This window comes from Bombina bombina, chromosome 1, assembly GCF_027579735.1.
Source record: "Bombina bombina isolate aBomBom1 chromosome 1, aBomBom1.pri, whole genome shotgun sequence".
Lineage (NCBI taxonomy): Eukaryota > Metazoa > Chordata > Amphibia > Anura > Bombinatoridae > Bombina > Bombina bombina.
In genome coordinates, this window is record NC_069499.1 from 1,381,904,768 (window position 1) to 1,381,976,856 (window position 72,089).

Here is a 72,089-nt window from a genome sequence, read left to right on the forward strand (position 1 = left end):
CTTATGTGCGACTCTAATGATTGGAGCTTACCCCTCAACATGGATAGATTATGACTTGCCTGGATCATTTGGAGCTCAGAGGACTCTGACCCCATAGATTAATCTGATATCAGCTAGCACTCATCACAAAGATTATAAACACTCCACAGTAAACAAATACAACAGTTTTAACATAGCTGACAGTACCCCAGGTTAACTCCTGCAACAAAAATATGAAAAGCATAACAACTGTCTATAAGAGCTGTCTGTGATTAACAGGATCATTAACAAATTATTTGTATTTATATTTATATACCGGCTCTCAAGCTGCCCCATGCAAACAGTAACACTTTAGCTACCAACTGAAGCAAGCAAGTCCATATTAGCGCAGAGTATAACTTATATATAAATAGCCATTAAGTTTCTATATATATATATACTAACATGGGGTGGCAAGAAATATATGAACAATGCAAGTGAGTGGTATAACTTATAGTATCTCAACCCATCAGCATGAATTAGTAAGCAAACAAACCACATCAACAATTTTTGTGCGAGATCTCCACTTACCACCCCTTATACATATAAAGCAATTATTGTATATAGATTTAAACTTTTTGCCGATATACTATTAAACAAATAAACAAATTCAGCAAGTAAAGAAAAACAAGTCTAGAACGGTATGTTTGGTACTTTGCTGTAAAATGTTCTGCAGCTACTAAGGCTGTTTTAACCAATACCAGATCTAGAGGTTGAATAGGGAGTCATCAGATGTCCGGTCACTTGGGTGCAATTTAGCTGGCCTCCCGCCACTGACCTCAACCAGCCCTTGCATATCTTTAGGGATGCCGGAGCTTTTTCTGGCGCCTGTCCCCTGTAGAGTTGCGCAAATAACATACCGGCCTGACCAGCCGTCACCGGTCGAGATAATAGATGCAGGTGAGCCATAACAGTCTGAGGAACAGGCGCCATGATCTTAGGTGTTACCTTCTGTATTGCGCCCAAAGATATAGGACCTAGTCCTCCATTTCTTTCAGCAGGGGCTGACTCCTGTACAAGCTGCTCAGACAGGTTGAACCTCGATCTCTATTTGTAGGATGTCTAAAACCTGTATCTTCAGTATGTTCTCTCTGTCCGAGATCTGACTGAGCGGGTAGCTGGACGTCTTCGGAGTCGCTTCCATGGAGCGCCATGTGTAGGGCCTCTTCAAGTGCAGTATGGTGCTTTGTCAGTATGCGGGCTAATTCTGTAATAACGCCCGGGCAGTCATCTGATGAGCCATATCTTTAGTAATCGGTTCCTTTGGATCGATATTTGTTATGGCGCTGAATTTGTTCACCTGCCCACGTGGAAAAGTTAAAAGGCTGGAACTCTGCATGCAGCTTCTGTTTAGGGCTTTCTTCCACCTAATACATGTATTTAGTTAGGTAGCTTCAGTATATATTTCTTATAGAGTAACCGATTCAGTGTCAGATCCTCTTCTGGTTACATTATAGTGAAGACAGCAGTTTAAACCAAGAATCTCAGCAAAGGGAAGGTACGATAGTTCAGGCCTGTAGGTAAAGTGGTGATTCTTACCTCATGGCGCTATTAAGAGGTGTATGCCGGCTAAGCATAGCCAAAGTAAGGCATCTCTGCATCCCTTAGTGTCTTTAAAGGTCTTTTAGCGTAGTTGTGGAGATTTAGATCTTATATTAATGAATTAGCTCAGGGTTTTATGAGGAGCTCCACAAAAACACATCTGGATGCCTCAATAGCTGGCTCCGCCCCGCCCAATAAATTATTTTAAATTCACAGGTAAATCTTGTACATTAGATGTTGAAGGAAAAGCAACAGACAAGTGTACTATTACTGATGGACACATTATCTGCATGTAAAAGTTTATCATGACAACTATTACAAACCACAGCTGGAGATATAATCTCCACAAGTTTACAACAAATGCACTTAGCTTTGGTAGAACTGTTAACAGGCATCAGGGTTCCAACAGAGATTTCTGAGACAGGATCAGATTGAGACATCTTGCAAAATGTAAGAGAAAAAACATATAAAGCAAAATTATCAATTTCCTTATATGGCAGTTTCAGGAATGGGATAAAATTGCAAACAGCATAGCCCTCTGACATAGAAAAAAGGCAAGAGGCATATAGGAATGGGTGTCAGGATGCCAGGAATCAGACTGAGACGAGAAGTGCAAAAATAATCACACCTTTATTAATAGCAAAAAATAATAAAAAGTCCACAAGTCAAATAAAAAGCCAGGAATCAAAACCAGAGCTGGTAGTCAGACGAGCCAAGTCAGGAGCCAAAGCGAGTAGTCAGATGAGCCGGAATCAGGAACAAGGATAACAGCAGAGTTAGGAACAAGCCAGGGATCAGGAACCAGGAGGGATGTCAGACAGCCAGGTAATACCCAGGAGCTCTCACAAACAGGTCTGAGACAACGCAAGGGCAAAGCATACTGAACAGAGGCCCTTTAAATAATAAGTGATGACATAACAATTCTGAGACTGAATCCTGTCTCACACGGATGATGTACACCAGTCTGGCCATAAAAGTGCAGGAAATGAGCAGGATCACACAGTATGCACCAGAGTCAGCAAGAGAGGTGAGTAAAATGGCTGCCAGCAGCACATGGCAAACAAAGAAGGGAAAAAACCCTGACAATGGGGTTTTAAATAATGAAATTATTTGGCGCAAGTATGAAGCACAACATAACTGAAATTTTTTTGGCGCTAACAACATCCGGAAATGACACACCTTGCGTCCATTGACGACGCAACCTTGTGCAAGGAACTCGGCATCAACTAAGATGCCGGAAATGACTAATTTGTGTTATCAGACATACTTGTACTTTCGTGCCAAAAAATTCTTGCGCCAAGAATGACACAAACTTTGGCATTTTGCGCCCTCGCGGGCCTAATTTTGTCAGCGAAATTGAAAGAAAAAAACAAATCAATTTGAAAATATGAAACTGACAGTCTGCAAAAGGAAATACATAAACCTGACTCATAGCAAATAAGTACAATACAAGTGCAAACCATAGCTGAGGGTGTCTTAAGTAATAAAAACATACTTACCAAAAGACACCCATCCACTTATAGCAGAGAGCCAAACCAGCACTGAAAACGGTTATCAGTAGAGGTAATGGAATATGAGAGTATATCGTCGATCTTTAAAGGGAGGTAGGAGATGAATCTCTACGACCGATAACAGAGAACTTATGAATAGATCTCCTGTGAGGAAAACCATTGCATTCAATAGGCGATACTCCCTTCACATCCCTCTGACATTCACTGTAATCTGAGAGGAATCAGGCTTCAAAATGCTGAGAAGCGCATATCAACCTAGAAATATTAGCACAAACTTACTTCACCACCTCCATAGGAGGCAAAGTTTGTAAAAACTGAATTGTGGGTGTGGTGAGGGGTGTATTTATAGGCATTTTGAGGTTTGGGAAACTTTGCCCCTCCTGGTAAGATTGTATATCCCATACATCACTAGCTCATGGACTCTTGCCAATTACATGAAAGAAAAATGACAAAAAAAAATTATTTGATCACATTTGGTGGTGAAATGGTGGCATAAGATATACCAAATGGGCCTAGATCATTAGCTTTGGCCGTCTACTTAAAAAAAAATATATATATATATATATATATATATATATATATATATATATATACACATACATACAGGGAGTGCAGAATTATTAGGCAAGTTGTATTTTTGAGGATTAATTTTATTATTGAACAACAACCATGTTCTCAATGAACCCAAAAAACTCATTAATATCAAAGCTGGATAGTTTTGGAAGTAGTTTTTAGTTATAGCTATTTTAGGGGGATATCTGTGTGTGCAGGTGACTATTACTGTGCATAATTATTAGGCAACTTAACAAAAAACAAATATATACCCATTTCAATATTTATTTTTACCAGTGAAACCAATATAACATCTCAACATTCACAAAATATACATTTCTGACATTCAAAAACAACACAAAAACAAATCAGTGACTAATATAGCCACCTTTCTTTGCAAGGACACTCAAAAGCCTGCCATCCATGGATTCTGTCAGTGTTTTGATCTGTTCACCATCAACATTGCATGCAGCAGCAACCACAGCCTCCCAGGACACATGTTCAGAGAGGTGTACTGTTTTCCCTCCTTGTAAATCTCACATTTGATGATGGACCACAGGTTCTCAATGGGGTTCAGAATCAGGTGAACAAGGAGGCCATGTCATTAGATTTTCTTCTTTTATACCCTTTCTTGCCAAGCCACGCTGTGGAGTACTTGGACGCGTGTGATGGAGCCATTGTCCCTGCATGAAAATCATGTTTTTCTTGAAGGATGCAGACTTCTTCCTGTACCACTGCTTGAAGAAGGTGTCTTCCAGAAACTGGCAGTAGGACTGGGAGTTGAGCATGACTCCCATCCTCAACCCGAAAAGGCCCCACAAGCTCATCTTTGATGGTACCAGCCCAACCCCAGTACTCCACCTCACCTTGCTGGCGTCTGAGTCGGACTGGAGCTCTCTGCCCTTTACCAATCCAGCCCCGGGCCCATCCATCTGGCCCATCAAGACTCACTCTCATTTCATCAGTCCATAAAACCTTAGAAAAATCAGTCTTGAGATATTTCTTGGCCCAGTCTTGACGTTTCAGCTTGTGTGTCTTGTTCAGTGGTGGTCGTCTTTCAGCCTTTTCTTACCTTGGCCAAGTCTCTGAGTATTGCACACCTTGTGCTTTTGGGCACTCCAGTGATGTTGCAGCTCTGAAATATGGCCAAACTGATGGCAAGTGGCATCTTGGCAGCTGCACGCTTGACTTTTCTCAGTTCATGGGCAGTTATTTTGCGCCTTGGTTTTTCCACACAGCTTCTTGCGACCCTGTTGACTATTTTGAATGAAACGCTTGATTGTTCGATGATCACGCTTCAGAAGCTTTGCAAATTTTAAGAGTGCTGCATCCCTCTGCAAGATATCTCACTATTTTTGACTTTTCTAAGCCTGTCAAGTCCTTCTTTTGACCCATTTTGCCAAAGGAAAGGAAGTTGCCTAATAATTATGCACACCTGATATAGGGTGTTGATGTCATTAGACCACACCCCTTCTCATTACAGAGATGCATATCACCTAATATGCTTAATTGGTAGTAGGCTTTCGAGCCTATACAGCTTGGAATAAGACAACATGCATAAAGAGGATGATGTGGTAAAAATACTCATTTGCCTAATAATTCTGCACTCCCTGTATACACACTGCTCAAAAATATAAAGGGAACACTTAAACAACACAATGTAACTCCAAGTCAATCACACTTCTGTGGAAATCAAACTGTCCACTTAGGAAGCAACACTGAGTGACAATCAATTTCACATGCCGTTGTGCCAATGGGATAGACAACAGGTGGAAATTATAGGCAATTAGCAAGACACCCCCAATAAAGGAGTGGTTCTGCAGGTGGTGACCACAGACCACTTCTCAGTTCCTATGCTTTCTGGCTGATGTTTTGGTCACTTTTGAATGCTGGCGGTGCTTTCACTCTAATGGGTAGCATGAGACGGAGTCTACAAACCGACACAAGTGGCTCAGGTAGTGCAGCTCATCCAGGATGGCACATCAATGCGAGCTGTGGCAAGGATTGCTGTGTCTGTCAGCGTAGTGTCCAGAGCATGGAGGCACTACCAGGAGACAGGCTAGTACATCAGGAGACGTGGAGGAGGCCGTAGGAGGGCAACAACCCAGCAGCAGGACCGCTACCTCCGCCTATGTGCAAGGAGGGAACAGGAGGAGCACTGTCAGAGCCCTGCAAAATGACCTCCAGCAGGCCACAAATGTGCATGTGTCTGCTCAAACGGTCAGAAACAGACTCCATGAGGGTAGTATGAGGGCCCGACGTCCACAGGTGGGGGTTGTGCTTACAGCCCAACACCGTGCAGGACGTTTGGCATTTGCCAGAGAACACCAAGATTGGCAAAATTCGCTATTGGGCGCCCTGTGCTCTTCACAGATGAAAGCAGATTCACATTGAGCACATGTGACAGACGTGACAGAGTCTGGAGACGCCGTGGAGAATGTTCTGCTGCCTGAAACATCCTCCAGCATGACCGGTTTGGCAGTGGGTCAGTAATGGTGTGGGATGGCATTTCTTTGGGGGGCCACACAGCCCTCCATGTGCTTGCCAGAGGTAGCCTGACTTGCCCATTAGGTACCAAGATCCTCAGACCCCTTGTGAGACCATATGTTGGTGCGGTTGTCCCTGGGTTCCTCCTTAATGCAAGACAATGCTAGACCTCATGTGGCTGGAGTGTGTCAGCAGTTCCTGCAACACGAAGATATTAATGCTATGGGACTGGCCCGCCCCGTTCCCCAGACCTGAATCCAATTGAGCACATCCTGGGACATCATGTCTCGCTCCATCTACCAACGTCACATTGCACCACAGACTGTCCAGGAGTTGGCAGATGCTTTAGTCCAGGTCTGGGAGGAGATCCCTCAGGAGACCATCCGCCACCTCATCAGGAGCATGCACAGGCGTTGTAGGGAGTTCATACAGGCACGTGGAAGCCACACACACTACTGAGCCTCATTTTGACTTGTTTTAAGGACATTACATCAAAGTTGGATCAGCCTGTAGGTGTTTTTCCACTTTAATTTTGAGTGCGACTCCAAATCCAGAACTCCATGGGTTGAAACATTTGATTTCCATTTTTTAATTTTTGTGTGATTTTGTTGTCAGCACATTCAACTATGTAAAGAACAAAGTATTTCATTAGAATATTTTAATTCATTCAGATCTAGGATGTGTTATTTTAGTGTTCCCTTTATTTTTTGGAGCAGTGGTACATGTGTGTATGTATAGTGTATATATATACACACACACTCACACATACAGTTTTGACAGGTAAATAAAAATTAAAAAAAGGGCTCTATTTCTGTTTAAATGGAGTGATAGGAACAATGCTGAAAATTCTCCAGTACTTTGGGCAAGTTTTTCCTCTGAAAGTCCTGGTAGGTGAAGAGGTTAAGCTTGAGGTCACCGGCTGCTCTGACATTTTCATTTTGAATTCAGTTTTCCCTCAATGATTAAAAGGCATCCAGGCCCTGAGGAAGCAAAGCCAACCAAAACCATGATGCTCCCTTAGCTATGCTTCCTCGATGGATGAGATTTTGGTGCAGTGCCCTTTTCCCCCCCAAACATAGCATTGTGCATTTTGCCCAAAATGTCAGCTTTTTGTCTCACCTGTCTACAGCATATTTTCCAGAAGCGATGTGAAACATCCATGTGGTCTTGGGCAAACAAAACGTACCACTTTTCTTGCAGTGGTTTCTTTTTTTGCTGTGCTTACACAAACACCGTTCTTGTTCAGTCTTTTTTCTGATAGCGGACACATGAACAAAGACTTTTAGAGTCTGTGGAATTTTCTGGAGGGTATTTTGCGGTTACCCTTGTTTTTGTATCACCTCTTGCAGGATTACCCATTGTATTCTTGGAGTGATCTTTGAAGGATACACACTTCTAGGCAGAGTCCTGAATTTACTCCATTTTGCTGGAGATTTACTGTGGATTGATAAACACCCAGGTCTTTAGCAATGCTTTTGTAACCTTTTCTAACTCTGTTCATCTTTATAATGCATCTTCTAAGGTCCTGTGAAAGTTGTTGATGTGATCAAGGCATGGTTCTACTAACCAACCTATCTTGAGAACAGCTCTGTCAGTAACCAGGCTTTCTGTGCCTTTATTTAAAGGGGAGGGCACATGTGCAACCCACATTGCCAATCGCATCTCCTTAATTAAAACTGACTCGAAATAGCATTTGGAGAAGCCATTAACAGAGATTTGCTTAGTTTTTCCAGGACTGCACTGTGAATGAAGACTAAATGCCTTCAATAAGAATTTGAGAAATACAACTACTTGTGTGGTATTAGTTTATCTAACAGCACACAAGTTTCACAGTTCCAGTAATAGCAGGAAAGGAGAGAGATGCGAATAAGTTAAAACATTACTTTATTGAAGATTCGTAAAACAGACCTGGCACTACTGGTATTAGTTTAGCCAGATTGTCTAGAATTTTGACTTATATGAAGATTAGACCACATTTTATGAGTAAACGCAGAAATCCAGGTAATTCCAAAAGTGTTCACAAACTTTTTCTTTCAACTGTATGTAAAAATACATTTAGCAAAAGTACCATAGATATAACTATTTAGGATGTCCACAGTCTACTTGTTGCTCCTCTAATAAGTGGTGGCCTGCAGGACCTGAACACCACATCTGGTAATAGTGTGTGCTGGTAGATTATTCAAAGTACTGCATGAGTTTAAGATGAGAACCTTCAAAAGAGCAGAGAGGCCCCAGATCTTTGCTGTAGCTATCAAGACTGGCTGTGGTAATTTAGAGGATGCTCTACATTTCATCCAGCTAACATTCAGCAAATCTGATGCATCAGCAACTGATCTGAATTAGCTCCCCATCCAGCTTCTCTCCAGCAATTTCAGTATCAACATTGAAAGGGTCATGGCATACAACATCTTGGAATTGTGAACCTATGTTGACTCCTATATGTTCTGGAATGATTTAAAAAGTTACCATGGAAGAGTAAGGTATATGTAAATATAAAAATGTCAATGACTGGGAAGCCAGCGCTCTACAGAACTACATCACAATAAGATCCTTCTTCTACAGTATAGTAAATAAAATCTCATTTTAATAAAGACTCATGAAAGTGCACTTTAATATAAACCATTATCAAACTTTAGATTGTGTTTCGTTTAAAACATTTACCTTTTAAGTAGAAAATCTGGTTTAACATTTGCGCTATAACAGAATTAAGGCAGACATTTATTATACTTATGGAAGCATACATATCCCTTTAATTACAATACCAAGCCGTAGGTGGCACATTGGGGTGGGTGTTCTTTAAAACAAAATCATGGCATAGCACAGGGATGTGCAGTCCCCCTTGGAAAGGCCATACGAAAAACATCTTCCCCTGCAGGCGCTGGGCAGCAGATTGATCAAATTCAGTTAAGTACTTCTACATACAATTCAAATCATTTGTTATTATACAAAGTGCCACAAACCTACATGTGCATAAACACAAAAAATCTGTACGTGACCACTGCAGACATTTTCATAGAAGAGAATCAGTGTGTGTTAAATGATATTTGATAGAAGAGGACATATAAAGTACATAAGGACTATATTGAGGTCTGGGCCTTTGGTTGGGGTCCCCAGGATAGGACAAGCCACTGCTTAATATTCTAGGGCACTGGTTTTCAAACCTGTATTCAGGTCTCCCTAACAAGCCAGGTTTTCAAGATAACATTGGATGAGAGCAGGTAAAATAACTATGTTTATTGACTATTTCACCTGTGCTCTAGTTCAGATATCCTCAAAATCTGGCCTGTTAGGGAGGCCTGTGGACAGGTTTAATAACCAGTGCTCTAGGACCTTTCTATAGGGAATCCTGTATGTGGTCTGCATGAAGGATTCTAGAAAATTGCTAACTTTCAATGGTTTGTTGGAAGGGGGTAAGAATTTTTTGTTATTAATCATGATGTACAAAGCCAACATAATCTGCAGTGTATAACAAATTAGTACACAATACTTATGACCATACAAACTAACATACCAATACAAACAGCTGAGGTCTCAGATCATTTTCTACTCAAAAGGTAAAACGTATCTTTTTTTTTTTAAATAGCATAGCGATTGTTTATAGATCCCATTCAAAACAAACTTCAGTCTTACACTGATTATTTTATGGATTGCTAAATGAAATCTGTTGATGTTATAGTAGTGTAACTTCTGATAAAAAAAATGACATATACATTATATATAACCTTTTGGTACACATAATTTGTGAAAAGTGACATTACATTTTTGAATTATGCAGTTTGATTTTGGTTTATAAAAATAATAAACAATACCTTTTGAAATTGCTGTTCCTTCCAGGTCATGTATAAGTTCTACCATTTCTACTATGCAAGTTAATACTGTTCAAATCCTGTGTTGGCAGCACAGCAGTCATTGGAATTATTTCAATTTTCATTTGGACTTTCAAAGTCATCAAGCTGGTCTGTGGCATTCCAAATATATTACAGTAATGCAACACATACTCGCATGTGCCTGATGGCTTTGAAAGTTAAAGTGACAACAGCTCTGGCATTCCACCCAACATCAGCATTTAATGAAAATACAATTAAAGGGACACTGTGCTCAAAAATGATATACAAATCATGGGAGAATCATTTGAATGATTTTTTTTTTTACTTGACAAAAGTAAAAGATATTTAAACTGAAGCCACTGGCTGTTAAAGGGCCATGATACCCAAATGTTGAAACACTTTAAAGTGATTGCAGCATAGCTGTAAAAGCGGACTGGAAAATATCACTTGAACATCTCTATGTAAAAAAGAAAGATATTTTACCTCAGAAGTTCCTCAGTAGCCACATCCCATGGTAAAAGGACTTCTAAGCAGCAAATCAGGTATGTCTGTCCCCGGGTAAAGCTAAGGGAGTGAGCTTTGTGGCACACTCATCTTATTTCCCTATTCAGTTTAAGGAAGGTTTACTATGAAAACTCTCATGAGAGTTAAGTCAAATCTCATGAGATCACAGTAAAGAGTTCATGACCTCAGCACTGCTGATGCCGATTGGCTGCTGTTCATTTCTTAATTTTTTACCTGCAGCTGAAGTATATATATTTTTTTTTTACACAGAACTTAGGAAATTGAGAGGTAAAATATCTTCCTTTTTTACATAGAGATGCTCAGGTGAAATTTTCCTGTCAGCTTTTTACAGTTATACTGCATCAGTGGAGTATTATGTCTCTTTAAGCAAGACTAGATATACTGGTGGATAAACAAATGCCTCCTTTTAGGAAAAGAATATGGATTTTCTTTAACAAATAAATAAATGTCCTCTTAGATTTAACAAAGAAAATGGATTACAATGTCCCTTTAAGGATACAGTGGTCAGTAAATTAATAACTATTGCCTGTATTTAGAATAAAAAAAGTTGCAGGACAATTAGTTTAGTTTACTTTCCCTAAGCAGCCAAGAGAAAATAAAAACATTTACACACACACAAAAACAATTTTGCTTTCATTCTAACAATTACAAACATTAATTCATTCTATTCAAAATAGAGCAGTTGTGTCTTAAAACACACTGTATAAGTGAACATTTATTTTCTGCACAGATCCTGGACATAACATACAATCAGTTTTTTTTGTTATTTTTTTTTTTACTTTTTCAACCCTACAGGAATATGTTTCCTTTTTATAAATATGCAGCTCAAAGAGCAAAAATTATAAGTGCCCATAATTGCAAAGGTGCCTGGCAAGGAAAACCATATGAGCTGTTCTGTTGATCACAGTTTGAAATGTAAACTACTGCAGATGCTGAAAATGTAAGCAGAGTTAAAAACAAAATATGTTTCTGAAAATATTTTTTTTTAGAATTGGTAATCTTATTCCTGTTCTTAAGAAATGGAATGGCTAAAAGGTGCATAGATCCGCAGTTGAGATTAAATCAGATTGATTAAGGAAGAAATTGTTGACATAAGCGTATGTATTTTCTGGTTTAATACAAGGTGAGATTTTCAGATGTTACCAATAGGAATCAGAGATACATACAACGTTTAAGGAAATAGTGTTTTTTTATATATCTATATATACCGGTATAGGTTTTAAAAACAGCAACAGTGTACATTGCTCCAACAATACAAAACCTCTTTCCACACTGCTTTCTTAAGAACAGGCTAAAATAGTTTGTGAAAAGAAAAAAATGATATATATACTTTTGTACATTTTTAGAAGGACAACTTAATTTCAATACCTGCTTTAAAAAAAAATGATCTCTCAAAAGAAGAAGAAAAGTGAGGCATTTAAATGTGCTCTGGGTTTACAATTTTAGGGATATTCAATGAAAAATTGTTTTATTACAAAGAACAAAATACAGAGGGATATCAGCTATTCTGGGATTTCATCACATTAACTGCTGCAACCTTTTCTATTTCGTGTATTTCAACTGTACTTTACTAGAACGGCCTAAAGAGAATGTTCTATCAATATATCTATAAATATATTTTCTTGTTAGATACAGGCGTGTATTAACAGCTTAGATGACCGGTCTACTAATTTTCTTAGGCTTGGAAGCAACATGGTGCTTACCATATATATATATATATTTATATATATTTATTTATATATTTGTTTATATTTTTTTTATTTACTTTCTTTTTTAATTATATATCAAAACAAAACCAAAAAAGTACTCAAATAAGAGGGAAAGGGGTGAAATAATAATAACGAGCCATATTTACTAAGCAGCGTAAAGGAACACTGCCAGGATGTACCTGTAAAACCCTTGACAAATAGTGTGATTAATACAGCATGCCTTAGCTTTTTATTCTCCTAAATGGGGTTTTTTGTGCTATATAAATTGACTGATTATTTCATACACTGTTAACGTAGAACTGCACTTTCCTTTCAAAACCACTAGCAGCTCACATTCTCATAGGGCAACATAAAACGTTATGCATTATTTGGTTAAAGTCAGTTACCTTGTGTAGGTGCCACAACAAATATTTGTAATACAAAAATAAAAAGTAGAATGCATTAAAAAGTTCTTAACAATTACTTGTAATGATAAAAAAACACCACACACAAATTGTTTTATGCTGTTTTCAAAGTTTTGTATTTGAGAAGTCAGATGAGTCACTGGATTTATGGCACAGATCAGAACATGCATGACCTTTCCTGCGCTTTGCTTTTATAGCAGGGACTTTGCATAAATGGTTCCCCTAACTTGTACATACAAAACTTTGAAAACAAAGTTTAAAACAATTTTACTGCCTGCAGAAGTTGCTACAAGATCTTACACGGCTACTAAATAATTTGCAGTTCTCTAGTTATTACTTTCATCATGGGTCAACATAGCACAGACTGAACAAAAGAAAACGTTTGTTGCCGGCAGTCTGTAATGCAAAAAGGTATTTTTTTCTTTTCTTATTTTGTTTAAAGCATAACACCTTTGAAAGAGAATAAGCACTATGGGATGTTTTATTAATCACACAGTGTACATGGTCTTATATTGGAATCCACTGGTGTTCCTCAGTGGACCACAGGTCTTCACATTGCTTTGTGAAAATGGCCTAAAGTGTTTTCATTGGCATCACAGTGCAGACTGCACCATCAAGTTTCGAAGTAGTTTTTGGCGCCCTATTTCATAGTCTTCCTCGTCAACATTGACTAGCAACTTTATTGCTTCGTGGCCCACGGCCCTGCTTTAGAGAGTCTGTGATGAAGACACCTTTTAGAGCTTCTAGCAAAGAGCCGTTTATATAGTCGCGCCAGGAATGCATCAAGGTAAGTGAGCTCAGAGAATTTAATGTCACAGATTATGGAGCCCAAGTCTCTAGATTTTAATATGGTGTTGGCTTGATTAAAACGTTCAAACTGTCGTTCTAAAGGGTCCTGCTTGTTGGAGAATACATTTCCTTGAAGAGCTGTCTCATGCTGGCAATATTCTGCTCGTACACGTAGGCGGATATCTGTAGAGTGCAGCAGTAAAAAAATCAATATTAATATTCGAGAATTGAATACAAACACAGCAAATCACGACATAAATGCTTACAAGTTATACTTTCATATAAAATATTTTCAATGATATTTACTTGCAGGTGAATTTGCACCTGTATCAAAGTACACTAATTCCAAAAGTGAATATAAACTGTATGAGATATTTCTTCTATAAATATATTGAATTGTAGATTAATATATGCTGAACATATATATTTTTTAATCCTGTATAATCATATAGTCAGTCACTGTCCGCTACACAAATAAAGCATACTTAATTTGCAAGTGGATAGAAACAGATTTTTTTATATCAATGGTTAATCAAAATAGTGCAAAAACACTATTTCTAACACCAACTACTTGTTGGCGGCAATTACTGATATTTTATCTTACTATGTTGCAAAAGGTGAAAATAACCTGTTTACAGACTAAGTAATCCGTTCATGCTTACGTCAGAGACTAAGTCTAACAGATGCCCTAAAGTGATTACTGACATGCCTATTATGGAACCTCACGTAGAAACAATTGGAGATACCATCATGGAGGATACTCCCTCAGTCGATACCTTGAGGGGACTTATGGAAAAGAGGAGAATGAGGGCAGCTGGTGCATTTAGGTGGTGCAATGTCTTGCGTCTAGCGCCTTTGGAAATACTGCCTCACCTGCCATGTCCGGCTCCAATAGAGATCTTAGCCTTGTGGAGATACTAGAGTGGATTCCTGATTCCTAGGTTGCATGGGCCTACTTCCCCTCACTAAAATCAAGATGCTCAACAATTACTCAATGCATTAGATGGAGATGTGCTGGCATGTTTGACCCGGGGTGTATACTGGTTCTCATAGATCAAATTGAACTGCTCTGGATTCAATCTGGAGTGGGTTAAAGAAAAGAACTCTCTGGACTGCTACCAACACTAAGTTTCAACTATTTCTTCTCTGGGCTACGGTATATTGACTAAGCCTAATCTTGTTATCTTTTCCTAATTTTTTTTTATACTTGCTTTTATAATGTTTACTCTCAAACTAGTCTATAATATAGTGAACATGGTGTAACCAGTTTGTAATTGGGGGATTCTTGAATACTACCTATAATTAACCCAACTTAAAGTCTACTTATATTCCCTATAATTGTTATTACATAATTTGTCATCTAAAACTTTCCACATCACCACAGATGTTTTCACTAAATATACAGCCCTCAGAGGCTCTGATAAATCGTTATATCTCCTTAGGATACCAAATAAAGGAGGAGATTTCCAGTTGGCTAATTAGGAGAATCACGAATACGTATATTTTATTAGTCTCTTACAAGGGAGAGGCAGGTAGCTCTTATACCAATAGATTTATGTAACAACCCTACTGAAGTGTTGATCCCACTTAAAGGAACATTAAACCCAATTTTTTTTCTTTTTATGATTTAGAAAGAAACATGCAATTTTAAACAACTTTCCCAATTTAACTTCTATTTAATTTGCTTCATTCTTTTGATATCCTTTGTTGAAAATCATATCTAAATAGGCTCAGTAGCTGCACATAGATGCCTAGTGTGATTGGCTCACCCATGTGCATCATTTCTTCAACAAAGGGATATCTGGAGAATAAAGCAAATTAAATAATAGTAGTAAATTGAAATGTTACTTAAAATTGTATTCTCTATCTGAACCATGAAAGAAAATGTTTGAGGTTTCATGTCCCTTTAACCTAGGTTATTTCTCAGCTTTAATTTGTAGATCTGAGCCTTGTAGTAGAGCTGGCAGATATGGCAAGAACTTGACTCAGTTTATCCTTTGTTGACGAAATAGATTTGCATATTTTTTAGTGTCCTGTTGATGATATCTCTTGTTAGTGGGACTTATGACAAGCTTGCAAAAACTTATACTGGTTTACAACACAAACAAAATATAAGTTTACTGAGCCAGACACTATAGGTAAATTTAATATCTGCTCTCTATACCTTACTTTATTCTTAAGTATTCTTGGGTGTTTCATATAAAGATTAACACAGTTCAAAAGTTTTAGTATAACCACAGCGATAAAACTTTTGAGAGTGAGGGTTTTTCTTCCATTTGAATTAGGATCCGGCCACACTTTGTATTCCTAGGCCAGACCCTCTCAATTGCCACAAGGGAACCGTGGTAGTTAAATAGTAAACCAATTAATAGTTGCACTTTTTACTTTCAGATAAGATTATTGTTTAGTGTGCCTTTATATATTAGTTCCAAGTACGTTTCCTCCGGTTATTCTGTCACATAAACACAGCTAGCAGTAGAAGAGTGGTTGCTCATTTCCTAAAAGAGGTATATGTTATATCACTCTAGCTTCACTAACATTTTAATGTACCGCATGAAAAATGTTTTAACATAAAGAGGTGCAACAGTAAGTTTGTCCACATAAATGTGCAGCGTGATATAGAAATGTGTTAACAAATGTCGCTAATTGTGCTGTAATTAGTATTCTATCTTGGCAAAACTTGTGTTATTTTTCTATTGTTGAAACCTCAATAAAAACATGGTTAAAATACCACCTTGAACATATTTATAAAAATGCAGACAGACAAGGTTCCCAGAAACCATTTTTATTACGTCACTGATTATTGCCTGTGCTTCAGTCTTCGTGTTTTATACAATTTATAAGCTGCTGCTTTGAAGTTTACCTTTAATCTGCATTAAAAAGGGATTTAGCACCTTAAACAGTTTATTCCGACGCATTATAGTAATTTTAAAAAAAGTTTCACATTTACTTTTATTATCAAATTTGCATCATTCCCATGGCATTCTTTGTTGAAGCGATATCTAGGTAGGTGACTCGTGTTGCCGTCAAGGGCTCTTGCTAATGTATAAAATTCATACAAAACTGATGACATATAGTGCTCCAGACGTGCACATTCCTGCGCTTACGTCCCTGCATTTCAACAAAAGATACCAAGAGAAAGAAGAAAATTTGATAGAAGTAATTTACAAAGTTAATTAAAATTGCATGCCCCTTAAAAGGATAGTAAACCCAATTTTTTCTCTCATGATTTAGATAGAGCATGCAATTTTAAGCAACTTTCTAATTTACGCCTCTTATCAATTTTTTCTTCGTTCTCTTGCTATCTTTATTTGAAAAGGCAGGAATTAAGCTTTGGAGCAGTTTTATTTTTTTGTTCAGTACCCCTGGATAGGGCTTGCTGATTGGTGCCTGCATTTAGCCATCCAATCAGCAAACACAACCCAGGTTCTCAACCTAAAATGGACGGCTCCAAAGCTTTTATTCCTGCCTTTTTCAAATAAAGATAGCAAGGAGATCGAAGAAAAATTAATAAGAAGTAAATTAGAAAGCTACTTAAAATTGCATGCGACGTCTGAATCAAGAAAGAAACAAATTGTGTTAGTGTCCCTTTAACTGCCCAAGTAATGAAAAGAACCCCAGTATAAAATAAGCCTTTAGGTCCCTTGAGAACCATGCACAGATACTGAATTTACACAATTAACAACCTCTGCAACATACAGACTGAATTACAAGAAGCTTTTCAGGACACTTTTATATTACAAAGCGATTCTCCCATTCACCAGCAAGAAAAGATAAATGTCCGAGCTAACACTCAGATACCACTTCAACAAAAATGCGAGGGGACTGGCCAAGAGGCAACTTTGTCCTAATGAAACACCAGATAGGGAGAAATTGGAGAATATTGTCTATACATGAGCTTGGCATCTAGGTAAATTTAATAGCCACAATAAAAAAGCTTCAGTATGAGGATACCAGAGCAATGCTTCTTTCAAAAAAGCTTAGAGAAAAAGTATTCTAAGATGCAATGGGAGCAATTATGAAACCCAAAAATGTTCTTTTGTGAATCATACAATTTAAAAAAAATAAATAAAAGGTTTCCAATTTACTTCTATTATCAAATTTGCTTTGTACTCCTGATATTCTTTGTTGAAAAGATACCCAAAGTAAGCACTGGAGCACTAAATGACAGCAATTAGTGCTGCTATCTAGTGCTCTTGCAAACATTCTTGCAAAACTGCTGCTCTATAGTGCTCCAAACTCGTGCCGGCTTTTCAACATAAAATACCAATGGAACAAAGAAAATGTAAAAATAGAAATACATTTAAAGTTGTTTTAAAATAGCATGCTCTAATCTGAAACATGAAATAAAAATGTTGCTCTCATGACCCATTAAAGGACTTATGCACTGCATAAAAAAAAGGAATGTCTTTCACGAGTATAAATTTATGAGTAGAGCGCCAACAGATTCCACATTCACTAACTGAAAATAATGGAGACAAAGATGACACTATAAAAACTTCATCATGTAGGAATTTGAGGAGATGAGATGGCAATAGAATCCAAAAGATTTCCACAAAATGACATCTGTGTAGAAAAAGATACCTAACATTCTGTAATAGACACACTGAGGACCCAATGATCTAAAGCAGTCTGGTGAGAGGACGCCCTACATTACAATATAGCACTAAAAAGATTGTGTGTGAATTCTATACAAGTTGGCGAGTTTTTGATCATTAGGCCCTAAGTAACTACCCACAGGATCAGAAAGTGCAACTGGTGCTCTTAGGTAAAAGCAAAGAGACTATTTTTTTTTTCCATTATGGACAAAATTCTACGTGAACAAGGGAACCATGTTTTACAAGGAATAATTAAACCATGACCCAAAAAAATAAAAAAAATAACTAAGTATATGGCAAAATCCTACACGATCACAGTAAAGCAAAGTGTGAACTCAGTGCCGATTGGCTTTTTTTTTTTTGTTTTTTTTTTTTTTTTTAACTGATTTTTATGCAGAAGATCATAAAAAGCTGGAGGATAACTCTAGTCAGCTTTATACATATATGCTGCATCACTTTCAAGTGCTTCAGTATTTGGGGTAATACGTCTCTTTAACTCTGCCAAACCTCTTATGTCGGGTGACCCTGCAATTTTTAGTATTCGTGGACACAACTGTATAAGGATGGAATTTGTAACAAACCTGTGTTTCTGCTTCGATTAGTTTGAGCAAGAAAAATAGATATCCAGAGAATCCTCCTTCAACTATTCAGCCTCACAATTACACAGACACACCAGAAAAAACTGCAATTCTATTTAAATACATAGATTAGAAATAATGCACATAACATTTGCTCCAGCAAATAAATCACAATCATTCTGTCCCAAAAAAATGCATAATGGTAATATGCTTGCCTGAAAGCCAAAAGTGAAACCGGGTCACACAGAGCCTGGAGAGCAATGGATAAACGTCATCCTGTCTGGAGGACAGAACAAAAAAGAAAAATAATAATGTATCAGGGCAGGAAAAGGAGACATCTATATACCACCCGGAAAAAAAAAATAGGGCTTTTGTGTGTCCATCCCCCTAAATATCAATTTATTTAAAACGTCCAACAGACTGAAAAAGAAGTTTTTTTTCAGAATTGGAGGATATATTCTGAAAACCTGCAAATGTTGTTAGCAAAAAGTGTGAGAGAGACTAAGACCCCAGAATTTAAAAATTAGAAATTGATTTAAAAAAAAAAAAAAAAAAAAAAAAAAAAAAGCTAATAAAAACATGGGTCTAATATGCAAGGTAACAATTATGGGAGGGAAGTTAACACATAAGTTCAAAAGTGAAATCACACGATCGTTCATGCGATCCCATGATTTCAATAAATTGGATAGTGTCTGGGGGAGTGCCAATGATGCTAGGCACGCGCTCCAGCCAGCGATCTCATTCAGGGAGCATCTTTGGCTTAAAGGGACAGTATACACTCATTTTCATATAACTGCATGTAATAGACACTATGATAAAGAATAAGATGCACAGATACTGATATAAAAATCCAGTATAAAACTGTTTAAAAACTTACTTAGAAGATGTCAGTTTGGCTCTGTTGAAAAGGTAGCTGGAAAGCCCACTGCAAGTGGCAAATAAGACACTCCCCACCCTCCCCCTTCTTTTGCATATGAAAAGACCCTTTACACAAACAGGAGCAAGCTGGAGAAGGTAGCTGACAGTATTCAAATAACACTTTGGGGCTTGGTTAGGAGTCTGAAAATTCAGAGCAATGTTATTTAAAAATAAGCAAAACTGTACATTAAAAAAAAAAAAAAAAACCTTTATGGGCTATATAAAATAGATCTACAAAACATTTATGCAAAGAAAAAAATGTGTATAATGTCCCTTTAAGTACAGCCAAAAGGCTAGGACGTTCTATGCCATCCTAGGGGGCATTAGAGCCCAGTGCGGTTAGGACGAATAAAATGTCCCAAGGGAGGGAAGGGGTAAGGAGCGCTTAAAAGTTTGAAAACTAGGGGAGAGTCTTGTGGAGCAAAGTAGAGAGTTCCACAAAATAGGGACCAGTCTGGAGAAGTCTTGTAGATGGGAATGTGAGGAGGTAACAAGAGGAGGAGAAAAGGTCAGACGGCAGAGCAAAGCAGACGGGAGGGAGAGTATCTTGAGATGAGGTCGGAGACAGTGTTATTGAGAGCTTTGAAAGTTAGTCAGGATTTTGTGTTTTATTCTGGAGGTTAGAGGAAGCCAGTGAAGGGACTGGCAGAGAGGTGCAGCAGATGAGGAGCAACATGTAGGGAAGATCAGCCTGGCAGAGGCAGTTATTATGGATTGTAAGAGAGATAGACAGCAGCTAGGGAGGCTGGAGATGGAGTTGCAATAATCAAGGCAGGAAATGATGAAAGAGTGGATTAAAGCAGGATGAAATATTAGAAAGTTAGTGATGAGTTAGTAAGGAAGGGGATAGATCTGGTGCAGAGAGGTAGATTTGGTTATCAGCATACAAATGAGACTGAAACATCACGGGACTTTATTTATAAATTAAGAGAAGAACCACCATTAAGGATAGATATCTATATCTATCTATCTAAATATATATATTTATCTATCAATCTCTATATGCTTACCCCATTTATTTTTATTATTAAATAAAAATGTTTTCAACTACCTAATTAGGCTTACTAGTGCTACAAGTTATAATGGTGCTCTATTAAAGAGTCATTAAAATGAAAATCAAACTTTTAGGATTCAGACAAAGCATGCAGTCTCAAGAAACTTTCCAATTAGCATCAATTATGAAAATGTGCAGTCTTTTTATATTCACACATTCTAAAAGCACCAGCTCCTACTGATCATGTGCAAGAGTCCACAGTGTATACAGATATACATTTTGTAATTGATGTTACATGATACAGGGAAGGAAAAACTAAACAAAATTTGTCAGGGAAAAAATAAATAAAAATGTACTGCTTCATTCAGACAAGTTCTATTTCATAGTCTTTTTATTATTTGTTCATTATGCAATTCTACTGTATTTAGCGGTCCTTTAAAGCGCTTCATGTATATGCACCTACTCTGCCAGTTTACTTCTAATCTCTATACTTCATTAATATTTAACATTATACAACCATGTTCAAGAAGCTGTCCCAACATTTTTCTAATTATGCGTCACTCCGCTCAGTTGCTACAAGTGTGCTGGACTTATTTTTGATTTTGTCGCTCCACACCAAGGAAGACTGCTACTGCATAGACACAACAGTGCAGTCTACTAATTATGTGTTTATACTGCACTTCTACTGCTTAGCTGCAAGACCTGTATAGAAGTACTTAGCTTTCTTTTCTACTTGAAAGATCTCGCTCTCATCTGTTGAGCGCAGTGCTTCAGGGTATCAGAGTAAGGATCCTTACCACAAGTCTGTTTCTCCTTTGGATCTGGTGTGATGGATTTCTTTCTTTTTTTTTGGCTGCTGAGTGGAGGTCGGCCTCGTCCTGGCCTTTTAGTGCAGATCTGAGGTCCAGATGGTGAGGAACATACTACTGGGTGCTGTGGTTGTGCTGAAAGAAAGGTCAGTAAGTCATTGATTCCAGCTAATCATGGACTGTCCATATCACCAATTCTATATTCTTAATTAATAAAGAAGAAACATTGTTTGCTTATTAAGTAGAGAGGGCTGAGCGACGGAAGCCGAAATGAAAATAGTGTCTATAGGTCACATCTTTAAAAGACAGCTACAAAAAAGTATATACGACCAAGAAAACAATGAAAAATGATTAACACAATATTTCAGGTATCACAGATCAGAGACTGGTCAGGAGGAAGAGATTGAAGATGACAGTTAACACGTTAGTGGTAACTATGGAAAAACAATGTGACACACCACTAAGACAACACATAACTCGCTTTATGTTCTAGCTCCCATTCATAATGCAATCTCTTTCAGCTTTCTTCTGCCTCTCACAAGAACATTCCTGAAGATTACACCTGAAATCATCCAAAAAGGACACTTCAGTTCCAACCCCTGACCTGCATTTCATCAAACTTTGTTGTTTTGCAAAATAAAAAAAATAAAAAAATAAAAAGTGTTAGTCCCACACTGACAGAGTCCAAAAAGCAAACTCAGTAACCTGCAACTCATTTGTTTAAGCTATTTGCAGCATTTTGAAAACCTAGGTTACAGATTTTGCCTTTTGGCCTCTCCCGGAAGTGTAAGACAAAGCAAAGTTTTTACACAAATACAATGGGTGTTAAATGGCCTAAAGCACAATTGATAACTCCCATACATTACAGAGAAATGCACATACAGATATACTTTCCAATAAAGTATTTTTGTTTCACTCCAAGAACTAAATAAGAAATTACAAAGAAAATTCTTGTCTCTACTCGACATACCTTTAGCATTAAAAAAATATGGAATCAGAAAGCAGGCTGTCAGGGCAAGCATTAATAGCCTTCGATAAAGGAGTAGACTTATAGACAATAATTCTGGACAGACTGATTTGATAACAAAATTCTCTTTGAACAAAACTAGTTGTCAGGCTATGTAAATTCCACAACCATGTCAAAGAACCATCATCCCCACAATAACCACAAATAAAAAGAAACCTAATCCAGGTTTGTTCTAAAGCAGTAATAGACCACTGGAATAAGCATGACATAAAGCAGAGTTTCTCAACCTTTTGGTAGCAAGTACCCCTGTAGGCATATAGTTGTTTCTAATGTACCCCAATTATAGCACACATCTAATTTATCTTTCACATGGGCAAAAATTGAAATCATGTGCATCACTTTATTTCACAAGCTTGCATCAGATATATTAAGGAAGTAAATATATGGGAATCAGATATTTCCTTTATGTTTTCCGTAAGTTAATATTTGGCAATATAACAGAGAATAATAAACACATAAAACAGATATATAGTCCAGTGCCATTAATAATAAAGAGAGGAAAATAAACTCTATACTTCATGATGAGGAAAGTAATATTTATGATACCATCTTTATATTTTCAAGAATCATTTCATACACAGTTTATCCGTCTCATTTTATTGAGACACACTTTACCTATATCACAGTGGCACATTTATCTGGCACTTGATCACAGTAATACAATTTCATATCATTGAAGCTCATCCCAAGCCTCATGTCACTAACCAGCCAGAATCTAAGGTTTTACTAATTTGAGGTGAATCAGTGGTCCAACCTAGGCAGGGAATTACTCACACACAGTACTCTAGGGTAGAAATGAGAAATACAGCCTTCTTTGATAGGTCAACAATAGATACATCAGGTAAAAAATAATTAATGCCAGTCCTTGGAGTACCCCTTGCTAATGCCCCAAGTACCCCCAGGGGTGCACGTACCACATGTTGAGAAACTAGGGCATAATGCATACTGGAGAACATGGGACACTATCCTGCCTAGTTCTGAAGGATCACACTATGTGAGGGCAACAGGCAAGTGGTTTAAAGTGTATAAATCCACTGGAAAAAAATTCCTCTCTAACACTGGAAACAATATTTCTTTATAAATTGCACATCCTCTAGAGATGTATTTTGACTGCATATTGAAGAAGAAGAAAAAAAGCATTATCATATTTGTTTGATAATTCTTTCCTTACCTGATGCCACGTGGTTGCTCTGTGCCAGACTCAGGTATTACTTGGAGCCCGAGGGTGTAACCATAGTGAATATGAGGTTTCTTCAAGATATTTATCTACAAGGTCTGGACACACTGTAAATAAATGTTACAAAATAGTTAAACATAATTTTGAAAATATTGATAAATCCAAAAGTATTATTCTGCGGAACCATTGAGTGGCTATATATTTGGACTAAAGCCACTTTCTTTAGAGCATAGCTATAGTTTGATGCTTATTGCTTGTGTACGCCCTGCGTTATAGGCAATTGTTATCAGACTTCATAAATAACTCCCACCAAATAAGGAAAACAGAAAGTGCATATTGTTTGTATGATATGTTCACCATATAAGTATAGCCCAATTACCTTAATCCGATATCATCCAAGCATTAAGGTTAAAAAGGGACAGTCTACTCCAGAATTTTTATTGTTTAAAAGGATAGATAATCCCTTTTAGTAACCCATTCCCCAGTTTTGCAGTAACCAAAACGGTGTATATTAATATAGTTTTTACCCTTGTATTTTAGCCTCTGCAGACTGCCCCTTATTTCACGTTATTTTTGAGCAGACTTGCACTTTAGCCAATCAGTGCCCACTCATAAGTAAACCTCCACAGGCATGAGCACAATGTTATCAATATAGCACACAAACTATTGCCCTCTAGCTGTGAAAAACTGTCAAATGCATTCATATAAGAGGCAGACTTCAAAGGCTTAGAAATTACCATGCCCTTAAATCAGTACAGGCTCTATTCAATTCACCCTAAATGCTAGTGAGGAAAATATCATTTTTTTGGATAGTATGGTTTATTTAAAGGATGGTAACCTAAATATAGATCTGTATCTGAAACCAACAGATAGAGAGAACTTCTCTTAAAAAGGGAAGCATTTTGGATCCATAAATTGAATTCTATGCAGTAGGTGGGCTTTCTATATAGATGAATGATACAATTTTTGTAAATATGTTTCTAAGCGATAGTACCAAAATTCATTAAAATTATGGGGGGGGGGGGGGGATATAAAAAACTGAAATTAAAATCCTCCATGTCTCAAAATTAAATCAATGTAAATATTTGCATAGGAAATTAGTACATCTAAGCAAGTATGCCCGCTTGCCCCCAGAAATTCTTAATATGCAATGTTTCCAATGCACAAGAGAATTGTGGGTAAGATATGCAAATTCTCAGTTTTTTTGCTTCAAAATACTGTTTTAACACAGCGATCCTTTTAAACAGGAATATGACAGCAAACCAGAAATCACTCACTATACAAGCCTGTTTCGTTCTTTTTAGAACTCATCAGTAGGAGATAGATTTATGATTGCTGCATTGGAAAAGCTATTTTCATGGGGGCAAGCGGGGATACTTGCTTAGATTTACTAATTTCCTATGCAAATATTTACATTGATTTAATTTTGAGACATGGAGGATTTTAATTTCAGTTTTTTATCTCCCCCCCCCCCCATAATTTTAATGAATTTTGGTTTAACCATGAAAATAGCTTTTCCAATGCAGCAATCAGAAATCTATCTCCTACTGATGAGTTCTAAAAAGAACGAAACAGGCTTGTATAGTGAGTGATTTCTGGTTTGCTGTCATATTCCTGTTTAAAAGGATCGCTGTGTTAAAACAGTATTTAAGCAAAAAAACTGAGATTTGCATATCTTACCCACAATTCTCTTGTGCATGGAAACATTGCCATATTAAGAATTTCTGGGGGCAAGCGGGGATACTTGCTTAGATGTACTAATTCCTATGCAAATATTTACATTGATTTAAGCGATAGTACATATTACATACATACTATACAGACTTATATTTATATATAATATATATGGTTTTTTAATGTGATACAATGAAAGAATACTGCATTAATTTGTTTTTTAGCCAGGGGTATGGCTCTTAGTTGATGCTTCATGTGGTATCAATCATGCATGAATAAGGGCATGAGGCCTAAAAACATTGCATATCTATGGTGACCCTGCTGTGAATAAAGGTCCTTTTATTTTAAAGTGCTCTTGTGTGTGGATTCAGGGACAGTGGTGAGTGTAGGTCCGAGTACCCATGCATGTCCTTTTTTAAAAAAATATATAAATATAATACCTTGTGGGGTAGGTGAATTACCATGCTGATCAGTGTTCACAAAAAAATGTTGCCATCCCAAATGGGCATTATGTAGTACCCAAGTGGGGGCAGTGCAAGATTATAACATTTTCCGTTTATAAAATGTTACTTAAAAGTCCTTGGGATTTGTATATGCTCAATGAAATAATTTTGCAATTAGTATTCCTTTATTTATTTTGTCCACGTTTATGTAATCTAGCTTTTAAAATAAAGATTTTTATTTTTAAAGGACATAAAAAGCAATCTGCTGATTTTAAGGCTAACCATGCTTACATATATTTCAAGAATTGCTTTAACAGATAAAAGCCTGCTAAACACTAAGTACGTGTTTACTAACTGGGTCTCTAGTCTGCAGACAAAAAGGCTAGCTACTATCATAATATTAGTATAAAGTGCATTGTTTGCATTTGTCTAAAGCCTAATAAGAGAATCTATTGTAGGCAGGGATTAACCTTGAGAAAACAGCAACTTTAAGTTTTTGAGAATCAGGAAATCTACAATTATCAGAGCTAAAATATGAAAAGGCAGCAAAACAAATAATGAATATACCACAAAGTTGTTTCATTTTGATGTATATAAAAATCTCAGCGTTTATTGTCCCTTTAAGATATCCAAAGCACAAATGAATGCACAATTTAACAAACTGATGTTGCAATTGTAATTTGTACAACAAACTTTAAAAAAAAAATGGTTTATTAGCCCATTTTAGATTAATACTGGTTTAATTTTTTTGTTGGTAGGTCAGAAAAAGATTCTGATGGCAGATAAGAACCATAGGCTCTACAAATATGCTCTAAATTTCTTAAAGGGACATAATACTCGTATGCTAAATCACTTGATACTGATGCAGTATAACTGTAAAAAGATGACAGGAAAATATCACCTGAGCATCTCTATGTAAAAAAGGAAGATATTTTACCTCACAATCTCCTCAGCTCAGCAGAGTAAGTTCTGTGTAAAAAGTTATACTCAGCTGCTCCCAGCTGCAGGTAAAACATTTTTAAAAAAAATGAAGAAATGAACAGCAGCCAATCAGAATCAGCAGTGCTGAGGTCATGAACTTTTACTGTGATCTCATGAGATTTGACTTGACTCATGAGATTTCATTGTAAACTTCCTTTACCCGATTGGTGAAATAAGATGAGAGTGCACGATGCTCATCCCTTCAGATGTCCCAGGACAGACACACTAAAATGCTGCTTAGAAATCCTTTACAATGGGAGGTGGCTACTGAGGAACTTTTGAGGTAAAATATCTTTCTTTTTTACATAGAGATGTTCAGGTGATATTTTCTAGTTAGCTTTTTACAGCTATGCTGCATCACTTTCAAGTGTTTAAACTTTTGGGTATTATGGCCCTTTAAGTGTATTTAGTTAGACATGTGCATTCAGAGGTTTTGTTCACCTCTGAATGCTGAATGATTTGCACAGTTTTTAGTTTGTTGCTGTTGCACAAGAATAAATGCAACGAAAATAGCCGAGCAGCACGAAGAGCCACCTTCTTCCGCATTGGAAGGTGAACGAAACCTCCAAATGCACTAGGGTCTAATTTAGTTTGTATTATACAAACACCCTCCTGTGTTTCCTTTCCCTTATCATAAAACCAGGTGGTGTATCCATTAAAGAGGTCCTTGAGGAGAACATTCATAAACCAGGTGGTGTGTGCGCCCTATTAAAAAGAGTTCCTTAAGGAGAACACTGCTGATACTTTTAGAAGTATCACAATACGCCCATATCCTTGTTGCATCATTAGGACATTGCAGGGTGGCTGGCTGCATGGCAGCCGTAGTTCCCCATATACGTACTAACTGGAGATGCGGGTGATTTGACTGAAAAAAATCTCCAGTGAGGCCATACCTAGAGAACAACAACAACAACATGCAGGGACAACCAGCGACTCTGCTATGTACGGTTGTTCCCTGGGGAGTAGGACTAACTGGAAGATACAACATCTCCTGCAGGCAGGATTGTGGCTTGTAAATCAACATCCCCAGACCCATTATTTACAGTGCCATTGAGAAATTCAATATAGGTTATGTATATATTTTAAATTAATTAAAATGTAATAAAATGTATTCATAACTGTGTCAGTAATAGGTAAATTGCTTAGTATCTTGGCAGCAGTAAGCATATTTAACCCCTTAACGACCAACAACGTGATCGCTTCCAGCCGCTTTCATGTTATTGCAATGATGCCTCGATATTGAGGCATCATGCAATAACATTTTTAGCCTTCCGATGCAGAGAGAGACACTCTGTGGCCCTCTAGGAATCGGCCTTCGCGATCGTTGGTGGGTGGGAGCAATTGTAGGGAGGCGGGTGGGCAGCCATCTATTTGGAACTTCCGGCAGGCAGTGTGAATTCACCCACCGGTGCGTGCGGGAGCGCCCGCAATCTGCTCATATAAGCATTTTTCGTATAAGATGTGGTGGGAGGATGTGGTGGGAGAGGGGGTAAAATAATTTTGAAAAAGGGATCTGTGTCTGGGAGGGGGTAGAGAATTGAGGGTGGAAGCAGCTACACTACAGAAAAATATTTATAAAAAATTGACAAATTTATTCAAAAGTGAACAACTGGCAGACAGCTGCCGAGTACCTAAAATGGCAGCAAATAGTATCGGGGGGAGGGTTAGGAAAGCTGTTTGGGGGGCTCAGGGAGGTTGGGTGGTAAGGGGGGGTCCTACACTGCACAAATCTATAATTTAAAAAACAAACACCAAACACAAACTTGGCAGACTTTCTGCCCTAGTACTAAAGATGGCTGGGTGACAATAGTGAGGTGGGAGAGGGAAGAGAGCTGGCCGAGAGTAGTTAGGGAGGAATTATAGGGGTGGGATGTGTCACGGGGAGGGCTCATCTCTACACTAAAGCTAAAATTAACCCCTTCAAGCTCCCTTAAGTATACCCCGTCACTGCTGGGCATAATACAAGTGTGGTGCGGCAGTGGCATTTAGGCGGCCCTTTCTAATTACCAAAAAGCAATTCCAAAGCCATATATGTCTGCTATTTCTGAACAAAGGGGATCCCAGAGAAGAATTTACAACCATTTGTGCCATAATTACACAAGCTGTTTGTAAATAATTTCAGTGAGAAACTTAAAGTTTGTGAAAAGGTGAACAATTTTTTTTTTTTTGACGCATTTGGCGGTGAAATGATGGCATGATATATACCAAAATGGGCCCTAGATCAATACTTTGGGTTGTCAACTAAAAAAATATAAATTTTTATATATAATATATAATATATAATATATAGTATATATTATATATTTATATATATATTTAATTATATATATCTATATATATATATATATATATATATATATATTACATACATACATACATACACACACATACACACGGTAAAGGTTATTCAGGGTATTACTGACAGATATCAGGTGTTAAAATGTAACTTATGCAAATTTTGAAGAAAAAAAAATGGTTTTGAAATAGCAAGTTGCTACTTGTACGTTATTGCCCTATAAACTTGCAAAGAACATGTAAACATTGTAGGTTTTCTAAACTCAGTGACGAAATTTAGAAAACTATTTAGCATGGGTGTTTTTTGGTGGTTGTAAATGTAGTAACAGATTTTGGGTGTCAAGTTAGAAAAGGTGTGTTTTTTCCATTTTTTCCTCATTTTATACTTTTTTTTATAGTAAATTATAAGATATTATGAAATAATAGTATCTTTAGAAAGTTAATTAATGGGGAGATAAATGGTATATAATATCGTGTGCGGTACAGTAAATGAGTAAGAGGAAAATTACAGCTAAACACAAATGTGCAGAAATGTAAAAATAGCCCCTGGTCCCAAACGGTCAGAAAATGAAAGTGCAGTGCGTCCTTAAGAGGTTAAATAAATTGTATAGGCCAGTTGCAGATATATTTCATATATAAACACATAGTATACATGCACATATTTAGACATTATTTATTAGCCATGAATCTATGAACCTCCCCAAAATGAGTCTTAAAGGGATAGAAAAGTCAAAATTGAAATGTGCATGTATACAGTTCGATTTTACAAGCATTTTTGTAATATACTTTCATTACCAAAAATGCTTCTAATAAACGTTATTACTGTTTAAGTGGCACACATACATATACTATATGTGACTAGAGGAGCAGGAGTCAAATGCCATGCGTGCTCATAAAAATGGTGGATGTGTTATTACATTAGTGAAGACTCAAATTTGCATGCCGATTCTGAGAAGTGTGGTGTTTGAATGCTGTGGCACGTATAGCATATATGCCGATGAAAATCATCTACTTTTACTGAAGCATTTTTGCTAATGGAAGTTAATTGCAAAAAGTGCTTCTATTTAAAAGTAAAAAGCACCCATGCAAATTTTATTTTGACTTTTCTATCCCTTGAAGTGCTTTTATCAAATTTTTTCTTCTTCTTCCAAATTTGGTTTCTAATTGTTTTTTTATGAAGCTAGAGAAAGAAAAAAAAAACTCACCCGCCCCTTCGCCTCTTCAAAGTGACATAAGGAAGTAGGTCATGCCGAGTGATTATCTCAGCAGTTGAAGAACCTGACGAAAATTAGTCTCATCACAGCGGCCTTGTCTCTCAGTGCAAGCAGAAAGTCCCGACCACTGCGGATCATTCCCCGCTCATAGTCATCAATAACGTCCACAAACAGAAAAGATAGAACAACGAACATCTCTGTGCGTGAGGTGCGTCCCAACAATGTCTAACATTCGGGGTGCAAGCTATATAATCCATGTTCTCTGTCCCCATTCTCTTCTGGCCATGCGTGGATCTCTGTTCCGTTTTTAAATGGGCCATTTCAAAAAGTTTTTTGTTTTTTTTCCCCCCGGGGGGAGCTGCTCCTTTTACTTAACCAACTCAAGTAATTCCCGTTCAACAACTGGTCTCTAGATGAAGAAAAAAAAGTTAATTGAAGTACTGCATTAAAGAGTAACAGAAAAACATTTTGGTAAATATAATTCTAAACTAGTCACAATCTTCTTATATTGTTTCTATATGCAACATTAAAATCTACAATAACAAACACTGCACACAAGAGCTGGATTTACTCAGGCAATTCTAACAGTGTTTTATGAATCTTGACATCTGTTTGCAAGCAGTTCAGTGCTACCCAATCAGTGCTAGTATGGACAATCAGCTAGAGACAGGAAACTGCTGAAAATATCATTTAAAATGTCATTTTGCTTTTTAAAAACTTATGCTAGTCTGTGATACAACAAACAAAAAATAAAACCAACAAATCTTAAAGGGACATAAAAATGCAAACTTTAACAAAAATATTAAAAGCATAGTTAAAGTGATGGTAAATCCCAGCGTTTTTGAAACGCTAGGATTTACCAGTGCAACAAATTAAGGGGACTTTCAGTCATAAAGTATAAAATACTTCATTCTGAAAGTTCCTTTATTTGTCTGCAGCATTCGCGTGCTCAGGCCACCCGTAGCAGAACGCTATTTTGTCAATGAGATGACTTTTCTACCTATCAGCCAATAGCCGTGTGGGCCAGTTGGCGCCATGAGGGATAGCTAGCACGCTATTGGCTAAGATCATCTCACTGCAAAATAGCGTTCTGATGTGGACGGCCTGTCAGACGCTGCAGACAAATAAAGTAATTTTCAGCATGAAGTGTTTTATACTTCATGACTGAAAGTCCCCTTTATTTTGTTGCACTGGTAAATCATAGCATTTCAAAAACACCATGATTTACCCATAACTTTAAAATTCAACTCCATAAGAGCAATGCACTAACTAGGAATTAGCTGAACACATCTGGTGAGCCATTGATGCCGTAGCTTCAGCAACTCCATGGCAAACTAAGCACCGATTAATAAAGAATACCGATCACAAATTCTATCACACTTTGGATAGGAGACATGCAGTGTGTATGAGTAGCAGCAAATAAAAGCACAAGCAGGGTCTTTCCAGTTGTCACACAATTAACAAGCAATGCTCTTGAGCAATTCGTTGCACGAGAGCAGGTGGCTGCATTGCATTGTTCACTTGTGCAATGCTAAATATGGGGGAACCAAATTACCCCTACAATTTGCGATGAACACAGATTCACAACTTGTGAACCTAGTTTGTTTGACTTTGCAAATTGTTACATCTATCCCATTGTGCTCAAGATACATGTACACTTCTAAACTCACATCAGTATGGCCTAAGGGAAAGTGGTTTGTCTATATGAATTGTGAAAAATTAGTTTGACTTCCATAAATATAATTTAAAAAGACCAGTAAGTACAGTCGATTAGCATAATGCATAATAAAAAGACAATGCAATAGCACTTAGTTTGAACTTCAAATGAGTAGATTTTATTGTGACACATTTCAGTTATGTCTATTTCCCACTCCCCCCTGTATCATGTGACCAGCCATCAGCCAATCACAAATGCATATACGTATATTCTGTGAATTCTTCCACATGCTCATTAGCACCAGCTTGGTGCCTCAAACTTGGAAATATAAAAAGACTGTGCACATTTTGTTAATGTAAGTAAATTGGAAAGTTGTTTAAAATTGCTGCTTTATCTGAATCATGAAAGTTTAATATTGACTTCAGTGTCCCATTAAAGTGACACTGAACCCAAATGTTTTCTTTTGTAATTCAGATAGAGCATGCAATTTTAAGCAACTTTCTAATTTACTCCTATTATCAATTTTTCTTCGTTCTTCTTGCTATCATTATTTGAAAAAGAAGGCATCTAAGCTTTTTTTTTTTGGTTTCAGTACTCTGGACAGCACTTTTTTTTATTGGTGGATGAATTTATCCACCAATCAGCAAGGACAACCAGGTTGTTCACCAAAAATGGGCCGACATCCAAACTTACATTCTTGCATTTCAAATAAAGATACCAAGAGAATGAAGAAAATTTGATAATAGGAGTAAATTTGAAAATTGCTTAAAATGTCATGCCTCTATCTGAATCACGAAAGAAAATTTTTGGGTACAGTGTTCTCAAACCTAATTCCATTTTTCAAAGGCAAAACATCAAACTAAAATCGGAGCATTTTATTATTCTCCAAAAGAGCTTACTAGGTTTAGGTAATGGGCAACAACATACTGTACTATGTAATTTTATTGATATGGCTTCTTTTCTTTCTTTGGTCTATATAGGGAATTTTAAAATATTTCTTGTGCTTTTACAATTGGATGCTCTATTTATTTATCCCTCTAGAGTTTTTGTGGGGGGCTGTCCACCAAAAGACCTGTAAAAATTGTCTATCAGCCAGTGAGCAATCAATTACACATTTTCAGTCATCCTTCAACCGAAGGTAATGAGGTGATTGAATGCACCTTTTGCAATATAAAAACATAATATCCCTGGGCATTGCCATCCAAGGTGCAAAGCTCTATATGCCTTGACTCTACAGGTCACTCAGAACAATATCTGGCACGGAATCCTTTGTGAATGCCATCAATAATGGTGGCCACCCTCTCTATTTACATCAATACAGCAACAGACACAAAAATAAAGTAATGTGACAGATGCAGCAATCTTGAAGACCTGCCCCCCCCATCCCGCACTGTCCAGAGTTGGAAGGACCAGGAATGTAGCAACAGAGGCTGGGTTAAGATGACTTGCAGCTGTACAAGAAGTGCATGCCACCTCAAGTGTCAGTCTTGCACCATCAGTTTCCAAGGCACAGAGCTAAAGCACTTTTCTGAACACCAGGAGTGATTTTTTTAGATGTCCATGGCACCCTTAGTCTAGCTCTGACTCAAGGCGATCATCATTGTAGCAACAAAATTACATCCAAGACAATATCCCCTTCTATAAAATCATAACTACTATCACTTAAATACCATTTCTCTTGTGGCATGTAATCATCCTTTCTTAAATACACAAAATAATACTCAGGTCACATTTAATACACATTAAACATTGTAATGAAAGTACCTACCATATCCAGACATACTATGACAGCTGAGAAGTTCATCTCTTTCATTCACAAAATCTGATGTACTCTATCCTAAAGGTACCAAACTGCTGTATCTACATCGTGTACAAACTTCTGTGTTTTATTAAAAGGAGATGATCAGATCTTCAACAATATGCTTTAAAGCGTTAGATGTTAGAAGTACCCAATAACACAGATTCATGGTTAAAAGAAATATGAAAGAAGGGTCCTGGAAAGGTATTAAACACATTTGTAAAGTCCTACTCAGGAGAGGCACAACAGCATGGCTACTGCAGGACTTTAACAGGAGGAAACAAACATTAATGTAAGAGTAAAAGGCTCTGACAGCAGTAATTTTTGCACTAGTAAGTAACTTTAAGAAAGTGAATTATTCTTAATGTTTATATATTTCATACAAGAATTTATTTAAATGGCTTGTAAATTTAAAAAATATTTACCTGTCCATGACACAACAGAGCTAGCCCACTCTACTTATCCTAAACAGCCCTCCAGCACTTCTGTGAGCCATTAACCCAACTCAAACCTAAGATCATTTCACTGGCCCTGCAACCCTCTAGTCAACTATTTGCCATATCAGAACTCAATACAGAACCCTGGTGCTCCTTTCAGCCTCATGTCTCTAGGCCTGCATCCCCTTACCATTGCATCTTTGCAATTGCTTGCTTTTTATGCATTTCTGTGCAAGGAGAGTGTGAGAAGAAGCGCCATGGGCTGAATAAAAAAAATACAAGTTGTAGCCATGTAAATCATACAAACTTTAGCTTTTCATTTTAAAATGTGTAGGCCATGTCACTGTCCAACAACAGAGCTGGAAGAGCCAGGAATGAAGCAAAGGCAGCCGGGATAAGGTTACTTGCGGCTGTAGCAGAAATACATGCCACCTGAAGGGGAGAGGGATGGTTAGCAGTCTTGAATCATTACATGCCAAGAAACAGGGTTAAAGCACTTTTGTGGTATCTTTTTTTAAGCGCCCTTGGCACCCGCGTTAGTCTGGCTCTAGGTGCCCAACACAGTAGCAACAAAACTGCATCCAGTGCAATATGCCCTCCCATAAAATCATAACCACTTACTACTAATATACAAAATCTTATGTGGCATGTAATCTTCCCTTTATTACACACACACAATAATACACAGGCTACTCACTAATAAAAATGCATGTTGTGGTTATATAAAATCAGACGTTAGCTTTTTGTTTAACGTAGAGCATGTCACTGTCCACCAAAAGAGTTGTCCTTTTCAGACAGGGAAGCAATCTGTCTTTATTGAGACGTTGTGCACATTCATCCATTTCCCTTTTAGTATCAACATTAAAATAAACAGCTTTAACTTTTTTTACTACCACATATTTTAGGAATCAGGAAAGGGATATACGCAAAGATAAAAGTGGACAATAAATTAAAAGATGTAGGAACAAGACGTTATCAAGTACGGCAAAATAAAGCAGAAAACGGTATATCGTTTTTAAAGGCTTCAAAAAAATAAAATAGGTGGTTAATGGGTTTATAGAAATACACAAATACCAAGGTTTATAACAGTGTTCACATGAATCAGAGAAATTGAGTAGTGACAAAATGTTGCAGTATATTTGGATGCCCAGATTCTTATATAAAGTTAAAAGGAACACAGAACCCAATTTTTTTCTTTTGTGATTCAGATAGAGCATGCAAATTTAAGTGACTTTCTAATTTAAGCCTATTATCATTTTTTCTTCATTCTCTTGCTATCTTTATTTGAAAAAGAAGGCATCTAAACTAAAGAGCCAGCCAATTTTTGGTTCAGACCCGGACAGCACATGTTTATTGGTGGGTTAATTTATCCACCAATCAGCAAGAACAACCAGGTTGTTCACCAAAAATGGGCCGGCATCTAAACTTACATTCTTGCTTTTCAAATAAAGATACCAAGGGAATGAAGAAAATTTGATAATAGGAGTACATTAGAAAGTTGGTTAAAATTGCATGCTCTATCTGAATCACAAAAGAAAAAAATTGGGTTCAGTGTCCCTTTAAATGTATAATACCGTAAAGAGAAGAGGGGCAGCTAGAAATGTGAAATTTAAGAATGAGATTTACAGGAAGTCTATCAGTGCAAAAAGATGGCATTTGTGTATGTAGACTGCCAATTTCACAGGAGTTCAAATGTGTGCATAGACAGGTGCAGGCCCCATGGAGCATATCTAGGCATGAAAATGTACAGCAAGACAGAGCAATTGGCAAACAAATTGGACAGATGTTGAGAAAGGCAGGCAGTTTTGCAGAAGCTCAGAGAATACACATGCCAGGTAGGATGACAGGTAAATATGAGTAATCAGAGTAAGAGTATAAAGGGGCCATACAACTGTGCAAAGGCCAAGATAGGGTACAGTAGACAGGGGTGCTGAGAGTGCAAACAGCTCTGCATTAAGAGACAGTGGGCATATGTGGGCACAAAAGATAAGGTAAGCATGGGCTTGGGGTAGATGTGCTATAGGAAACAAAAACTTCAGAGGCCCAGAGAGAGTTGTGTCTGTTTATAAGGTTAGATAGATGTATAAACCCAAAAACAACAGGCTGTTGAGAGCACAGGCAGTCCACATTGAATAGACAGATTTGGAAAGGCCTAAACAGTGTGGGCAAGTGCATAACGAGTGTAAGGAAGATGAGCAAATGTATAGAGAAGGCAGACAATGTGCCAAGTTCTAGCGGGGACAGACAGGTGTGTAGAGAAGGCAGATAGCTGTGCAGAGGCCTAAACATAAGGTAGCTGTAAACATAACAGGCAAGTTTGTAGTGATTACAAGGCCCGGTCGCGCTATACAGCCCTTCCTCTTATCCGTCTTACCACAGTCGCTGTCACTCACACAAGTCCTATAGAAGCCACTCTTCCTGTCTCAGGACGGAGCAGCCATTACGGATCCGTCAGCTCCTCTATCAGCAGCACAGGGAGACGGGAACATCCGGGCACTGCTTGCCGGGGTGGAGGAGACGAGACGTTGGAAAAGGAGGAGTCTGACACAAGATTACCCACTGAACGTAGCGTGGCTTCATGCCCATAGAAACGTAATGGTACAGATGTGGCCATCTTTACTAAGGGTAACGCTGTAGTAGTATACGGATTGCTTCAGCGTCATTCATGTTATGAAATATGAATATTAGTGGCCATGTTTAAAATGGTCACTGTGGCAATATTACGATCTCAATCTTTATGATGGTTTCTGTCTGTGTGTATTTTAAAATACACACTCAGACACATCAGAAAAGTTGTTTTTATTATACCATTAGGAAGTTATCATCTAGGGGTTAATTATGCACCATTATAGAATACATGTGCATAATACTCTATACAGAAAATGCATACCCCTTTACTATGTAAATGTAATTTTCATAGTAAAGGCCAGCATTACTTACAAACTCGCTGTTCTCCCAATATGTGGAGAGGAGATGGTAATAGCTAGCAAAGTAAAAAGTGTACTAATCTCACATATTCAGTACAAGGTATCCTATGAAAATATGACTGGAGTGCCAATAGAATTAAACAGATAGTATAGCTCCGTTTAGGTTAATATTAAAGTACTGTATAGATTTTCTAACAGATAGTTTTGCACCCTCTTCTTATGTGCCACTGTAGGAATTACTAGGAGCCCACTGTAGCCATCTTTTGTTTCAGATTCCAAAAGATAGGTGGCAGTGGCACAGTCAATCAAATTCCATACCAGTCACCGGGGACCCTGTAGACCAATCAGAGTGCATGCAGTCCATGATACAACTAGCCTATGGGGTCGTCTATACAACATCATATTGGTTGTACCACCCACATTATGCAAACTAAAAAAGAAAGGCTTCCTGGAGTGAGTTTATGGCCCTACTAGCCTATGTCAAGAGTAGATAGGGGAGGTGGTAGAAGCTTGGTGATGTAATGTGCATTATAAGTATGGGTAGCACAAAATACTACTACATAATAAAATCTTGGTGTTTTGGGATGAAGCAGAGTGGGTGGTGCTTTGCTTTGCAGGGGAAGTTCTTGTGGTGGTTAAGTAAAAGGATCAACTCTTCCCAACAAATTAAAGCTTTTAAAATGACCCATTTAAAACAGAATAGAGATCAAGTGTGACCAGAACAGAATAGAGACAGAGAACACAGAGATGCTTGTGTTCTCTGTTTTCTGGTTGTGGATGTTATTGATGACTATCACCTAGATTACGAGTTGTGCATTAGGCTTAAAAAGCAGCGTTGGCCGGTCCCAACGCTGCTTTTTAACGCCCGCTGGTATTACGAGTCTTGAAATGACAGGCTCACCGCTCACTTTTTTTGGCCAGACTCGGAAATACACTTACGTCAAGTGCGTATCCTATATTTTCAATGGGACTTGCATAGCGCAGGTATTACGAGTCTGACCAAAAGTGAGCGGTAGACCCTCTTCTGTCAAGACTGGTACCGCATTTTAAAGTCAGTAGTTAAGAGTTTTACACTACAACGCCGTAGCATAAAACTCTAAACTAAAGTGCTAACAAGTAAACTAACACCCATAAACTACCTATTAACCCCTAAACCGAGGGTCCCCCACATTGCAAACACTAAAATAAATATTTTAACCCCTAATCTGCCGAACCGGACATCGCCGCCACTATAATAAACATATTAACCCCTAAACCACCGCACTCCAGCATCGCAAACACAAGTTAAATATTATTAACCCCTAATCTGCCGTCCATAACATCGCCAACACCTACCTACATTTATTAACTCCTAATCTGCCACCCAAAATGTCGCCGCCACTATATTAAATGTATTAACCCCTAAACCTAAGTCTAACACTAACCCCCCTAACTTAAATATAATTACAATAAATCTAAATAAAATTACTACAATTACCTAAATAATTCCTATTTAAAACTAAATACTTACCTATAAAATAAACCCTAAGATAGCTACAATATAACTAATAGTTACATTGTAGCTATCTTAGGGTTTATTTTTATTTTACAGGCAACTTTGTATTTATTTTAACTAGGTAGAATAGTTATTAAATAGTTATTAACTATTTAATAACTACCTAGTAAAATAAAGACAAATTTAACTGTAAAATAAAACCTAACCTAAGTTACACTAACACCTAACACTACACTATAATTAAATAAATTAAATACAATTAATTACAATTAAATAAAATTATCTAAAGTACAAAAAAACTAACACTAAATTACAGAGGATAATAAAATAATTACAAGATTTTTAAACTAATTATACCTAATCTAATCCCCCTAACAAAATAAAAAAAGCCCTACCCTACACTAAATTACAAATAGCCCTTTAAAGGGCCTTTTGCGGGGCATTGCCCCAAAGTAATCAGCTCTTTTACCTGTAAAAAAAAAGTACAAATACCCCCCCCAACATTAAAACCCACCACCCACACAACCAACCCTACTCTAAAACCCACCCAATCCCCCCTTAAAAAAACCTAACACTAACCCCTTGAAGATCACCTTACCGTGAGACGTCTTCACCCAACCGGGCAGAAGTGGTCCTCCAGACAGGCAGAAGTCTTCATCTAAGCCGGGCAGAAGAGGTCCTCCAGACGGGCAGAAGTCTTCATCCAGACGGCATCTTCTATCTTCATCCATCTGGCACGGAGCGGGTCCATCTTCAAGACATCAGATGCGGAGCATCCTCTTCATCAGGAGTCTTCTTACTAAATGACGGTACCTTTAAAGTGATGTCATCCAAGATGTCGTCCCTTCAATTCCGATTGGCTGATAGAATTCTATCAGCCAATCGGAATTAAGGTAGAAAAAATCCTATTGGCTGATGCAATCAACCAATAGGATTGAAGTTCAATCCTATTGGCTAAACCAATCAGCCAAAAGGATTGAGCTGGCATTCTATTGGCTGTTCCAATCAGCCAATAGAATGCAAGCTCAATCATATTGGCTGATTGCATCAGCCAATAGGATTTTTTCTACCTTAATTCCGATTGGCTGATAGAATTCTATCAGCCAATCGGAATTGAAGGGAGGCCATCTTGGATGATGTCACTTAAAGGACCAGTAAACACAGCAAATTTGCATAATCAACAAATGCAAGATAACAAGACAATACAACAGCATTTACTCTGAATTTCAAATGAGTTGTAGATTCTTTTCTAACACATTTTAAAGTTATGTATATTTCCACTCCCTCTGTACCATGTGATAGCAATCAGCCAATCACAAATACATATACGTATAGTCTGAGTTCTTGCATAGGCTCAGTAGGAGCTGGTGACTCAAAAAAAGTATAAATATAAAAGAATGTGCACATTTTTTTTAATGGAAGTAAATTAGAAAGTTGTTTAAAATTACATGCTGTATCTGAATCATGAAAATTTAATAAAACCTGAGTGTCCCTTTAAAGGTACCGTCATTTAATAAGAAGACTCCGGATGAAGAGTATTCTCTGCGTCGTATGTCTTGAAGATGGACACGCTCCCAGCCGGATGGATGAAGATAGAAGATGCCGTCTGTATGCATCTAATTGACCCCAAATGTATTCTGCAGCGTGCCAATTACTCCAAACATACAGCCAAAGTCATTAAGAACTATCTACAGCACAAAGTAGAACAAGGAGTCCTGGAAGTGATGGTACGGCCCACCCACAGAGCCCTGATCTCAACATCATCGAGTCTGTCTGTGATTACATGAAGAGACTGAACTGAGGCTGCCTAAATCCACAAAAGAACTGTTGTTAGCTATCCATAAAATGTTTGGCGCAACCTACCTATGAAGTTCCTAAAAAAACTGTGTGCAAATATACCTAGAAAAAGTAATTATGTTTTGAAGGCAAAGGATGGTCACACCAAATATTCGGCTAGATTACGAGTTGTGCGTTAGGAGAGATGCGTTAGTTACGTGTACTTTATTTACATTGCGCACTTTTCATAATGTAGGTTTTACGAGTCTCAAAACAACCTCATAACGCATCGCGGTAACACGACTACCGCGTTTATTTTTGAAGCGTAATCACGGCAGCGTTAAACATTCTCCCATAGAGATCAATGATAAATGAAAGAAGCACGGATTTTTCAGCTAACACTCGATCTTGTGAGAAATACGCACTGCTCTGTCATATTACGTATACGGAATAATGCACAACAAAAACACACATCAAATTTACAAACCACATTTACATTTACACTAAAAGAGGAATACATAAATACCTTCCGATCTTGCAATACGGAACAAAACAACACGAAAAAAGAATTGCACACTCATTCACAAACAAAACATTTGCATTCAAGATTACGAAACATTAGTACAAAGAAACATTTACACCACTTCACAAATACGACACCATCACAAATATATATTTACATTTACAGATTATACTTTTGGACAATGTTATGCAAAACGATCACTATGACATCATCACATTATACACATTCCACAAATACTAACTCAATATGAGCATGCGCAAATTCACACAACTAATACACATTGCACACATACTAATTACTAACAAAGCACACCTGAACATACTTTACTTTGCAAACCGGTACATCATTAAACATTTACATAGGGTATATAAGCACGCTACAAGTATGGCTTCTTTGACTGTGTTGCTGGAGGATTTTGGGAGATTAGAGAGATTTAACAAGTTACTGGTATTGTGAGATTTAGTGTTAGTGAGTGAGTGAGTTAGTTAGTGGTAGTGTGAGAGAGTGAGTTAGTTAGTGGTAGTGTAAGATAGTGAGTTAGTTAATGGTAGTGTGAGATAGTGAGTTAGTGGTAGTGTGAGATAGTGAGTTAGTGGTAGTGTGAGATAGTGAGTTAGTGGTAGTGTGAGACTTTGTTTGGGTGAGTGTGCAAGTGGTTTTTCTGAATACTTTACACGCAAACACATTCAATACATACATACACTTATCAATAACACTACATACACTCCATACCCCATCCCCTCTCATACTACACTCCATACCCCATTCCCTTTTATCCCATACCCCATTCACTGTAAGCCCATACCCCATTCCCTGTAAGCCCATATCCATCGCATAGTTAGATTTTGTTTACATATCCTCATTTTAGTCTTTTTCTACATTTTTGTCTGTTTAATACTCCTTACCCTCTTTTATTTATACCCCTTTCACACTTTGAGCACTTTAAAAAACAAACAAAAAAAAAAGTTATTTATTTTGACCCCCTTTCATTTGGGCACATTCACTTTTTGTTTGAGTTTCTCGGGAGGGGGGATAGGGGGCAGATTAACCTGCAGCTATTGGAGCTGATTAGGCAGGAGGTCATAGAAGAGATTGTAGAGGCTAGGTTAGGCAAGAGGTTAGGCAGGAGAGGGGGAGAGGGAGAGGAAGAGGAACAAGACAGGAAGGGGAACAGGAGGGGGACAGGAAGGGAGACAGGAAGGGGGAGAGGAAGGGGGGGAGGAAGCGGTGGGTGGACCCGGCCACTTTGTTCAAGATGAAGAAGTGATTGGGCCCAGTGCCGGGCAGTGTAGAGCTTCACAGTCCGGGAAACACAGGCTCACATCACAGGGGAAAGCCAAGCTGACTAGGGAGGCGAGATATACTATGGATGAGAAGGAGGCCCTCATAGAGGCTTATATGGAGAGGGCTAGGAGGCTGCAGGCTCAGAAGGCCACCACTAAGGAGAAGAGGAAGCTATGGCTGGAGATCAGGGATTCTGTTAATGCAGTGGGGGTCCATAACAGGGATGTCAAGTCCATACAGCATCGCTAACGCTAACAGCACAGCACCCACAGGCTCCTCCTTCACCCAGGTATGAGAGTGGTGCAGATGACTCTCCACCTCGGGGAGACATGGAAGACATCCCTCTATCCTCATCCTCTAAAGAAGCCCCCACGGCAGAAGAGATTCCTGCAGCAGTTCCTCCTGCACCAGCAGCCCGCCGTGCACCAGCAGCCCCTCAGGAGGAGATAGCAGAGCTGCAGATATTAAGAGATTTTCTTGAAGAGATGCGTGCCTCCCGGAGGGAACAGGCTGAAAGCAGAATCCAGCTGACGGAAGCAATCAATGAGATTCGACAAGACAAAAGAGAGCTTCGCCAAGACCAAAGAAAGATCTTGCATACTCTGAAAGAGATATTGCAGGTCCTCCGGGAGGCGCATAATGCACCATCTGCTGCTGGGCCATCTGTTCCTGGCCCTCCTCCATCTCATCCTCAATCTCCTCCTCAGCCGGGTGATCCCACTACTCCTCCTTCCCCTCTTCCCCAAACATCTCCTATGAGAACTCGTCGGAGGGGGCAGTTGCCCCCCCCCCCAGAGCCTCAGTCTCGTGGGAAGAGGGGAAGGAAGAGGAAGTAATTTTTTTTAATATATATATATAGTTATGTAATGTGTGATGGATAGGTATGTGATGATGTGGTCTTCTTACACTTTTGGAGCACACTCTGTATATAATCTGCTTCTATGGGACCGGGTCCATGGAGGCAGATTGTTTGCAGAGTGTGTTTTACAAGTGTGTGGGGACCTCATCATCACATACCTATCCTTGTTGATTACATTGATTGGTTTCTGTGATGTGATGTCCAAACTGTTTCCATAATCTCAAACAAAATGACTATTACAATTATACATGATGGCATATCACTGTTTTGATGCCAACAACACAGCTTAAACGGACAGTCATAACATTAATTATTGTTGGTTACAAAGAAAACACTTTATTACGCATTATCAAGTTTGGAAAAACAAGACTTAGAGAAATACACATTTTACTTCTGTGAGTAACCTTGTATCTATGCCTCTGAAAAATGACCACTTATTTCTGTTCTTTTGACAGACCGGCATTTCAGCCAATCACTGATCAATCCAGGGTAACTATACTGCATGAGCTCAATGTTTTCTATATAAAACACAAAACATAATGCCCTCTAGTGGTCATAATGCATTCAGATTAGATGCACTCTTCAGGCTCAAATAAATGAGCAGCTGTACCTCCTAGGTTTAGCTATGAACTAAGAACACCAAGAGAACTAAGATAAATTTATGATAAAAGTTTGCATTTTTTGAGAATAAAATTATTACTGTTTTGCTTGACTTGACTGTCCCTTTAAACAAGAACATATGCTAACATATACTAATCCTTAGGGATTGTTGGTATATTTACATGTACTTGTTTAAAACCAGAAAATATTTGAATAGGATACTAAGCCTGTATGCCATATTTCTATCGACGTGTTAAATAAAGTCTAAATTCTTAAAGATACATTATAGTGTTTGAATTATTTAAGAAACACATTTCATTTAGAAGGAATATGGTTTAATGTCCTTTTATGAGTTACATTAGAAATACATGCTCACAGCATTTACATTAAAGGGACAGTATACACTCATTTTCATAGAACTGCATGTAATAGACACTACTATAAAGAACAAGATGCACAGATTCTGATATAAAAATCCAGGATAAAACGGTTTAAAGACTCTCAGTTTAGCTATGTTGAAAAGTTAGTTGGAAAGCCCATTGCAAGTGTGAAATAAGACACTCCCCCTTCTTTTGTATATGAAAAGACCCTTTACACAAACAGGAGCAAGCTGGAGAAGGTAGCTGATGGTACTCACATCAAACTTTGAGGCCTTGTTAGGAGTCAGAAAATCACAGCAATGGTATTTAAAAATAAGCAAAACTATACATTTTTAAAAAATTATGGCCTATATAAATAGATCATCTACAAAACATATATGCTAAAAAAAAAATTAGTGTATAATGTCCCTTTAAGAAAAAAGACCAGGACATAACATCTAGAATAAGTAGGCATCTCATATATTTAGCATATGATAAAGGTCAATGCATATTGATTACTTGATTCAAATACAATAGCACATCTTTAGGAATTAGATATGTAGAAAATTAAACACAACACAGTAATTATTTATAAAAAGGAAAATATTGTTGGCAAACATATTAAACAAGATGGAGTATATTCATGGATTTGCACTTGCCTCAAAATATATTATGCAGGAAAACATATTGCTTTTATTCGTTTGTTCAACGAGAGCCATCAAAAGAGATTTTTGTGTTCTTTATCAGCTATGTTCAACATTGTACATGATTGACACAATCCATACTCGTCATGGTTTTAAACTTGTCTTCTCATTCACAAACGTGGGTTACGTGCAAAATCAAATATTGCGGGGGGGCGGAGTTAGCCAGCCTAGGAGATGGCTGCTGTCTGACAGAGCTCTTAGGCCCCAACTAGGTGAAAATGTAACTGACACTAGCCACCCTACACTTTAGGACCATACACTACTAGCCATGTAAATAGTTGAGCTCAGGCACGGAATGATCATGATTCATGCTGACAGCTGCAAGAGATTGCCCGATATCTTATGCGCACGCTGTGCGCATAGAAGCACCTTATCATAGATCCGGTTGGAGTCTAACTAGAAAGCACCAGCGACCGGAGACACCTTCTCCGAGGGGCAATCAGAGAGATACCCCCCGAGAAACAATCAAACTCACCTGCATACCGGTCAGTTGAAACCCGGAGTGAGCCGCACCGGAAAATAAGAGCCGACACGGGCCGCAGCCTGAGCTGGAGTTCAGCTGCGCACTTGTATTTACAGACGGCGTGTTAACGCTGCAGCAGAGGGGAACACCTATCGAAAGGGTAAGAGTGCCAAATTACACAAAGACATTAAGGCAATTAATATTGAGTTGGCCATAAACGAGGGAATAAAACCTATACCCACAACAGTGACAAAGGTATCACTTGCCAAACAGAGCATCAGAGCCTAATAGCCAGCCTTAAATCAGACAGCATATAAGCACTTGTTCATTCCCTCATAGTTGGGATTTTGTACCTGGCACTTTTGTACACTGAAATATAGTACACTGCTCAGGTGGCCAAGCTTTCGATCTGAATTCTTTTAATAAACGACTGCAAAAGCAGCAAAAACTCAAAGAACTCCCCCATCCAACAACAGCCTTCCTGCCGGCTTATTAAAGAAACAGTGAGGTTGAAGAAGCAATAGCCACGCAACTATGTCTCACAAAAAAATAAATAAACCAGGCAAGACTGCCAAAACACTAAAGACATCTGCACACTCAGTCAGCAGCTTTTTTAAGGCATCAGAGGCCAAAAATTTAACTCCAACAGAAGAAGCAATACCAGACCCAAGGTCAGACCACAGCTCATCAGAATCTGACAGTGATCATATGTCAGAAAATATCACTATTGCCACAGCTCTTTTTAAAACAATCCCATCTAAAAAGGACTTTTCCTCTCTTATATCACAAGTCAAGTAATGCATCAAAGAGGAAATCTCAGATCTTAAAAAAGACATCTCTGACATTGGTCACAGAGTAGAATCACTCGAAAACAGCCAAGATATACACTCAGAAGCTATCTCAGACCTTCAGGACACCATTCAGAAACAAGACACAACTATCTCTGAGCTAGAAGACAAGATAGACGACGTTGAAAATCGCAGCAGGCGACATAATATCAGGTTGCGAGGCATCCCTGAAACTATCCTCCCACCAGATATTGAACAATATCTTCAAGATTTCTTTAGCACATTAAAAAAAAGAAGAAATCCCTTCCAAAATTTCCATAGACAGAGCTCACAGAGCTTTACGCCCCAAACCACTGGCTGGACAAGCACCAAGAGATATTATAGTTCGTATTACAAACTTTCAAGAAAAGGAAGAGCTAATGAAACTAGCAAGAGAACAACAACCCATTAAGTATGAAAACATAGACATACAAATGTTTACTGATTTGTCTCAGAGAACTCTCACAAAAAGAAGGGAACTCAAACCGCTTACACAGTTATTGAGGAAACAAAATATCCTATACAGGTGGGGATTCCCCTTTCATTTGCTAATTCTTTGGAAAGGAAGACGTATTACCTGCTCATCTACCAGAGAAATACCAGATATCTGCAAAGAGTTAGATATACCAACCCCTCAAATGGAAGATAATGCCACATCTCAAGAAAAACGCACAAGCCCAAGTAAACCAACTCCCCTACCACAAAGAAGAGAGTGGAGTCAGGTGTCTCAAAAGAAACCCCGTAAATCTACACAACCTGCTTCTTCATCACCTGGTGATAACGGATGACAACTTCTTGCTGCACACAAGAACACTTCCTACCAATTAGGCTGCGGCCAACAGAGACTTCTTACTGCAAGTATTATCTACTTTCCGGTATACATGTGGCCCACAGGCCCTTAGAGTTGCTAATATAAAAAAAAAAAAGAAAAAAAAAAAAGAGAAAGTGTCTTAAAGGTTAAATTGTTAACTGATGTTGACTTTGTTTTTTGTTGTTTTCACCTAGTCGGGAGATCTTCTCCCTAGAACAGAAATATGTTGTTTAAATTTAAATCTGTGTTAAAAATATTATGTTTTAATATTTTTCTTATCTGCCTTTTTCTTTCTTTTTCTTTCTTCTCTCTACTTTACTGTCCTCTTTTAGAGCATAGGCCGTCACATCCAAACTCACTAATATACGCATGTGTCATTGCTCCTTAGATCCACCAACATCTATACAGGGAGTGCAGAATTATTAGGCAAATGAGTATTTTGACCACATCATCCTCTTTATGCATGTTGTCTTACTCCAAGCTGTATAGGCTCGAAAGCCTACTACCAATTAAGCATATTAGGTGATGTGCATCTCTGTAATGAGAAGGGGTGTGGTCTAATGACATCAACACCCTATATCAGGTGTGCATAATTATTAGGCAACTTCCTTTCCTTTGGCAAAATGGGTCAAAAGAAGGACTTGACAGGCTCAGAAAAGTCAAAAATAGTGAGATATCTTGCAGAGGGATGCAGCACTCTTAAAATTGCAAAGCTTCTGAAGCGTGATCATCGAACAATCAAGCGTTTCATTCAAAATAGTCAACAGGGTCGCAAGAAGCGTGTGGAAAAACCAAGGCGCAAAATAACTGCCCATGAACTGAGAAAAGTCAAGCGTGCAGCTGCCAAGATGCCACTTGCCACCAGTTTGGCCATATTTCAGAGCTGCAACATCACTGGAGTGCCCAAAAGCACAAGGTGTGCAATACTCAGAGACATGGCCAAGGTAAGAAAGGCTGAAAGACGACCACCACTGAACAAGACACACAAGCTGAAACGTCAAGACTGGGCCAAGAAATATCTCAAGACTGATTTTTCTAAGGTTTTATGGACTGATGAAATGAGAGTGAGTCTTGATGGGCCAGATGGATCAGCCCGTGGCTGGATTGGTAAAGGGCAGAGAGCTCCAGTCCGACTCAGACGGCAGCAAGGTGGAGGTGGAGTACTTGTTTGGGCTGGTATAATCAAAAATGAGCTTGTGGGGCCTTTTCTGGTTGAGGATGGAGTCAAGCTCAACTCCCAGTCCTAATGCCAGTTTCTGGAAGGCACCTTCTTCAAGCAGTGGTACAGGAAGAAGTCTGCATCCTTCAAGAAAAACATGATTTTCATGCAGGCCAATGCTCCATCACACGCGTCCAAGTACTCCACAGCGTGGCTGGCAAGAAAAGAAGAAAATCTAATGACATGGCCTCCTTGTTCACCTGATCTGAACCCCATTGAGAACCTGTGGTCCATCATCAAATGTGAGATTTACAAGGAGGGAAATCAGTACACCTCTCTGAACAGTGTCTGGGAGGCTGTGGTTGCTGCTGCACGCAATGTTGATGGTGAACAGATCAAAACACTGACAGAATCCATGGATGGCAGGCTTTTGAGTGTCCTTGCAAAGAAAGGTGGCTATATTGGTCACTGATTTGTTTTTGTTTTGTTTTTGAATGTCAGAAATGTATATTTGTGAATGTTGAGATGTTATATTGGTTTCACTGGTAAAAATAAATAATTGAAATGGGTATATATTTGTTTTTTGTTAAGTTGCCTAATAATTATGCACAGTAATAGTCACCTGCACACACAGATATCCCCCTAAAATAGCTATAACTAAAAACAAACTAAAAACTACTTCCAAAACTATTCAGCTTTGATATTAATGAGTTTTTTTGGGTTCATTGAGAACATGGTTGTTGTTCAATAATAAAATTAATCCTCAAAAATACAACTTGCCTAATAATTCTGCACTCCCTGTATACTAGTATGACTAATCACACACCACAAGACTTAAACATTTTCACGCAAAATGCTAAGGGACTCAATTGTCCAAATAAAAGAAGAATGGCCATTTTAGACCTTCAAAAAAAAGGTGGACACATATTAATGCTACAGGAGACCCACTTCAAAGGGAAAAATGTCCCTAAATATTTTTCCACACACTACCCTTTACATTTCCACAGCACTAACCCGCACAAAAAAATCAACGGGGTTAGCATTTTAATCCACAAATCTATCCCCTTCGTTAAGACACATGCTATAGAGGACAAGGAAGGCAGATACTTATGTCTAAAGGGCCTCCTATATGGCAAACCAGTAACAATAATGAATATCTACACCCCAAATTCCCATCAGGATAAATTCTTAACCTCTGTTGTAGATTTACTTCTTAAAGAAGCAAAGGGATCCTTAATATTATCAGGGGATCTGAACCTCCCCCTAGACCCCACAGTTGACTGCTCAAACCCTACCACTAGAGCTAAAATCCCAAGCCTTCATAATATAATGGCAAAAATTCAAGCTTCTTGGCTTACATGATACATGCAGATACTTTAACCCACAAAAAATTGATTTCACCTTCTTCTCCCATCCCAACCGTAATTATTCTAGACTAGATTATATTTTAGTGGATCATCTAGTACTATCCCACACTATACATTCTTTCATACACCATACAACATGGTCAGATCACTCCTTAGTAGTTTGCACTATAAAATGGCCAACAGCACCTCTAAGAGCCTTCCAGTGGAGACTGGAGGACTCATTATTGTTAGATACAAAGCAGAAGGAGTTATTCTCAGAACATATAAGCTCATACTTCTCTATAAATAAGACACCAGATGTTAGTATGGCCACCCTTTGGGAAGCTCACAAGTGTACTATAAGAGGCGAGTTTATCAAAACTGCCACCCAAATCAAAAGGAAAAGCCGCGAGGAAATAAATCTTTTAGCCACAGACATAGTAGACTTAGATTATAAACACAAATCTCACCCCGCTGACAACACTATTCTAAGCCAATTGCAATCCAAAAGAGAAAAAATTAACCTTCTCTTACATATCAAATCACAAAAACAACTCCTCCATATCCAGCAAAACTTCTATAGGGAAGGCAATAAGTCAGGAAGGCTCTTAGCTAGAGCATTAAAACAACAACAGCAGAAAACTTATATTCACGCCATAAAAAGGTCAACAGGTACACAATTAGAAGATACAAAATCGATAGCTAAAGAGTTCAAAAACTTCTACCATAAACTTTATAATCTATTTCCATTCAGAGACCCTCAAAATCATACATTTCACTGTAATCAATATCTAGATAACCTACCCATCCCCAAATTAGATCAGGATCAACGCACCCAATTAGACCGGCCTATTCAGCCATCGGAAGTACTAGAGGCAATAAAACAAATAAAACAAAACAAAGCACCGGGCCCTGATGGATTCACAGGTCTGTATTATAAAACTTTTGCTTCTCTACTAGTACCGCACTTAACATCCCTATTTAATTCCATACCAGAAAAACACCCATTTCCTGATACCATGTTACAAGCTAACATTTCAGTTATAGCTAAACCGGGTAAACCGCCAAACACTCCCGCACATTTTCGACCAATCTCTTTGTTAAATTTAGACCTCAAATTGTATGCGAAAATTCTAGCGGCCCGTCTTAATCAAATTCTCCCCTCTATAATCCATCAGGACCAGGTGGGATTTGTCCCACGTAGAGAGGCAAACGATAATATGGTTAAAGTCTTAAATTTATTGGAATATATCACGCAAACCAAAACCCCGACTGTTTTCGTTTCGACAGATGCTGAGAAAGCTTTTGACCGACTAGACTGGACATACCTACGCACGACCCTACAACACTTCCACTTCCCAGACTCATTCATTCAAAAAATCTTTGCTCTATATTCCAACCCCACAGCTCAGGTCAGGATTAATGGAGCCCTTTCTGAACCTTTTGAAATCCGAAATGGGTCCAGACAAGGCTGCCCACTGTCACCACTTCTTTTTGTTTTATCCCTAGAACCCCTAGCTATCAAAATACGATTGAATAACCAAATTCAAGGAATTTCTATTGCTAATCAGACACATAAACTAGCCATATTCGCAGACGACATTCTCCTGACACTCACAAACCCCAAAATATCCCTCCAACAAGTGACTAATGAATTGACAAAATTTGGGACAGTATCAAATTTTTTGGTAAACATGACCAAGTCAGAATATCTTCCTATAAACTTACCTACTCACACCCTTACTAATCTTAAATCTACATGCCCCTTAAAGCAACAGACAAAATATCTAAAATACCTTGGTATTTACATTACTCCAGATATAACAGACCTACGTAAATACAATTATGGAAATCTAATCACAGAACTTTTAACTCTAACATCTCACTGGCTTCCTAAAAATATATCGTGGACAGGTAGAATACAAGCAACAAAAATGATCTTGCTTCCAAAAGTGCTATACATTCTACAGACAGTCCCTATCCCAGGCATACAAAAAGACCTAGCTCACATGCAAAAGATAATAAATGAGTATATTTGGAGACGTAGGCCTCCGCGGATTAACAGTAATACACTCTTTAAGCCCCCAACAGAAGGAGGCTTAGGAGTTCCGCACCTCCCTTCTTATAAACTTGCCATATCTTTACAGATAATCCAGGAGTGGTTCCGATTTGACACATCTAACTATAAAAGTTGGGTGCAAATAGAAACTGACCTTGCCTTTAACCACGACCTAAACACTGCGAGCTGGAACCCTGCTTATTTTAACAGATATACTATCTCAACATCTTCAATCTCCAATGAGACTTGGACTAATTGGAGATATATTTGTAAGGTACCAAATAAAATATCCTCTAGGTACTCACCCCTTACTACACTATTAAACAATCCAGAATTCAAACCTGGTAAAATCACAGATAATAACCTTCTCAAGCTTCCACAAACACTCATACCCATGTATCTTATCACAGATGAGGCTAAGTTTATTAAAGATAAGTCCCAACTTGACTTAATAGAACACCCTTTCCTATCTTCATGGCTTCACATACACCAGATGAGGCACTACATAATGTCACATAAACATAGAAAAGATCTAACTCGATCTCCCACAGTATTTGAACAAATGTGTATAACTAAAGAAGAGATAAAAGGAGTAATTTCCAAAATATATAAGATTATTTTAACACACACCTTTCAGGGACTCCCTTCATACACTAAAAGATGGGATAACGAGTTGCAACAAACTACCCCGGCAAAAACATGGCTACACAGATTTTCTACCCTTCTACACTCCGGTCATTCCGCCCAGGCAAAAGAAACCAATATTAAATTAATGATGAGGTGGTATCTAACACCAGCTAGAATCAAATATATATATTCACAAGCCTCAGGTTCATGCTGGAGGGGATGTCCGGAGGAGGGTCACCTATCCCACATTTGGTGGGGCTGCGATCATATTAAACCTTATTGGTCTGATATTTTCTCAAATATCAATAAAATACTAAATACTCAAATAACACCTAGCCCAGAAATAATAATGCTGAGACAACCGCCAGCAATCACATGTAAAATAAGACTACATTTATATCACATCATGCTAAATGCAGCTAACCAGATCATTCCGAGAAAATGGAGAACGGCAGTGGTGCCTATTACACCAGAATGGATAGAATTAGTCAACAGAAACTTGCTGCTAGAAAGATTCTATTACCTCAAACTAGGTCAGCTTTCACTACATCAGGAGATGATGTTCTTATGGGAATCTTTTAGGTATAGAAAATAAGTTATACAAGCAGGCCCAAGAGTAAACATGTAGGATTTATGAGGAAAACATTCTCAAACTTTAATAACTGACCTATGCTCTTATTTTCTTCTTCTTTCTCTTTTCCTTCTCTTTCCTTTCTCTCCAATCTCAGTTTAATTTTTGTAAGACAATTGACAAGATCTAGAATTCATACTAGAAACAGAAGGAATTAGATTTCTGGAGTCCTCCCTTAATTGACAGTTGGAAGGCCTATATGTCACATACCTCACCCTAGATTCTATGAGCCTACCACAACCACAGCGATACTATGAAGAGAATTTGAAGCACGGGACAATCCAGAAAGACTTTAAGTAATATGCTTTGCATCATATTGTAACAAATTCCTGCTCTTGTGTAGGAACATTGAAATGTTTTTTGTCTTATTGTTAAAGTTTTATGGTAAACTTAAATAAAAATAATATATATAAAAAAAAAAAAAAATATTGCGGGACTACGTAATCCAATCAGACGGATTTAACACCTTGGCATGTGATGTCTTAAGCAACATGGCACATCCGAGATCGCGTAAAAACGTCAGCCAATATAAGGACTCATTTTACAGCGTGGCATGTGACGTCTTAAACAACATGGCGCATCCGAGATCGCGTAAAAACGGCATCCAATTCAAGGACTCATTTTACATCGTGGAATGTGACGTCTTAAGCAACATGGCGCATCCGAGATCATGTAACAACGTCAGCCAATCAAAGGCGCATCCGAGATCGCGTAAAAACGGCATCCAATCCAAGGACTAATTTTACAGCTTTGCATGTCAATAAGAAACGTATTTATATTTTAAAAACTAGTATGTGCTATATTGTTAGCTATGAATGTCACGCTAGATAACGTAATACTGTGATATATGAAATAGAATCCATTGTTGGTAATAAGGATATATTTCATTAGAATCAGAGGATTATTAACTATTTAGCAAGCATTTTATGTTACACTATTATGTACGACATTGCAATTTGAACTTCATTTTCAAATTTAATTTTAATATTTTGATGAAATGTGTTTAGAGGTAATCTCAAGAGCAGAAAAAAACAATGTTGTAACTGCTGATTGGTGGCTACATATATATACCGATTGTCATTGGTTCACCTATGTGTTTATTTAGAAAACAGTAGTGCCCTGATGCTCCTTAAACAAATTATAGAAAGAGACTGAAGCAAATTTGAGAATTTATGGAAAGAAAATTAATTAAAAATCGTATGTTAGACATAAATGAGAAAATAGATTGTGTTTCAAGGCTATTTAAATCAGAAATAATGCTACGAGATACATTATGAAAATAGGGATTGGTTATACATTATATGTTACCTATAGCTATGGTGTTCCATCTTTATGCTTTAAAAGGAACACATGAGAAATACATATGTCAGGGATGTTTTCAGATATGTTTAAAGGTTTATTTGGAATAAGAATAATGACACGTATTTATCAGATGTGTCACTTATTCAAGTTGAAATATGGTCAGCCTACCTATAGCAATATATCGTTGGATCATTAAAGAGAAACAATAATAATAGAAAGATATTAATCAGCTAAAATATGCACATTACACACAGTGATTGCTTTTGTTAGACTTCTACAATAAGATATAAGTGAAATTGGAATACATGTGCTATCAACATTAAAAAAAATAGTCTTTTTAAAAAATATTATATGTCTATGTTGATGTAAAAAGGACAAAAATACATTAGAAATTCATATCCATTCCTTAAGAATTGTGGTCAGCATCACTTAAAGGGACATGAAATACAAACAATTAAGTTCAGGATTCACAGAGAGGATACTATTTCCATCAAATTCATAATTTACATTGATTATCTCATTTTAATAATCCTGGGATCATTTGTTAAAGTTGCATCAATTCACGAATAGTTTATAAATAAAAATATGGATGTGCCGAAAACAACATATATATATATATATATACAACCAACAATCTACATCTAGAACCTCAGTTCTCTGCTAATAATGATCTTGCAAAGATAAACCTTTCTGCAAAGTATAGCAAGAAAATGAAGCAAATAAAATAAGAGATGTAAATATTAAATTTATTGACAATTGTATTATATATCTGAATCATGAAAGAACATTTTTTGGTTTCATGTCCCTTTAAGGATTAACCACATAAAATATAGATTTTAATAAATGACATGAATAAAGAGGACAAATAATATATTAATGACATTTATTTTATTATTATGTCATAAAACATAAAGAAATAAGATAATAAACTCATATTGATAAATCAGCCCCATTGGAGCCATCTGACAAGGTGAAAGAGTGCATAACAGTCCTTGGAGGGAGTTGACAAGGGCCAACACAGCCCCATTGGAGCCATCTGACAAGGTGCAATAGTGTATCACAGTCCTTGGAGGGAGTTGACAAGGGCCAACACAGCCCCATTGGAGCCATCTGACAAGGTGAAAGAGTGCATCACAGTCCTTGGAGGTAGTTGACAAGGGCCAACACAGCCCCATTGGAGCCATCTGACAAGGTGAAAGAGTGCATCACAGTCCTTGGAGTAAGTTGACAAGGGCCAACACAGCCCCATTGGAGCCATCTGACAAGGTGAAAGAGTGCATCACAGTCCTTGGAGGGAGTTGAGAAGGGCCAACACAGCCCCATTGGAGCCATCTGACAAGGTGAAAGAGTGCATCACAGTCCTTGGAGGGAGTTGACAAGGGCCAACACAGCCCCATTGGAGCCATTTGACAAGGTGAAAGAGTGCAACAGACACAACAAAAAAAACAAAAAGGCCAAATGGCAACAATAAAACCAAACAAAGTAACATGTGGACGGAAGATTCGTATCTGTATGTTATCGCCTTTAATTGTTTCACAATGATCCACTTTACCTGCTGGAGTGTATTAAATTGTTTCTAAGTATTTCCATTGTCCTTACATTGGCATCTGTAATAGTTTATTTAGCCTGTGGTATCCACACCTATCCTTAAAACTTTTGGCCTCGAGGCCAAGCTGTGTAAACACAGCAAGCAGAAGAAATTACACTCCCAGTGGGTTATAGAAGAGATAAGGTAAGAAAAAGTTAATTTTCAATTGTTCTATCCAAGTATTGGTTATTGGTATATGGAGTGATATGAGATAAAGAAGCATGTATATTTTCTAAATGGGAGAAAGTAATGAGATCTGATAATACCTACAAGTTCAAACCGTTTTATTAGGTTGTGGCTTCAAAACACAAAATCAGCAAATTCATATACACAAAGAAGCCTTAACAAGTAAATCACATACATTTTATACTCTGCAGCTGGTACAAAAACTAATTGTAAACACATTAAGGGAAAAACTATTTTATAGTATACTGTCCATTTAAGATCAAAACCCTCTCAATCTTGAAAAATATATTTCTTTGGTTTATGACACACTGTGAAAAGGGCAGTGATAACAAATACAAAATATTGTCATATATACAGAATAGATATCTAAGCAATATAATTTCTATATGTGGATGTTGATTTCACAAAACTGAAGATTGTAAACATAAACGGCTAGATTTAGAGTTTTGTCGGTAATGACCCGCGTAGCTAATGCTGGCTTTTTTTTCCCCGCACCTTTTAAATACAGCTGGTATTTAGAGTTCACAGAAGGGCTGCGTTAGGCTCCAAAAAGGGAGCATAGAGCATAATTTACCGCCACTGCAACTCTAAATACCAGCGTTGCTTACGGACGCGGCCAGCTTAAAAAACGTGCTCGTGCACAATTTCCCCATAGGAAACAATGGGGCAGTTTGAGCTGAAAAAACCCTGCAAAAAAGCAGCGTTCAGCTCCTAACGCAGCCCCATTGTTTCCTATGGGGAAACACTTCCTAAGTCTGCATCTAACACCCTAACATGTACCCCGAGTCTAAACACCCCTAACCTTACACTTATTAACCCCTAATCTGCCACCCCCGCTATCGCTGACACCTGCATTATACAATTAACCCCTAATCTGCCGCTCCGTACACCGCCGCAACCTACGTTATCCCTATGAACCCCTAATCTGCTGCCCCTAACACAGCCGACCCCTATATTATATTTATTAACCCCTAATCTGCTGCCCCCAACGTCGCCTCCACCTACCTACAATTATTAACCCCTAATCTGCCGACCGGACCTCGCCGCTACTCTAATAAATGTATTAACCCCTAAAGCTAAGTCTAACCCTAACCCTAACACCCCCCTAAGTTAAATATAATTTAAATCTAATGAAATAAATTAACTCTTATTAAATAAATTATTCCTATTTAAAGCTAAATACTTACCTGAAAAATAAATCCTAATATAGCTACAATATAAATTATAATTATATTGTAGCTATTTTAGGATTAATATTCATTTTACAGGCAACTTTGTATTTATTTTAACCAGGTACAATAGCTATTAAATAGTTAATAACTATTTAATAGTTACCTAGTTAAAATAATTACAAAATTACCTGTAAAATATATCCTAACCTAAGTTACAATTAAACCTAACACTACACTATCAATAAATTACAACAATTTTAAGCTAATTACACCTACTCTAAGCCCCCTAATAAAATAACAAAGCCCCCCAAAATAAAAAATGCCTTACCCTATTCTAAAATAAAAATAGAAAAGCTCTTTTACCTTACCAGCCCTTAAAAGGGCCTTTTGCGGGGCGTGCCCCAAAGAATTCAGCTCTTTTGCCTGGAAAAAAAAAACCATACAATACCCCCCAACATTACAACCCACCACCCACATACCCCTAATCTAACCCAAACCCCCCTTAAATAAACCTAACAGCCCCTAAAGATCTTCCTACCTTATCTTCACCACGCCGGGTATCACCGATCGGTCCAGGCTCCAATGTCTTGATCCAAGCCCAAGCGGGGGCTGAAGACGTCCATCCTCCGGCTGAAGTCTTGATCCAAGCCCAAGCGGGGGCTGAAGACGTCCATCCTCCGGCTGAAGTCTTGATCCAAGCGGCGGTTGAAGAAGTCCATCATCGGGCAGAAGTCTTCATCCTATCCAGGCAGAAGAGGAGATCCGGACCGGTAGACATCTTCCTCCAAGCGGCATCTTCTATCTTCTTCCATCCGACGACGAGCGGCTCCATCTTCAAGACCTCTGGCGCGGATCCATCCTCTTCTTCCAACGACTAGACGACGAATGAAGGTTCCTTTAAGGGACGTCATCCCTCGAATTCTGATTGGCTGATAGGATTCTATCAGCCAATCGGAATTAAGGTAGAAAAAATCTGATTGGCTCATTGAATCAGATTCAAGGTCAATCCGATTGGCTGATTGGATCAGCCAATCAGATTGAGCTCACATTCTATTGGCTGATCGGAACAGCCAATAGAATGCGAGCTCAATCTGATTGGCTGATTGGATCCTACCTTAATTCCGATTCCTATCAGCTAATCGGAATTCGAGGGATGCCATCTTGGATGACGTCCCTTAAAGGAACCTTCATTTATCGTCTAGTCATCGGAAGAAGAGGATGGATCCGCGCCGGAGGTCTTGAAGATGGAGCCGCTTGTCGTCGGATGGAAGAAGATAGAAGATGCCGCTTGGAGGAAGATGTCTACCGGTCCAGATCTCCTCTTCTGCCCGGATAGGATGAAGACTTCTGCCCGATGATGGACTTCTGCAGCCGCCGTTTGGATCAAGACTTCAGCCGGAGGATGGACGTCTTCAGCCCCCGCTTGGGCTTGGATCAAGACTTCAGCCGGAGGATGGACGTCTTCAGCCCCCGCTTGGGCTTGGATCAAGACATCGGAGCCTGGACCGATCGGTGATACCCGGCGTGGTGAAGATAAGGTAAGAAGATCTTCAGGGGCTTAGTGTTAGGTTTATTTAAGGGGGGTTTGGGTTAGATTAGGGGTATGTGGGTGGTGGGTTGTAATGTTGGGGGGGGTATTGTATGTTTTTTTTTCCAGGCAAAAGAGCTGAATTCTTTGGGGTATGCCCCGCAAAAGGCCCTTTTAAGGGCTGGTAAGGTAAAAGAGCTTTTCTATTTTTATTTTAGAATAGGGTAGGGCATTTTTTTATTTTGGGGGGCTTTGTTATTTTATTAGGGGGCTTAGAGTAGGTGTAATTAGCTTAAAATTGTTGTAATATATTTATAATGTTTGTAAATATTTTTTTATTTTTTGTAACTTAGTTCTTTTTTATTTTTTGTACTTTAGTTAGTTTATTTAATTGTATTTATTTGTAGGTATTGTATTTAATTCATTTATTGATAGTGTAGTGTTAGGTTTAATTGTAACTTAGGTTAGGATTTATTTTACAGGTAATTTTGTAATTATTTTAACTAGGTAACTATTAAATAGTTATTAACTATTTAATAGCTATTGTACCTGGTTAAAATAAATACAAAGTTGCCTGTAAAATAAATATTAATCCTAAAATAGCTACAATATAATTATAATTTATATTGTAGCTATATTAGGGTTTATTTTACAGGTAAGTATTTAGCTTTAAATAGGAATAATTTATTTAATAAGAGTTAATTTATTTAGTTAGATTTAAATTATATTTAACTTAGGGGGGTGTTAGGGTTAGGGTTAGACTTAGCTTTAGGGGTTAATACATTTATTAGAGTAGCGGTGAGGTCCGGTCGGCAGATTAGGTGTTAATAATTGTAGGTAGGTGGAGGCGACGTTGGGGCCGGCAGATTAGGGGTTAATAAATATAATATAGGGGTCGGCGGTGTTAGGGGCAGCAGATTAGGGGTACATAGGGATAACGTAGGTGGCGGCGGTGTGCGGTCGGCAGATTAGGGGTTAAAATTTTTTAATAGAGTGGCAGGGCCTCGGTTTAGGGGTACATAGGTAGTTTATGGGTGTTAGTGTACTTTAGAGCACAGTAGCTAAGAGCTTTATGAAGCGCCGTTAGCCCAGAAAGCTCTTAACTCCCGGCTTTTTGCTGCGGCTGGAGTCTTGTCATTAGATTTAGATTTCTAACGCTCACTTCAGCCAAGACTCTAAATACCAGCGTTAGAAAGATCCCATTGAAAAGATAGGATACGCAAATGGCGTAGGGGGATCTGCGGAATGGAAAAGTCGCGGCTGCAAAGTGAGCGTTAGACCTTTACCTACACGACTCTAAATACCAGCGGTAGCCCAAAACCAGCGTTAGGAGCCTCTAACGCTGGTTTTGACGGCTAACACCAAACTCTAAATCTAGGCGTTAGATTATTCAAATAAAGAAAAGGTTTTTCAAAACCTTTTTTATTTAAAACATCAATTTATGTCTAATTATATCACTATAATGTCCCTTTAAGAAAGTATGTTATAATGTGGATTTGTAATGATACTTACATCTTTGGCTGGGAAGGAAAATCCGACACCCAGCACAATGAAGGTGGGGACTGGGGTAAAAGTCTGGAGTGGGAGGGGGGAGGTATGGGATTGGGCTGCCGCTCTGGGATAGCCTGTATAGCTGGGGAATCAGGGGCCTGGTGAGTTGGGGGCTGGGCAGGTGGGGGAGCTGTACGGACAGCAATATGGGGAGAGTGGCAAGGGGGGGCAAAGGGGCGTTTTTTGTGAGGGACAGAACAGGAGGAATGGGAAGGGCCAGGAGTGATTTGGGGATGGGGAGGGGCTTCTAACTGGGGAGGGGCTTCTGACTAGGGAGGGGCAGGAGGCTGATGCCCAGAAGTGGAAGGTCCATCTGAAATATATAAAAAATAGACATATATGATATCAATAAATATTATTATCTTGAAAGAAATAAAGATTCTACATTAGTTAAAGTCTGGATTCTTGTTCTCATAAAATATTGATACAAAGTCACAATAAGGACTATGTTTTAAGTTATTGATTGATTGGAATCAAATATAATTACTTATAAGATTTAATAGATCCTTTAAACTCAGAATGTTCACTGTTATTTTTAATGTAACATTTCATAAATAGATTACAAATCATATTTATCAAAGGCAACATTATGTGCTAATATTTATGAATTGATAATATATTTATATTTTGTAGAATATTTCGGTATGAATGTATACATTTGAGATTTAAATTTAATAGAGTTCTTTTAGGCACATGCCCGTGGATTAATTTCAGAATATTCAATAATTGAATAATATGGGAGTGTGTAATATTCTGAAATTGAAATGGCCACTCCACCTAGTGTTTTAAACCAGGTAAACACTGATTTACATATATATTTTGGTGATTGCCTTTGTAATCTTTAATGGTCTAATTTTAAGCTTGATGCTTCAATTAATTACTTTTCTGAATATATACACAGTAGATACTACCATTCATATTATCGATTAATAATATAATCTTCTCTATCTGATTGAAATTTCAGATTAATGTTGTGAATCTCTCTTTTACATTAGGATTAAATGTATGTCATCCCAATATTAATAGACACATTCATCAATGCATGCTTTAATTTTGTGGAATATTAATGTTTGTTGGATTGAAATGGACAGTCTACACATAAATATATTTACATCTCATACATCATGAAATTAAAACAAGGAATTTAAACATGATTATGTTTTATGTATACTTAGAATTGGTTTACAATTTATAAACAATGATGACATAAGGATATGGTCTGCATCTAGGGACTCAGATGAATAGCAATGACTGTCTGGACAATCAGAAGCGGATTATTGTGGTTTTGCATGGAATATGCATGTGACATCATGATGTAATTAATGACAAATCATACATAAATTTATGAAAAATACAAACATATGTTCATGCTGCATGATATAGAAAGGGGGGCAGTAGTGTATTGTAAAAATAATGGAATCCTAAATTTTAAAGTGCCAACGCTGTAGACTTTCTTTTTCTTCAAGAGAATGTTTTTTAAACAATAATACATGTTCAATACATGTTAGATATATTTGACATACCATCAGACTCCAAGGGAGCCACTTCCTCCTCCATCTCACATGTTACATCAATCTCTTTAAAACATAACATGTTCTGTACACGTTAAAATCCGATATTCTAACATATGTAACTGTTGCTCAAGGACACACATAAATGTTGCATTAAAGAGATACTGATCCAAAGTTAGGAATTACATCATTTTGATGGAACATACAAATGAAATTAGATTTGTTATTATCGATGAGTAATAATTACATTTTAGTGTCTGTATTTTTTAAATATTCTTAAAAGCTGAGTACATGGAACATTTAAGAGTTCTCATGTGTGTATCACTTGATGATTGTGGTCTAAATTTATACTAAAAATAAACATATGCTAGCCATGTTCTGAAGCACAAAGGTGTAGACTAAGAAGCTTTGAGATCTTAATCTTAAAAAATAAAAGAAAATATATATATAATCAGGAGTAAATTATATGTTTTATTCAAATGGAATGCTTCATCAGAATCATGATCATAATATTTATTAAAAATACACCTTCAATGACATATGAATGAGTCAATGGACTTACCAGAGTCCTGCAAAGGCAGGTCACCATTGCTGCTGGATCCCTCTATGCTCGCCACAAAAACTACATCTGTTAATGATATTAAAATATATTAGTGAACACAGTTTGGACATCACTAAATAACATTGGTCGAGAATCTAACAAATAATATACTTAGAAATGTGAAGAATAGAGCACTAATATGAACCATAAATTTATGAGTTAAGGCGATTGTAAAGAAAATGATGTCCTTCACATATGTTTGATTTCTTACTATATTAGACAGCCAATTCTTCTCATATGATTCTATGGCATATATAAATATAAGTATTGATCCATGTTTTGAAAATAATACACACACACAACACTTGGAATAACAACTGGTGACAAATCGAACCTAAGCCATGTGGCACATCATCGATTTGTGCAATGTACAGTAATCTGTTTTAGGACACAACACATATTTATCACAATGCAAAACAGAAGATATTTGTAAAAATATGTCATCATGGTGCCTTTTAGAGTATGCTTATATATATAAAGGAAGTCCAAGAGGGAATATGTGATATTGATATCAATATTGTTTCATCCAAACAGTGTAAGGATTAATGAAGATATTTATTATTAAAGGGACACTGAACCCAAATCTTTAATTTTGTGATTCAGAGATGCGTTGCATTTTTAAGCATATTTCTAATTTACTCCTATTATCAATTTGTCCGCGTTCTCTTGCTTTCTTTCTTTGAAAAATAAGGCAGCTAATCAATATTTGGTTTCAGAACCATGAAAAGCACTTGTTTATTGGTCGGTGAATGTATACACCAATCAGCAAGAACAACCCAGGTTGTTCCACAAAAATGGACCGGCATCTAAACTTACATTCTTGCATTTCAAATAAAGATACCAAGAGAATGAAGAAATTTTGATTATAGGAGTAAATGAGAAAGTTTATTAATATTGAATGCTCTATCTGAATCACAAAAAGAAATTTAGTGTTCAGTGTCCCTTTAATGTTAAATATTAAAATATCTTTATTTGACAATGTCGCTGTTAATGAATTGTCTAGTCCATATGTTGATGTAATAAATGGGATGGAGCATGCAATTACAATCAAATATGTAATTTAAGGATATCATCAGGATTCTTTAATTATCCTTTGCTCTTAAAGGTACATGAAACTCCAAATGTGTAATTGTATTAATTTGCATGATTCAAATCCAGCCTGTGATTTTTAAAACAATTCAAATATACTTTTTGTTTTCTAGTTTGTCTTTGAAAGTTTTATTAAGGAGCAACTATGCACTACTGTTATCTGAAGACATGTGTTGAACAAATGAAAATAGGCAATTTTGTGTATCAAACAATCAGCAGGTTACTCCCAGTAATGCATTGCTGATCCTGAGCCTACCTAGATATGATTTTCAACTAAGGATAACAATAGACTGAAGCAAGGTAGATAATAGAAGAAAATTATAAGTTTTTTGAAAATCACATGTGTTTAAATCATAATAGTTAAATGTTGGTTTCCATGTCCCTTTAATGATAAGAATAAATTATCAAAGCATATGAGATGTATATGTAAAAATGTGTTGATGTTGTCTAAATGTAGACAAAAAATATAAAACACTACCCAGTGGCAGAATATAAAATGGGCATGACCCTAAGATTACATTAAAATGAAGATATCAAGAATCGAAGGGATATCTTCAAATACTCATAAATTGAGATTTGTATTACAATGGAATCCCAACTCTGATTCGTGATTCTTCTTTGAAAATAACAAGAAAAGAGAATTAGAGTATCCATATAAATATAGATCAATGTGAATGGATTATGTAATGTTATGTCCAAGTTTGTAAGACAAAGGCAAATTAAAATGAGACATACCATGCTGTGACAAACACGGGCTTGAGGTTCCAGCAACAACATCCATATCTGTAAAATATGCAGTCAGGATTGGATATCATTAATACAAATCAGGCAATGGACACAAACAATCAGATTTTTCTTTTCTAATTGACAAACTAAAATTATATTTGTATTCACGTGAGTTCATTGCTTACTAAATTAATGTATAAATAAAGAGATCATGTATCCTTATTTTCAATCTTTTATGTTGTTGACTGTCGCTTTAAGTCATTTTGTGTCTTCTTGCATTGTCATCAATTGCTAGAGATTGTTCAATTTTTATTTTGATCTTGCTAGTATAGCTTTTATAATGTAGAATATTATAAATAAGGATACTGTATTCTTCACATATATACAAATTAACATATACATTTTAACAACAAGTCTAAAGTTATGCCACTGTTACAGCAAACACATGTTCACGTGTGTGCGCAATTCTATCTTTCGGGATCATTGCGCAATGATTCAAAGCGGAATTGCGCATCCGTGATTCTGAATTGATTTGGATATAGTAGTGTGATGAGTATCATTTCTAAAGACTTAAAATATATTTCCAATTGGGTGTGTTACGAGATTCCAATCGTATATTTGTTAATATTGAATGATAACAATTAGTATTTAGAAATGTGGTATGATTTGATAGTCAATGTATGAAATGGCGGATGATAGGGATTTCACGGATGCGCAATTTCATTTTCGCTCTGTGATGCATATTCTGGAGAGCGCAAGATACATCATTCCTATTTCATGTGTGACAAATCTAAATTCAGATATCTAAACATATGTAGCGTGTGTTGTGAGATCTATAAAGGTTGAATATATGATTATATACACATTGATTAAATATATACTCAAATATTAATATATCATATGAAGTCTAATATTTACCTGGTTCAGCCTCTCAACTTTCATCTCCAGCTTGGTGAACCTGTGAGACGTCATGCCTGCTAGATTGGTGGATTATATATATATATAAAATATATACTGTATAGCCCAGCAGGCATTAGAGAACTGACAAACATGGCAACGTGTAATGGACTTTTATATGGTGAAATAAACATGAGATGCACCATGGGACATGATATCTGTACAACTGATAAAATATTGAAATTTTGTTATCATGTCTGTGAGACCATACTGACTCAAGTTATGTTTGTGTGATGAACTCTGATTGGCCGTTCCTTAATGTTTCATATCTTAGTATTTTCCATACACATACCTCCGGGGGGTGCTGTTACTACATTTTTCATGTAGACTTATTTGTAATTCATGGGACTGTTATGCGGATATGTGTGACGCAGATTTAATGTACATGATCCGTTAAATATTAAGATATTACGTTTACATTTGATTTTTAGTAAATATAATCCAGTCACATTAGTAAATGTTTTACACATTTCGATGTTTAATATTGATCAGGTTATTTAATACAAATAATTTTTAATAATAAAAAGTAAACGTATGTATTTATTGTTTATTAAATACATTTTGTGACTTATTGTGAAGTATTGACATTGCTCTATTAAATGTATTTATAATGCACGTCGATTGTGTGCTATTGCGTGACATTAGAATAGAATTTTTAAAGATGCGAATCTCTTGTTGCAAGATACGTTTCCCACGCTATATTTCAGAAATGCGTAATTTCTATTTATAATGGACGGAACTTGTATAATCTGTTTATAAATTTTAAAATACACGTTTGTTCATTATTAGTAAATAAACCTCAAGCTTGTATTTGTCTGAACTGCTCACATATGTTATTGGGCAACGGCGTCTTTATTTTTAAAGGGACATTACACCCAAATATTTTCTTAAAATGATCCGGAGAAAGAATACATTTTTAAAATTTAAAATGTAACTCTATCGATTTAGATTATTCTTTAGATATCCTTTACAGAAGAAATTACAATGCACATGGTTGAGCCAATCACACAAGGCATCTCTGGGCATCCACCAATCCTCAGCTACTGAGCATATCTAGATATGGTTGTAAAGGAAATAGTATCAAAATAATGAATGAAAATCGATTATATAATTACATTTTAATGTTTAAAATGATATTATATTTAGGAATCCTGAAAGAAACACTTTTGAATTACCGTTCCTTAAATGAGCTAATATGCAATCTTTAACTTGATCTAAATACATATGTCTAAACATTGTAAATATGCATTGTTGGCCACCCACAAATAAGTAGATATTTCCCAGTAATGCTTTGCTGATCATAAACCTATGCATCTCCATTTCTCAAACTTAGGATAACATGAGAATAAAGTATATTTGTATTACCTTCTGTATTGTTTGCCCCACTCTGAATGAAATATCTTCCAATGTCTGTATTTATACAGTTTTACCTTAAAGGGACATTAAGCTATATGTTCTTTCCTGATTTAGATGGATAATACCATGTTAAAAAACGTCAAATTAAGTTCTATTATCTCATTAGCTTTTATCGCTTGATATTCTTTCCTGAAAATCATATCTAGATAGGCTCTGTTGCTACTGATTGGTAGTTGCACATAGATGACTTGTGTCATTGTCTAACCCATGTGCCTTGCTATTTCTTTAACAAAGGATATCTAAAGACTGAATCTATTTAGATAATAGAAGTAAATTTAAATGTTGTTTTGGATATGTATTATCTCTCTAAATCATTAAATTAAAATTTTGTTTGAATGTCCCTTTAAGGACAAAACCATTAGGAATATGTGGAGTTAACATTGTAGAAATAAACTAAACGGGATATCTATCCAACAGGTAAAGAGTATAATTGCTAGAGATTATCTTTTGATATATCTATAGTTAACTGACCCTTCAAATAACTCAACTAGAGCTAAAATGTAATCAATATGGCATACAATAACTAGCTTGGTATAAATGTGAAATTAACTTACTTTTTATTTAAAGATAATTTCTAACATATTACCTTAAAAATAATTAAAGCCGAATAACCTATATTTAGTGTAAGAATGTTTTTGGATACCTAAGAAAGATTATAGAGATTAGAATGTAAATCTAAGATTAAACTACACTGTCACTTTAATGTAAGTTAAACACTTTCATTTCTTAAAAGTGAAATGAACAAAGTTGTTCTGTATAATTTATACTACATATCCTCGTCATAAACATTTTATGATTTTAACATCTATGAATCACACAATAAAAGCATAGATAGATGTATTTAACTCAAACTTAAGTTTTGTAAGATACTTGACTTTAACATTATCTGAATAAGCTGTGTTGACATTTTTCATTCAATACATTAAACCAAATTAGTATATTTGATATCAGGCATGTGCTTGTAAAATAGATGACTTTAACAGTCATGGGACTAATATTTTGTTTACATGTCAGAATATTAGATGGATATATTTCTTCTTATCTTACTGTGATAGAGATATGTCACAAAGAATATGTATTTAAAAAAATTAAATAGAAAAATATATAGTATGAAAATAAATTTATTGACAAAAATAAATAAAAAAGGAAATTCATCACAGATGAAACTGAAAAATAAAGAAAAGAAATATTAAAAACATTAGTCATTTTGATTATTTAATGAACACATGTTTTAACATATTCATGAAATCTAATAATTGTTAAATCATCTTGTGTCTATGCTCTAACATGTATTTTTTGTCTTGATATTAAAATCTATCCATAATTCGAAATTAATCCCATTATATTGTCTAATCAATAGTTGAATTACACATTAGCATTTAAAATTAGACAAAATAATGCATATCAATTTTTAAAAATATTTTTATATTGGATTGTATGAGGAACATAATTGAATGTAATATTTCATGTCCCTTCAAATAATATACCTCTATATCAACTATAAAATGTATCCCTTTGTCTGATTGGTCCGAATCTGAGTCCTCTCTAGCACAAAGTAGGGGTAATGTATCTAAATTAAACATATTCTAATGTAGGACATGTATATATTCCTAATTCTTTGAACATTCTTCCTCCTTCTTAAATAGCATGCATTGTGCAAACTAACCTGGATGTATGGTCTTTGAAAGGCAATTATCTTCAAAATATCAGTTTATCTTCATTAGGTGTCTTATTCATAATTTTCAAAATAGAGGATGGTGAAATACCATCTAAAAAGAATAAATAAATCTAAGTGTCTCCAATAGGATGCATCTACAGTCTTGTTCCATAGAATTGTTGCCACTTACCATGTGAGCGTGTCTTTCTATGGTTTTCAAGGTCAGCACATTTGAAAGACAATGCCACAGACATGATCACATTGATATTCTTCACTTTTAGTCTGGTATTCTTCACTTTCAGTCTGGGATTCTTCAATTTCAGTCTGGGATTCTTCACTTTCAGTCTGGGATTCTTCACTTTCAGTCTTTAGATGAAGTCATCTCCCTAATGGCAGAAAAAGTGTAAATCAAATAACTAATAAAAGTGTGTGACTTAGTTCTGCATCCCCCCCATTTCTGAAACTATTTATATCACTAGCTTACTAAGCGTCTGTAGCATCTTGTGTTATGTTCTATCAATCAAGTGTGAAGATGAGTCATACATTGTGCAGACCTAACCTCTGATGTATGACTTGGAATATGACTTGGAAGCATATAGTATTGCTAGAGGATCCCTTTCAGAGTATCCAAAAATCTAGTAATGTGTAAACTAAATACTAAATTTTAAAATGTATGCCATAAGATGGCTGCAAAATTCCCACCACCCACAGTCCATACATTGTTTATACTTATCATTTGATGTTGTCTTTGAAAACCAGGTGGCGAAGTCATTACAGGACCCAATGCTAGAATCATCTGATGTATAAATTACCTATAATAATAATAAATTATCTTTTTTTGTTTGATGAACAATCCTAACATGTTTGCACAATTCTCTAAATCTCATTTCCCTAAAATTCACACATATTCACAATGCTCCTATATAACTTCTAGTATTTACCGTCTGAAGTGGCGGTTGATGATGTTTGCTCTGACATTGAGCCCCTCGTCCCGGAATGGCCCCTCTAGAACAGGCTCATCTTCCTCATCTTGGAGGAGGTCTCGGGGTGCCTGGATGGCCTGCAGCATCCCAGCCCACTGAGCAATGTTATGCAGGATGCTGCAGGCTATAACAATCTTTGTCACCTTACTAGGGCTGTATTGGAGGGCTCCTCCAGACCTGTCCAGGCATCGTAACCGCATTTTGAGGAGCCCAAACATCCTCTCCACACCAGCCCTAGACCACTTGTGCGCCCGATTGTAGCACTCCTGGGCCTCGTCCGTGGGGTTACATAACGGCGTAATGAGCCAAATGAGTTCAAATTATTATATTAAAAGACAATTCATTTGTGTACACGAAAATCCCCTAAAATAGACATTTTCAGAAAAACAATTAGATGGTTGAAGCGCATTCTCTATCTGCCCATTTAAGGTAGGACATGCTACATATGCGTATTTCGCATAAACCAGACATTTGCTAAAAGAGAAAGAAATGGTTAAATTGCATCCTAGAGCTGCCCATTTAAGCTAAGGCATGCTACATATCTGTTTGGAGCTAAAACTAGACATTTGCGGAAAGAGACAACTACATGTTTAAATTGCATTCTATATCTGCCCATTTAAGCTAAGACATGCTACATATGTGTATTTCACAAAAAGCAGACATTTGCTAAAAGAGAAAGAAATGGTTAAATCGCATTCTATATCTGCCCATTTAAGCTAAGACATGCTACATATCTGTTTGGAGCTAAAACTAGACATTTGCCGAAAGAGACAATTACATGGTTAAATCGCATTCTATATCTGCCCATTTAAGCTAAGACATGCTACATATGCATATTTCGCATAAACCAGACATCTGCTAAAAGAGAAAGAAATGGTTAAATTGCATTCTAGAGCTGCCCATTTAAGCTAAGACATGCTACATATCTGTTTGGAGCTAAAACTAGACATTTGCGGAAAGAGACAATTACATGGTTAAATCACATTCTATATCTGCCATTTAAGCTAAGACATGCTACATATCTGTTTGGAGCTAAAACTAGACATTTACGGAAAGAGACAATTACATGGTTAAATCTCATTCTATATCTACCCATTTAAGCTAAGACATGCTACATATGCGTATTTCGCATAAACCAGACATTTGCTAAAAGAGAAAGAAATGGTTAAATTGCATCCTAGAGCTGCACATTATACAAACACAACTGTTTTTGAAGATTACAGTGGCAATTGTCTAACTACTTAACCATATTGTGCACAAGTACTCACCAACGAGCCACCCAGGGGGAAACTGTCTGCCCTCAAACTGCCGCCACAGGGACGACTGTCTGAGGATGCGGGCGTCATGACAAGCCCCGCCGAAATTCGCACACACGTGAATAATCCGTATCCGTGCATCGCGAACAAACTGCACGTTCAGACTACGAAGTGTTTGGGATTTCGGAAGGGCAAGTCATCTTCTGGAGCATGCAGCGCAATGTGGGTGCAATCGATTGCTCCCAAGACATTGGGCATTCGAGCTATTGCAAAGAATTCCCTCTTCAGGTGCCTCCAATCACCATCATTTTGAGGGAATCCTATGTAACGCTTACTGACTCGTACCATGGCGTCCAGAAAGTTGTCAAAAACCACAGAGAAGGTACCCTGAGACAGCCCATGCATGTACCCCTCTCCGGATTGAAAAATTCCGGAGGCCAGGACATGTATGCAACTTAGCATCTTGGTCATGCCAGGGATTGCAGTTCGCATACGTCTACGTGGCTCCATATGAGTTTTAACAACATTGTAAAGGCTAATGAGCTGTTCATGATTGAGCCTATACTTGTCATAAACCTCAAAGTCGCTCATGTTATCCAAGGTGGGCCTCACCCTGTGAACAGGAGGACCTCTAGCCAGACGAGGCTTACATCTCTCTTGGAGAAGACGAGCCCGCCTGATTCTATTGAACACCACTCGTGCAACAGCACCAGCAGCAACTAACTGCGGATCATCCATATTTGGCAAGCTAAGCAGCACAAAGCCAAACAGCAGAGCAAACACACAAGGAGTAACAAGGTATGCAGAAACACAAAAACGATTTGATACGATGTCGATCACAAGGGACACTTTGGCCATGTTGCTTGGGGGATTTATAGTGCAATATGTCCAATGGTAGTGAGTTTGTAATGATTGCTGATTGTATTCACTTGATTGTATGTGAGCGGCGTGAATGCTTTCAAAGTGGGCGTTTTTTTTAGGTGTTTGCTGAAATTTTGTTCCCCCCCAATGAATCGTAATGTGAAAGTGTAAAATGTAACATATACAGTGCATCTTCGTAATGTTTGTTCATATGCATAACAAATACTTATTAAACGCGATCTTATATTATAAAACACACGTCCACGCTAACATGATTAAAAGTGCATACTTGTGTATAATGTGTGCATAGACATGGGATAGAATCTGCTTGATCAATGTTGCTGCAATATTGTTTCTAAACGATAAAGTAACGGGTGACATCTATAATATTCTCTATATAAGTGATTGTCGTGATGTCAATATTTTACGTGTCCCATTGAAATCGTAATAACAATGAAGATCTTCCGGCTGACATCTTTAGTATTGTATATATAAGTGATTTACGAGATGTCAATATTGTACACGTCCCATTAAAATAGCTATACTAATGAAGATCTTCCAAACTCTCGTTTATGTATATGTAATATTGCAGTATTGAGTGAGAAACTTCTGAAAGGGGCGGTACAGTCCAAAAGCTGTAATCTGTATGGTTGAAGCTTATAATGACGTCATCATATTAGCAACCTGCCTGTCTTGTTAGCAAATCTTCATTATGTTGTATTTTAAAACATTCTTCTTGTGTGCTGATTAAAAATATAAATGTGTGCTTTGTTGTTGTGTGATGCGTGTTATGTACATCTATGTATGTATTGTAATTCTCTCCCACATATGCTGACCTATATGAAGCAGTATAGCATTATTGTTCCTTCCAAAGAAGTGACCGCTGTAATATGTTCTAATGATAGTTCTTATTGTACGTAATTCCTAAAGGCATATTATGAGTGAATCGTGATGTTAAAGGGACACTAAAACCATACTTTAGATTTTCTCTATGAATCACAAAACATAATGTTAAGCAACCTTCCAATGTAGTTGTATGATGTAAATGTGTTCATTGTTTATGTGTGTTTTTCCCCCAAAATATCAATGCACATGTATGAGTCAATGAAAAAAGTCATGTATGTGCATCCATTAATGATCATGTATTGAGCCTATGTAGATATGCTGTTCATGCAAGCATATGAATTGAATAAATGAAATGTTATAATAGAGGTAAATGAGACATGTTTCCAATTGGCTACTGTTTGTGAATAATGAAATGTTAAAATTATTTTTCTGTCCGTTTAAATAT

The 72,089-nt window shown here is 37.2% G+C and overlaps 1 protein-coding gene across 1 annotated transcript; it reads right to left on the bottom strand.

Annotated features, from left to right (window-relative positions):
* Positions 1 to 11,144: 11,144 nt before the first annotated feature.
* Positions 11,145 to 36,590, bottom strand: DEDD (death effector domain containing). Its single transcript, XM_053704478.1, is given in 13 exon segments — positions 11,145 to 13,276; positions 13,278 to 13,349; positions 13,351 to 13,547; positions 21,250 to 21,399; positions 23,464 to 23,491; positions 23,493 to 23,575; positions 30,068 to 30,118; positions 30,121 to 30,177; positions 30,180 to 30,258; positions 30,260 to 30,307; positions 30,310 to 30,363; positions 30,366 to 30,481; positions 36,358 to 36,590. Coding segments are annotated over 12 exon segments (954 nt in total). The 5' UTR covers positions 30,393 to 30,481; positions 36,358 to 36,590; the 3' UTR covers positions 11,145 to 13,168.
* Between the last annotated feature and the right edge of the window lie 35,499 nt (positions 36,591 to 72,089).